Raw genomic sequence first — 72,089 nt, 5'->3', positions numbered from 1 at the left:
AAATGAGATTGAAATTAGGTATTTAAAGAGGGGAAAAATGGTAGTCGTTGGATGAGGTCCTTCTGAGCAATGATGATCAAGTCAGTGAGCGCTCTAATGACTACCGCTGGCGCTAGAATGACCAGAGAGCAATATTATGACCATCTAACGATCTAAATTCCATCGCTCGTTGGAAACTCCATCGTGTATGCATATATGTTATTTATGGCATATAGGCATATAGGTTTGGCAGTTTGGCATACCCATAGTGGGTGCATATATGCCAAATATCAGATTTTGGCATGTGCATAGGAATAGGCCTTACAAGTCTGAATTGGTTAAGATTTGTCACCTTGAAGTTAAGAGGATGTGCAATCCTCTATGTTATCTTTAAACTCTGAGATTTGAGAATAGGCTTTCATATGGTCACATGATAAGTGCATATTTCACATATATTTGGTGTCAATTCCATGCTAGTATTTGTTGATATTCTTGCAAATTATTGTATATTCATAGATGAATCATCCAAAAGAAGTGAAAAAATACTTAATTGTGCAGTAAAAGAAGTTAGCTACAAGTGGATAAGGGCCAAAGACCAACCGGAACTCGTTCAAATTGAGGATTTCTAGTCATCATTTTATAGAGGACGAGAAGACGAATCCAATGGCAAAAGAACGGAGTCATTATGAGTTCATATGAAGAATTTATGAGCAAAACAAGAACTCGGAAGACTAAAAGGGAAAAATGGTCATTTTAAAGGACAGTGATATTGTAACCCGTTGTATGTTAAGGGGAAGTCATTCTGCTAAGGGGAAGTCAAGTTTACAGGAACTGCTAAAGACATCCAGGTCTTTTACTGGGGGAAGCTTATATTCACAAACTATTAAGGGCATCCGGATTAATTACTCAGGGATGTTGTTAGAGCATTGCTCGGTCGAACTCGCATGCGTTTCTATCTCAAGCATGTTTGTTAATGTTAGTGATCAAAACTATAAGTCTTGATTTCTAGTCTACTATAGCTAAAGTCTCGGACAAGGATAGACAGTGTAATTGAGTTCAAGAACTCCATGGAAATCATCATACAAGACGAAGGACTACTCAAGGAACCGGTGGATCTTCATCGACTAAAAGGTATGTAGAGACTTGAACTTATCTATCACTCAAAAGTCTATTTATCTCCTATCTTGAGACAAAAGTCGTTTTGCTATATAGACTTAGATTATACATATTTGCTATTTCGAGCCGAGTTTATCTCGCCTATCTATTTCTCGAAATATGTGTTGGTAAGCTTTCGCTTTAGCCAAGTTCATCTTTACCTAGTGACGAAAGTCATGATAAGTTTCAATCACTTTGAAAATTGCTTACTTTGACGAAAAATAGTTTGTGAATAACAACTATAGAATATCAACGTCCTCTAAGAATGTTTCAATGATTGAAATGAGAGTTTAGATTATATAACCATTGAAGGATATAAGCATTGTTGTGGAAACATATATATGTATAAGTCCTTATTCCTTGAACCGAAGTTTGCGAACTTTGTTGATCAAGAGAACCGGAATAGAGGCGTAAGCCAAGTCCGCGAACTCAGTCCACGAACTGGCGGAAGTTCTCATCCCGAGAAATTATGCTGGAGTTTGTAAAATCCGTCCGGGAAATTAAGTCCGCAAACCCAGTCCGCGAACTTGGGTAGGTTATATCTAAAAACGATGTTTGTGAACTTATTCTTATATAAACTAAGGAATGCAAATTGCAAAACGTGGCTATGTAGTTCATGAACCAATTCGAGTGAATCAAATCGTTTTTGCTTCGATTGTGTCATATGTAGTTACATAAGATTTCCTTGCAATTGAACAACTCTCTAACTAGTTTATTTGAGTCACTTGAACTAGTTATGGTGAAGAAGAATATGGTTGATATGAAAGTGATCATATGGCTAACCATTTGGTTGACTATTGTTGAACAACAAATGTACAAGTTTGTGTACGGTTACACAAGCCTAGAAACGTGCATTTCATTTGAGTGTAACAAGATAGTTTTCGATCTTACGGTTGAAAGATATTATCTTGAATCTAATCAGGTTTTCATCTAACGGTGAATATTGAATGCTTTATTACCAAGCTAACTTTGATTGCAAACCCTAATCTGAAAGACTATATAAGGGAGAACTCTAGCAACTGGGAAACCTAATCCCCACACCTTCTGTGTGATACTAGTTGTGCTAAGATAGAGTCGATTCTCCTTTAACCTTTGGTTTCTTCTTCTAAACAAGGTTAACGACTTAAAGACTTCATTGGGATCGTGAAGCCAGACCGATACTACTTTCTTGTAGTTGTGTGATCTGATCTTGTTGTTTCTATCGTACGAGTACAATTGTAATAATTAGATTGAGATTGATATCTCCAATAGGCAAGATATAAAAGAAATCACAAACACTTCGTCTCATCGTTTGTGATTCCGCAATATCTTTTTTCGCTGCGTCGATTAAGATTATTGTGAGGTGATTGATAATACTAGGTTGTTCTTCGGGAATATAAGTCTGGTTTATCAATTGGTTCCTGTTCACCTTGATTTATCAAAAGACGGAACAAAACTCGTAGGTATATTCGTGGGATACGTATTTATCGATTACCGTAGACTTTTCTTTGTGATACAGATTTGTATATTAAAGTCTTCGACTTTGGGTCGTAGCGACTCTTAGTTGTGGGTGAGATCAGCTAAGGGAATCAAGTACGTAGCATCCTGCTGGGGTCAGAGACGTAGGAGCATAACTGTACCTTGGATCAGTGTGAGATTGATTGGGGTTCAAGTACAGTCCATACCGAAGTTAATTTGGAGTAGGCTAGTGTCTGTAGCGGCTTAATACAGTGTGTGTTCAAACTGGACTATGTCCCGAGGTTTTTCTGCATTTGCGGTTCCCTCGTTAAAAAAATTCGGGTGTCTGTGTTATTTCTTTTCCGCATTATATTTTGTTATATAATTGAAATATCACAGGTTGTGCGTTGTTCAATCAATTAGAATATCCGACCTTTTGGTTGTTGATTTGAATTGATTGGCACTTGGATATTGGTCTTTGGTACCATCCAAGTTATCTCTCTAGTATTTGATAAAGACTCGCAGATTTCTATTTGCTTGAGTATATATCAAATCGGGAGATTGAGATATAAACTCTTTGATATACTTTTTGTCTAGATTGAGTCTAACTGTCTAGTTGATTCTCTAGAAAGTATATTGGAGTTTGTCCATACAGACTGCTAAGCGAAATATTTGGTGTGGTTGTTGTAACCCCAGTTTTTCAATTGGTATCAAAGCAGGCAAACACGTTTAAGACCTTAAAAGTTTGTGTTTGTAGCGATCTGTCTCTATGGACAGAGGTGCTATCCCAATTAACGTACCACCAGTCTTCGATGGATGTAATTACTTATGGTGGAAAATTTCTATGCGAGCTTTTCTTCAAGCACGTGATTTTCAATCATGGGTATATGTTGTTAATGGCTATAATGCTCCCGTCGTGGCAGTTGGAGATGTAAACGTTGCCAAAGATATTGGTGAATACACCCCTGCCGTGATAAATGCTGCAAAGCAAAATTCCGACGGTTTGAATGCCATCATACATGCCATTACCCCAAATCTTCAGCACCATGTGTCAAACTTCACGAGGTCTAAAGATGCGTGGGATATCTTAGAAACCGTATTCGAAGGTAACTCCAGTGAAAAGGAAGTTAGGCTTCAAAACCTTAATTCCGATTGGGAAAACCTTCGTATGGCAGATGAAGATATATTTGATAAGTTTGATCACAGAGTATCTGAAATTGTTAATGCATCTTTTGCATTGGGTAAGACTATTCCTGAAAAGGACATTGTGATGAAAATTCTCGGATCGCTGCCATCTAGATACGATTCTAAGAAGCATGCCATCGTTTAGGGAAATGACCTTGATAATCTCTCCAGAAATACGCTGGTTGGGAAGCTTAAGATCTTTGATCACGAACATTCATCCAAAACTAAGAATGTTGCGTTCAAAGCACAAAAGGACACTAAATTACTTTATAAGAGTAAAAAAGTGTATATCTCAGGAGATGATCACTCTGAGACAGATTCATCAGATGAAGATCTTGACAAGTCGGTCTCGATGATCACAAGGCAGTTTAGGGATCTTATGTTGAAGAGAAGTAAACGGTTCTTCAGAGATAAGCCTAAAGCATCAGTTAAACCTCATAATCGTATTCCTCCTAAAAACAAGGAAACAGATGAAACTGATGATAAGGATATGCCTCAGTGTTTTAAGTGTAAGGGATTTGGTAATTTTGCAAACGAGTGCCCAAATCGTAGAAAATACACCGGGAACAAAGGTTTTGCTGCAACTCTTGATGAAATGTCTGACAACTATGATTCTAATGAAGACGAGAAATCAAGTGTTGCACTTCTTGGTGAAAATATTGATTTTGATAATTGTAGCAATACATACATTAATCTCGATATTCTTTCAGAAGAAAACCCAACTAATCTGGAAGAAAAAATTGACCCATTTCTTGGAAACTCTGTTTGTAACGTTTCAGGTTCCACCATGTGTCTAGCTGCGTGCAAATCTCAGAAGCCTGACTTTTATCCTAGTTTGACGTGCTCGTATTGTTCTCTAAAGGGTCATAAACTTTCAAAGTGTTACAAGTACAAACACCAATTGAAGCACGTCAACAAACTTCAACGAAGAGCAAATCAATTAGAAAATAAGCTTAAACTTGCTCAGAAGACCGCTGAGGTATGTAGGATTTTATCTTCGTCTAAGAAGATAGTTTCCAAGAATAAACCAAGACCATTAGAGAAAAAAGGATGGTCGAGTCGTTTTGATAGACAGAGGTATGTGGATTCCTCTCAAGAGGAAAATGGTGGACAAATTGTTGTTCACCGCAACGCAACTTGATTGTGTTGTTTTGGAAATCTTGTCTCATGTGCCTGATCAAAAGAGACAATGATTTTGTACCTTTCAGGCTTTAGGAAAAGTTTTTTTTCTTCTTTTCTTAGTTTTTTTTCTTCGCTGTCTATCATCAAAAGAGGGTTATTATCGACAATTCTACTCTTTATAGGGTTGTGAGTTGGACGTGTACGAACCTGTTTAAAGGTTTCGAAACCTTGCATTCCTTTTTCCTTCCTCAAAACCTCTTTTTATCTCAAGACTGCTTGTTGAGTTCAATTTGTGATTTCCTCTCACAAACCCATACGTTATGGATACTCCAAGAATAATGTCTTATGATGGAAAAGATGTTAATATGATTGTTAAGCCATCAATCATGAAGGAAAAAGAGAAATCTCCGTTATCTAATACCTTGAAAAGAAAGAGAAGGAATGTGAGGAAGCCAAGAGAGTTCCTTCAAACTCTCAGAAGTTTTCTGATGTTCTTGAAGAGTTGAAGGAGATGCGAAAGGAAATTCAAAAAATAAAGGCTTTTGTGTGTAAGACTCATGAGATTCAGAAGTCCCTGGTTCGACATCATCATCCAAGAACGTTTATTGATATAAATTCCTACCTTAATGAACCTTATGTCCCAATGGTTGTTGACGACAAGGAGTTCGGGGACGATAAAGAATTCTTCAAAGGTCTTATTGCATAGTAAATCTTCTATTTTTCTTGTTATATTTAGAAGAATAACTAGAGTTTGGAATAACCATTATTGTGATTACACATAGCTATGTCCAACGTTTTCATCTTCATGTTTTAGATTTATTGGTTTAAATTCTAAATTTGTTTGGAAGATGATTTTTGCAGTATTAATCTTTATGGTTTTATATATTGCAATATTGTTATGGGGTATGTGTGTTTGCGTCCGTGAACTATGATTGTCCCATACCTTGTCAAAAGTAAAGTCTTTCGTATGTCGATATGCATGTATTGATAAAAGAATGAATAGACTTTTGACAAATACAAAAGTTAAGCCTATTATGTCATTTTTTGATGGAAGATAGGTTAAAATCTTTTATTTGCAAGGATTATGTCTATTGAATGTCGTTATGCGAATAGTGATAGAAGATAGAATGAATCCTTGTGTATTCCGCAGTATTGATCTTCCCTGATCCATATTTTATGTATTACTGTGAGGCTCCAAAAAGTGTCTTATTTTGAGCATTGATTATTTTTATGATTAGCTTAGTTGTTGTTCCGCGAGATACTTTATGTCGAGCATATTCAACTAAATTAATCATCTTGTTTGGATATTTAGTTGTTGCTCCGTAAGTTTTCTTATGATGAGCATGACCAATTAAATTGATTACTTTTGTGATTAGTTTGGTTGTGTATTTCAATTAGATTAATTATGGGTTCTCTTGTGATTAATCTAATTGTATATTTTTGAGTCTCCATAAGTTCACTTATGTTGAGCATTTTCGATTGAATTAATCATGGGTTCTCTTGTGGTTAATTTAATTGAGTATTTTGGATTCAAATTCATACTTGTACGCAATTTGTTATGTCCAAAGAAATCCTTCTTTTCTTTCGAAATTAAGGTCGATCTTGTTGTTCTTTCGGGAATGACATTTCATAGGGGAGAGTTCTTAATTGAACTTGTGCTTAATTGCCAAATCTTTGTGGGGAGTGCGGCTGTGGAATATTATAGGGGTTATCTTGTATCTTTATAAACTCCTTGATGAATGCATTTAGCTTCGGTTTTCTTTTGGTCATGAAATGTCTCTTTCGGAAATTTCATTAGGATCCCGTTCTTGTACCTTTGCCAATTTTATTGACAAAAAGGGGGAGAATTAATATGTAGTTCACACTACAAATACATATGGTTTTCGAATCATTATGTAAGGGGGAGTGGTTTCCATGTGAGATGGAGTATTGACTAAGGGGGAGGGATACATATCACCATAATATTGTTGTTGAAGTTGTGATACAATTGAACTTTGACGATGTGTAATGATACTATGACATTGTATAACAATGATTGAGAACTCTTGTTTTCTCGTTGTTATAGCTACGGATTTTCAACAACGATGATGCTGAACTTACAACCTTTGGGATCATTGGAGTACTTGGAAGTGACGAAGATTTCAAGTAATGTTGAAGATTAGACATGTGGAATAGGAGCTACAAAAGTTTATTTATTTATTTTTTTGTATTCCATATTTATTGATAGTTTGGTCACTAAAATTGACAAAGAGGGAGATTGTTAGAGCATTGCTCGGTCGAACTCGCATGCGTTGCTATCTCAATCATGTTTGTCAATGTTAGTGATCAAAACTATACGTCTTGATTTCTAGTCTACTATAGCTAAGGTCTCGGACTAGGATAGAAAGTGTAGTTGAGCTCAAGAACTCCATGGCAATCATCATACAAGATGAAGGACTACTCAAGGAACCGGTGGATCTTCATCGACTAAAAGGTATGTGGAGACTAGAACTTATCTATCACTCAAAATTCTAATTTTCTCCTATCTTGAGACAAAAGTCGTTTTGCTATATAGACTTAGATTATACACATTTGCTATTTCGAGCCGAGTTTATCTCGCATATCTATTTCTCGAAATATGTGTTGGTAAGCTTTCGCTTTAGCCAAGTTCATCTTTACCTAGTGACGAAAGTCATGACAAGTTTCAATCACTTTGAAAATTGCTTACTTTGACGAAAAATAGTTTGTGAATAACAATTATAGAATATCAACGTCCTCTAAGAATGTTTCAATGATTGAAATGAGAGTTTAGGTTATATAACCATTGGATGATATAAGCATTGTTGTGGAAACATATATATGTATAAGTCCTTATTCCTTGAACCGAAGTTTGCGAACTTTGTTGATCAAGAGAACCGGAATAAAGGCGTAAGCCAAGTCCGCGAACTCAGTCCACGAACTGGCGGAAGTTCGTAACCCGAGAAATTATGCTGGAGTTTGTGAACTCCGTCCGGGAAATTAAGTCCGCAAACCCAGTCCGCGAACTTGGGTAGGTTATACCTAAAAACGATGTTTGTGAACTTATTCTTATATAAACTAAGGATTGCAAATTGCAAACCGTGGCTATATAGTTCATGAACCGATTCGAGTGAATCAAATCTTTTTTGCTTCGATTGTGTCATATGTAGTTACATAAGATTTCCTTGCAATTGAACAACTCTCTAACTAGTTTATTTGAGTCACTTGAACTAGTTATGGTGAAGAAGAATATGGTTGATATGAAAGTGATCATATAGCTAACCATTTGGTTGACTATTGTTGAACAACAAATGTACAAGTTTGGGTACAGTTACACAGCCTAGAAACGTGCATTTCATTTGAGTGTAACAAGATAGTTTTCGATCTTACGGTTGAAAGATATTAGCTTGAATCTAATCAGGTTTTCATCTAACAGTGAATATTGAATGCTTTGTTACCAAGCTAACATTGATTGCAAACCCTGATCTGAAAGACTATATAAGGGAGAACTCTAGCAACTGGGAAACCTAATCCCCACACCTTCTGTGTGATACTAGTTGTGCTAAGATAGAGTCGATTCTCCTTTAACCTTTGGTTTCTTCTTCTAAACCAGGTTAACGACTTAAAGACTTCATTGGGATCGTGAAGCCAGACCGATACTACTTTCTTGTAGTTGTGTGATCTGATCTTGTTGTTTCTATCGTACGAGTACAATTTTAATAATTGGCTTGAGATTGATATCTCCGATAGGAAAGATATAAAAGAAATCACAAACACTTTGTCTCATCGTTTGTGATTCCGCAATATCTTTTTTCGCTGCGTCGCTTAAGATTATTGTGAGGTGATTGATAATACTAGGCTGTTCTTCAGGAATATAAGTCTGTTTTATCAATTGGTGCCTGTTCACCTTGATTTATCAAAAGACGGAACAAAACTCGTAGGTATATTCATGGGAGACGGATTTATCTATTACCGTAGAATTTTCTTTGTGATACATATTTGTATATTAAAGTCTTCGACTTTGGGTCGTAGCGACTCTTAGTTGTGGGTGAGATCAGCTAAAGGAATCAAGTACGTAGTATCCTGCTGGGGTCAGGGACGTAGGAGCATAACTGTACCTTGGATCAGTGTGAGATTGATTGGGGTTCAAGTACAGTCCATACTGAAGTTAATTTGGAGTAAGCTAGTGTCTGTAGCGGCTTAATACAGTGTGTGTTCAAACTGGACTATGTCCCGAGGTTTTTCTGCATTTGCGGTTCCCTCGTTAACAAAATTCCGGTGTCTGTGTTATTTCTTTCCGCATTATATTTTGTTATATAATTGAAATATCACAGGTTGTGTGTTGTTCAATCAATTAGAATATCCGACCTTTTGGTTGTTGATTTAAATTGATTGGCACTTGGATATTGGTCTTTGGTACCATCCAAGTTATCTCTCTAGTATTTGATAAAGACTCGCAGATTTCTATTTGCTTGAGTATATATCAAATCGGGAGATTGAGATATAAACTCTTTGATATACTTTTTGTCTTGACTGAGTCTAACTGTCTAGTTGATTCTCTAGAAAGTATATTGGAGTTTGTCCATACAGATTGCTAAGCGAAATATTTGGTGTGGTTGTTGTAACCCCACTTTTTCAATTGGTATCAAAGCAGGCAAACACATTTAATACCTTACAAGTTTGTGTTTGTAGCGATCTGACTCTATGCACAGAGGTGCTATCTCAATTAACGTACCACCAGTCTTCGATGGATGTAATTACTTATGGTGGAAAATTTTTATGCGAGCTTTTCTTCAAGCACGTGATTTTCAATCATGGGTATATGTTGTTAATGGCTATAATGCTCCCGTCGTGGCAGTTGGAGATGTAAACGTTGCCAAAGATATTGGTGAATACACCCCTGCCGAGATAAATGCTGCAAAGCAAAATTCCGATGGTTTGAATGCCATCATACATGCCATTACCCCAAATCTTCAGCACCATGTGTCAAACTTCACGAGGTCTAAAGATGCGTGGGATATCTTAGAAACCGTATTCGAAGGTAACTCCAGTGAAAAGGAAGCTAGGATTCAAAACCTTAATTCCGATTGGGAAAACCTTCGTATGGCAGATGAAGATATATTTGATGAGTTTGATCACAGAGTATCTGAGATTGTTAATGCATCTTTTGAATTGGGTAAGACTATTCCTGAAAAGGACATTGTGATGAAAATTCTCGTATCGCTGCCATCTAGATACGATTCTAAGAAGCATGCCATCGTTTAGGGAAATGACCTTGATAATCTCTCCAGAAATACGCTGGTTGGGAAGCTTAAGATCTTTGATCACGAACATTCATCCAAAACTAAGAATGTTGTGTTCAAAGCACAAAAGGACACTAAATTACTTTATAAGAGTAAAAAAGTGTATATCTCAGGAGATGATCACTCTGAGACAGATTCATCAGATGAAGATCTTGACAAGTCGGTCTCGATGATCACAAGACAGTTTAGGGATCTTCTATTGAAGAGAAGTAAACGGTTCTCCAGAGATAAGCCTAAAGCATCAGTTAAACCTCATAATCGTATTCCTCCTAAAAACAAGGAAACATATGATAAGGATATGCCTCAGTGTTTTAAGTGTAAGGGATTTGGTCATTTTGCAAACGAGTGCCCAAATCGTAGAAAATACACCGGGAACAAAGGTCTTGCTGCAACTCTTGATGAAATGTCTGACAACTATGATTCTAATGAAGACGAGAAATCAAGTGTTGCACTTCTTGGTGAAAATATTGATTTTGATAATTGTAGCAATACATACATTAATCTCGATATTCTTTCAGAAGAAAACCCAACTAATCTGGAAGAAAAAATTGACCCATTTCTTGGAAACTCTGTTTGTAACGTTTCAGGTTCCACCATGTGTCTAGCTGCGTGCAAATGTCAGAAGCCTGACTTTTATCCTATTTTGACGTGCTCGTATTGTTCTCTAAAGGGTCATGAACTTTCAAAGTGTTACAAGTACAAACACCAATTGAAGCACGTCAACAAGCTTCAACGAAGAGCAAATCAATTAGAAAATAAGCTTAAACTTGCTCAGAAGACCGCTGAGGTATGTAGGACTTTATCTTTGGTTTCTTCTTCTAAACCAGGTTAACGACTTAAAGACTTCATGGGGATTGTGAAGCCAGACCGATACTACTTTCTTGTAGTTGTGTGATCTGATCTTGTTATTTCTATCGTACGAGTACAATTGGAATAATTGGCTTGAGATTGATATCTCCGATAGGCAAGATATAAAAGAAATCACAAACACTTCGTCTCATCGTTTGTGATTCCGCAATATCTTTTTTCGCTGCGTCGATTAAGATTATTGTGAGGTGACTGATAATACTAGGTTGTTCTTCGGGAATATAAGTCCAGTTTATCAATTGGTTCATGTTCACCTTGATTTATCAAAAGACGGAACAAAACTCGTAGGTATATTCGTGGGAGACTGATTTATCTATTACCGTAGACTTTTCTGTGTGATACAGATTTGTTTATTAAAGTCCCCGACTTTGGGTCGTAGCAACTCTTAGTTGTGGGTGAGATCAGCTAAGGGAATCAAGTACGTAGCATCCTGCCGGAATCAGAGACGTATGAGCATAACTGTATCTTGGATCAGTGTGAGATTGATTGGGGTTCAACTACAGTCCAGATCGAAGCTAATTTGAAGTAGGCTAGTGTCTGTAGCGGCTTAATACAATGTGTGTTCAAACTGGACTAGGTCCCGGGGTTTTATGCATTTGCAGTTTCCTCGTTAACAAAATTCTGGTGTCTGTGTTATTTCTTTTCTGCATTATATTTTGTTATATAATTGAAATATCACAGGTTGTGTGTTGTTCAATCAATTAGAATATCCGACCTTTTGGTTGTTGATTTAAATTGATTGATACTTGGATATTGGTCTTTGGTACCATCCAAGTTATCTCTCTAGTATTTGATAAAGACTCACAGATTTCTATTTGCTTGAGTACATATCAAATCGAGAGATTGAGATATGAACTCTTTGATATACTTTTTGTCTAGATTGAGTCTGACTTTCTAGTTGATTCTCTAGAAAGTATATTGGAGTTTGTCCATACAGATTGCTAAGTGAAATATTGGGTGTGGTTGTTGTACCCCCACTTTTTCAGATGACATCTTCTTCTTCACCTCTGTCCCGCGTCCGAACAAGGGAATTATCTTCGCTGCTGAACACCAGATCATGGTATGTTTTGAGACACCATGAAGTTTGATATTGATGGAGTTATTTCCATTGGAAATGAAAAGAAGGCTGGTTCATGAAGCCGAGAAGAGTTCGAGTATGAACATAGAATGGTGTTGATTATGTCATCAGAGATGATGTGATGCTGTTGTGACCTATGTTGTATTAGGCGCCCTTAGGCGACCAATGTTGCCATTTGTGATGTTTTTCCATTATATTCAGTACTTCAGTAATTAACCAAGAACTTCCTGCTGATGAATATCAATAGGTCAGTGATTATATTAACCAGAACTCGTGGTTTTGTGTTTTCTCCTTCTGATCAATTGTTGTTCTCTAATCTCTATGTACTTGATGCCGAAGATAGGAAATCCAGACCTTTGAAGCCATGCCTTTTATACCCGATGTCAATGTTTATGAATTTCACCCAGAAAAGATTCTAGGTAAACACATCCTATACTGTGTTTGTTTATTCTTTTTCAGTTAATCTTCATTAATCGGGGTATTTCTTTACTGAAAGAACAGACATGAGAACGAAAAAAGACCCACTGATTCGAATTAAAAATGGAGGAAGAGATGATGAAGAAGAATAGATACAGAGATGACTATGATCTCTATATATAGTTACATTTTACATTAAGATATATCTATTTTGCTTTCCATATTTTCGTCATTCATGCCCTTGATTGATCCTTATACAGTCAAAGTTGCTTAAGGAAATAAAAATCAATCACGACAATCACGTCATTCATTATATTTCTTACCATCTCTTGAGCAGTGATTGGTATTATAATAAAGGAAACAGAGTAATGTATTTGAGTGTTAATAAAGAAAGAAGGAAGTGGTGTATTTCAGAGAATCACGCAATGAAAGATATGCGCAATCAAAGGTAGCTTGATATTAGGAAGAGAATGTAATTTAGTTTCCTTTTCTGTTTGTAAATTTATTTTCTCTTTTATTCTGTATTGACTATCGTCTGTAATCATGCATGTAATGTGTACAAAATCACATATAAATATCATTGAGAAACCCAAATTTTTTTGTTCTCACTGCTTATTTTTGGGTCTTTAGCAAAAAAAATTAGAACGAGATTTACGTCTCTGGTGGGTAAAATTTTTGGCACAAAGATAACTCTTATCTCCATATATTGGCTAACATTAAGATATATCTAAATTAATTTTACATCATCAATCATGTTATTTTCCCGATTTTTATTTCCATAGTTCGCGTCATGGAGTATATGTTGATTAATCTTTTTATGGTATAATTCTTCCAAAATTATATCAACTAATGAAACAAATTACTATAATTGTATTAGGTAATAAGAATTAATCACATCAATCACGTTGGCAGATTGATAGTATAACACTGAAAAAGGAAACATATAATATTTGCATTTATGAATTAAATTTCATTATACTTCAAAAAAATTGCACAAGCCATTATCAACTGCTGCACCATGATGGCGCGTCACTGTATCTGCGTCTCCTCATTCTGCCAGTTCACTTCACAACAAGCCTAAACCACCTGCAACAACAAGATCCTTTGCAGCACCAGCAGTTTCTTCAAAACCCATTCAGTCATCAACCAAATATCACAGATCATAGTTCTACCTGTTCCAGTTCAGCTGTAGTGACCACCAGAGTCTCTTTGTAACCACAACAACAGACCAACATCTCCACTCATCTTCTCTGCATCACCAGTTCCCATTTCAGCTTCAACTTCAGTACTACCAGACCCTCAAACTCCTATGTACAGCTCCACCAGATCATAGATGCAACATCTGTTGCAACACCAACACTCTTTACTCTATTCTTTCCTTATTTACAAGTTTTTCCTTACTGCTAGTTCTTCCCAAACTTAGGTGTTTTCTTTATTTAGTTTTCTGCAGTGTGTTTTCTTAAATTAGTTGTGATTGCGTTATTTAGATGTTGCTTGAATTAGGATTTGCTAGCCTATATATCTCTCTTTGTTGTAGAACATAATTCACAATCAATACAATTCAAATTATTAAGCTTGTCTTAATCAGTGGTTAATCCCCAATCAAAGGATTTTTATCTTTTTTGTTTTCATAGTTTTGGTATAATATCCTAACATATGGTATCTTGATCCAAAGATCTGAGCCACACTTCCATCATTTTTTTTCTTCTTTCTGTTACTACCCAACTCTTGAAGATGACAGTAAAATCTTTAGAAACCCAAGTTGGTGAGCTTATTACAACTGTTCAGGCATTGATTAAACAGATGGAAGATGATCGCAAGGTTACTGATGAGAAATTAAAAACCATAACAACTCGGCTTACACCGGAAACTACTGCAAAAAAGGGGAACGACGTTGATTTGTAGGACGACTCTGATTCTGAATCCGAAACTGACAGTGAAAAAACTGGTCGTATTGTAAAAAGGAGTACAATCAATCAGAAGTTTCCTAGATTTGATGGTACTGATCCAGAAGGTTTTATTTTTAAAGCAGAACAGTATTTCTCATTATATGAGATAAAGAATTCCAAGAAGGTACCAACAACTGCAATAAATCTTGAGGGTGATGAAATCTCATGGTATCGCTGGATCACTACTTCACTAGGAGAATTAACTTGGAAGCAGTTCTCTCGCACTATAAGGGGTCCTTTTACTTCAAGGAAGTATGTTGACCCATGCAGTTCATTAGCAAAGCTAGCACAAAAAGGTACAGTTCGCGGTTTTATTAATGAATTTGAAAAGTTGTTAAATTTTATGACTGAGATGACTGAAAGTTATCAAATAAGTATATTCTTGTCTGGTCTTCGTGCTGATATTCGTGCTGCGGTTCGATCGCATAAACCTAATTCTTTAACGGACGCATTTGAACAAGCTATATGTCAAGAAGAGGCAATATTGGAAACCAAGTTATTTTATCGTATCTCTGAACAAAAAAGTTTGTCAGCTATCGCTGCAACACCAGATCCAAAGCCTGGTTTACCTCCTAGTGTTACAAGATTATCATGGGCTGAGCAAAGGCAACGTCGCGAGAAAGGTTTATGTTTCAACTGTGACGAAACTTACAAACCTGGGTATGTTTGTATCAAGCCTAGATTGATGGTTTTGGAAGGCGCTTCCGATATCACTATTACGGAAGTTGACATGGATTCTAATTGTGCAGATGATATGACTGACTCAACTATTGAGACAACTGTCCATGAACCTGAAATCTCGTTACATTCACTTATGGGATTTGTACAACCGAGAACTATGCGTATTACAGGTTACCTCAAGGGACGTCGTATTACTGTTCTTATATATTCAGGCTCGACCCATAATTTTATACATCCTTCTGTTGCTAAGCAGTGTGGTTAAACCATTAATTCAGCTGACGCGCCTTTACGTGTTATGATTGGTGATGGTGGATTTTTAGAAACTCATGGATCTTGTTTGAATGTCTCCATTGATTTGCAAGGTTATCAATTCTCAACTGTTTTTTACCTATTAAGCATTAGTGGTTGTGATGCGGTGTTAGGTGTACAATGGTTGCATTATTTGGGTGGGATTTCTTGAGATTTCGCCAACTTAACTATGAAGTTCAAGACATGAGAACACTCTTTCTCATTAGTTGGAGATAACTCACCAACCGTAATGATTATGGACAACATACCTATGCAATGATTGGTATGTCGCGAACAACTTGGAGTTCTTTTACAGTTATCTTCATCTACAACGTCGACATCTACAAGTGTTACAGCTGTACCACCAGCAATTGGTGACCTTGTTTTGAGTTTCTCTGATATTTTTAGACCACCTACGACACTTCCTCCTCGACGCTCGCACGATCACCATATTCCTTTAGCTCCAGATTCTTCTCCAGTGAATGTACGACCATACTGTTATCCACATTTTCAAAAGGATGAAATTGAGAAGATAATATCTGAGTTGCAAGAAGCAGGATTAATTTGTCCAAGTTTCGGTCCATACTCATCTCCGATCCTTATGGTTCGTAAGAAATATGGGTCTTGGCGCATGTGTGTGGATTATCGTGCTCTTAACAAGCTAACTATCAAGGTCCGTTATCCTATTCTAATGGTATACGAGTTACTCAATGAATTACACGGTAAGCGTATTTTTTCTAAACTAGATTTACGTGCCGGATATTACCAAATTAGACTTTACGAGCCAGGTATTTCAAAGACGACATTCCAGACACATGATGGTCATTACGAGTTTTTGGTCATGCCATTTGGTCTTTCTAATGCACTGGCTACTTTTCAGAGTTTGACGAATGACATTTTTCGACATATCTCCGACGGTTCGTACTCGTTTTTTTCGATGACAATTTGATATACATTGATTCTATTGATAAGTATCTTCAACATTTATCCTTGGTTTTCAGTATCTTGCGTGCTAATAATCTGTTTGTGAAGGAGTCTAAGTGTACTTCCGCTCAATTATCTATCGGTTATCTTGGACATAATATTTCATCTCAAGGAGTCTCCGTCAAGAACGATAAAATTAGTAGTATAGTACAATGGCCTATTCCTACTTCGATTAAGGGTCTTCGTGGGTTTTTGGGATTAGCTGGCTTTTAGCGCAAATTTGTAAAGGACTTTGGAAAGATCTGCGCTCCTTTAGTTCAATTATTAAAAAAGGATGCATTTCAGTGGACGGATGATGTAACTACTGCTTTTCAGCAACTTAAGCATGCTTTAACGACGACCCCCGTCTTAGGACTTCCTGATTTTACTAAGGAATTCGTGTTGGAGTGTGATGCTTCCGGTAACGGTTTTGGGGTTGTTTTGATGCAATCAGGGAAACCAATTGCTTATTTTAGTAAACCCCTTGCAGGTAAGAATTTAAATTTATCTATTTATGATAAGGAAATGCTTGCTATTATGTCTGCGGTTCAAAAATGGCGACCTTATTTGCTCGGTCGACATTTTAAAATATATACGGACCGTCGTAGTCTTAAATACTTTTTGGATTAGAAGTTATCTTCTATGAAACAACAAAAATGGTTGTCTAAATTGTTAGGCTACGACTACGAGATTGTTTTTTGTCATGGTAAGGAAAACGTAGCTGCAGATCCATATCTCGTGTTGTTGAATCTACTTTTAGTGCCTTTAGTGCTCCAATTTTTTCAGTTCTTGCTGAAATTATTCAAGAATGTCATTCTAATGATGAGATGAGAAAGCTTATTGATGGACTTATTCGTAACCCGGACTTTAGAAAGCATTACTCGTATATTGTGGTGTTCCTCGTTATAAAGGTCGTGTGGTTGTAGTTCCCTCTTCGCAGTGGTGTACCAAGCTCTTGTATGAATTTCATAGTAACCCTAGTGCTGGCCACCCTGGTTTTCTCCGCACATACAAGCGTCTTCAGCAGAATTTCTATTGGTAGGGAATGGAAGGCGCAATTAAAACTTACATTGCTCATTGCGACGTATGTCAGCGTAATAAATCAGAATCAATCTCACCTCCGGGTCTTCTCCAACCCTTGCCTATTCCTGATAACGTTTGGCTTGATGTTTCTATGGATTTTATTGATGGGATACCTCCTTCGCAGCGACGAAATTCAATAATGGTAGTAGTTGACCGCCTATCTAAGTATGCACATTTCACTGCACTTTTTCATCCATACAATGCCTCTGCGATTTCTGATGTATTTGTGCGCGATATTGTTCGTCTTCATGGAATACCTCGTACCATTGTAAGTGATTGCGACCCTATCTTTTTAAGTAATTTTTGGGAAGCTTTCTTTTCTTCTCATGGTACCCAACTTTCCCGGAGCTCGGCATATCACCCTCAAATAGATGGACAAACCGAAGTTACGAACCGTATATTAGAGTGTTATCTTCGTTGTTTTACGAGTCAGAAACCTCATGATTGGTGTAGATGGTTACCGTGGGCTGAATGGTGGTATACTACTTTCTACTCTGCCATTCAAATGACTCCATTTGAAGCATTATACAGTAGGCCACCGCCAACCATTTCTTCTTACTTGCCTGGTTCAACTGATGTTAATGCCGTGGATTTGTCTCTAAGAGCTTGAGATCGAACTTTGCATCTTCTCAAAAACCATATACATGCTGCTCAAGACCGTATGAAGTTCTACACCAATGCACATTGCACCGAGAGGAGTTTTACTGTAGGAGATTTGGTTTATCTACGTTTACAATCTTACTGTCAAACCACAACTGCTAATCAATCTTAATCCAAGCTATCTCCGCGATTTTATGGTCTTTTCCGTGTGTTAAAGAAGATTGGGAACGTTGCTTATAAACTGGACTTGCCTTCTCATTGCCGCATTCATCCAGTTTTCCATGTTTCTCTCTTGAAACTCAAACTGGGAGCTAATATCACTGTTGATGCTTCTCTGCCTACCACTATTGACCATTTTGAATGGGAACTTGAATCCATTCTAGAAAGAGGAATGTTCAAGCATAACAACCGTGTTGTCACTCGTTGGCTGATTAAGTGGCAGGCTCACCCCATTGATGAAGCTACATGGGAGGATTCTACTGAATTCCTCATTCGGTTTCCAGATTTTGAGGCTTGAGGACAAGCCATGTTTGCAGGGGGTTGGGATGTTGCGACATCAACACCCTTTACTCTATTCTTTCCTTATTTACTAGTTTTTCCTTACTGCTAGTTCTTCCCAAACTTAGGTGTTTTCTTTATTTAGTTTTCTGCAGTGTGTTTTATAAAATTAGTTGTGATTGCTTTATTTAGATGTTTCTTGGATTAGGATTTGCTAGACTATATATATCTCTTTGCTGTAGAACAGAATTCACATTCAATACAATTCAAATTATTAAGCTTGTCTTAATCGGTGGTTAATCCCCAATCAAAGGATTTCTAACTTTTCTGTTTTCATAGTTTTGGTAGAAATCCATTAGTTTTGGTATAGGATCCTAATAACATCATTAGCTCCATCAACCTTTGATGAATAAACACATACCCATGGCACCTTTGGAGCTTAGTCTAGCGCCTAATATTTCCGCAAGGCGCCTAAAGCGTTATACTTGCTCGCCTAAGGCGCTAGTGTAGCAAGTGGTATAAAATATGATTCCTCGGGCGCTGGACCTGCGCCTAGGGGGACTTTGGCGATCGCCTTTTACGACATAGGCTGTGACAATGAACACTCGATTTGGTTTGGAACTTGACTGAGCTTGAAGACGTTAGAAGCTAAAGAAGATGGTGTTGCTGCTCGGGTTGTGGACAAGACTCGATATCAGTGATGGGTTGTTCGAGATGAAGGTTGTTGTGAAGGAGTTTAGTTGGAGTTAGTCTGCTGTCGAGAGAGACTGGCAGTTGAGCTCGTGAACGATGGTGGTTGTTGATTGGATCGGAGTTGGCTGATCATCATAGTTCTATGGCAGTTGATGGTGAGATGAGACGAACTCGATGGTGGTGATCAATAGAGCTGTTGGTTAATGCCATTGTCGAAGCTCGTGTTTGAATAATGGTGATGGAGAAGTAGAACGAGAAAGCAGGGAAGAAAGGTGGGGTGATCTGACCATATTTTCTTAACCCTGGTTTGATGCTGGCTAGCCATGAGTCAGGTGGATATGCAGCTCGAGTCAAAGAGAAAGAAAATAACACGGGATATTGGTAGGAGTTGTACGCGGTTTAGGTTTCTATTGTGTGAACGTTAACACTATGTTTGTTTACTCCTGACTCATCTGAGTCGTCTGGATCTGAGTCATCTGGATCTGAGTGAAATCACCTGACTCATCTGGATCTGACTCAATATGTTTGTTTTGAGTCAGATCTGACTCATCTGACTCAAAAAACGTGAGTCAGTGGTTTGATCCCGTGAGTCAGGGGTATTTTGTTACCTGACTCAAATGGGTCCGAGTCAGGGGTTATGTCTGAGTCATAGGTCGAGTCAGATCTGACTCAAAATGCAAAACAAACGGTTTGACTTCTGACTCGGCCCGAGTCAGAGGTTGACTCAGATCCAGACGCCGAGTCAGCTGCAAACAAACAAGATGTAAGTCTGGCAGGATTTATCTGATGGAGGTTTATTCTCTCGCATAGAATTTTAAAGCGAGAATTTAGTACATCATCCTATGTCGAGTTGTATGTCCCGTTAGTTGATATGAAAACACGTCGGCGTCTAAAGTCCTCACAGAAGTTGAAACCAGTCACAGCCCGTGCTGATCGTATTACGATGGTCCTTGTTGCAGCTAATTAGCATCAAATGTATTTCACCGTACCTAAAATTCTATTCACCAACTATGCATCGATTTTTGTTAAAGGGAGAGAAAAAATGGATCTGAGGAAATCATAAATCATATTCGCCTCACAAATTCTGACCTGCCGGGATTTTTTTAATACTCTGACCAAATTACCCAAACTAAATACACCTAAAACCACACAAAGTTAAAACCCTCCGTAGAAAACTATACCGCTATCATCACCTCCACCTCCGAGCCATGACAACAGGAACATCGTATGCTTTTTTCTAATGTTTAATAACTTAGTTCATTCAAGAACACAAGTTACGAATCTAACAGTACTCTTGTTTTCTTCAAGGTCTAAACTACTTTCATTATGATCTAATTACCAATGAGTACGTAAATCACAAAGTATATTATTTTGTTGTCATCTAATTAAAAGTCTAAACTACTTTCATTGTGATACAAACAATGAGGATCAGTAAATCACTAAGTATACTGTTTCGTTGTGATCTAATCAAAACCAAATAATTTAGGTCTTTGTAATTCAACCTTCAAGAACACATACTTTTTTAATGTTTATTTCTTTCCCTGATTGATTTAGCCTTTTAGGATTGATCGTTATTTTGCTAGTTATAATTTCTGTTAAAGAAATGGGTTGTTAACAGTTCTTCTTTGTCTTCAGACGAGATCCAAAAAATCACACGAGGGGTTATAAAGATGGTTATCAAAAGTTGTATTATAATTCCCCCGGTGGTAGAATCGTTAGGTTTCTTAAGGACGGTAAGCACGCTGAACGTGTTGGTGGTGGTGCTCTTGTGCTTGATATTTTTTGATTCTTGATCTAATTTTATTTGTTTTATGTTTTTGAGTTGCGCTTGTGTCTGAGTCATTTGACAAAATGCCCAGGTGGAGTTGACGACGGCCTGCTGGTGGTGGACTTTGAGGAATGAGTGTAAATTTTCTGTGACCATTGGGTGTATTAAGTTGGGTAGTTTGGTCCGAGTCAGGGAAATATGCTAAATCGGTGCCGATTTGTGAGTCAACTACAATTTGCGCTCTCCTCGGATCCATTTTTTCTCTCCCTCTAACAAAAATCCTATACATCATTCTCAACCAAGGAATCGTCGCAAGCGGAGGGCATATTTTGAAACCTATATAAGGAGGAGAAGTAGCCGAGTTCAAAACACAACTTTTGACAGAGAAAACAAATAAAAAGAGAGTGAAAGGTTTTTGTTCCATATTTTAAGGTTTACCCCTTTAGGGGGAAACCAAGTTTCCTTATTCTAATTCTTCTTCCATATATTTTTCATGGGTTTTAGTAAATCTATGTGTAGCTAAATTTTTATTGATTAGGGAAGACTTCACAGTCTTGAATAATGAAACTTTAATTATTTTCATAAATTTATTTTAAATTGATTTCTCTTATCGATTGTTTCTATTATTTTTAGTGTCTAAGATTATTATTGGGTTGTTCAATTGGCCATTTGATAAGTGTAATAGTCACTCAATTCCATACACAAGTAATACATCGCAAAAGTTGACAGAGTGATTCTGTTAAGCAATTGTGTATAGAGATGACACTATTAAGCAGACCGAGCTTATGCGTTTGATGCTAGGATCAACCTAATTCACAAAACGTAATGCATTCGAATGGGTTATACCTTGAGAGATTATTCATGGTGGCTCATATGGGATGAAATCTGGTAGTCGGGCGCTTCTATATCCAGTGACAACAGGAATTCTGGGGATACCAGAGCTTATTGCTATTTTACGGTTGGTGATAATAGAAATTTTACAAGAAATAAAAAAGTAATTTTATCAAGTTTCTATTCAGTAGCGGCGAATGATTCCCAAATCATCTTTGCTTTCTTATTATCTTTTTATTTTACTTTCATCAAACAATCCCCTTTTGTGTTTTCCTTTTATTACAATTTTGCTGATCAAATAACATATCAATTACACAGCTCTCTGTGGGAACGATCCTTACTACCGCTATATTACTAGTTAATTAGTGGGAAATATATCGAGTAATTTGTTCCACTTACGACACGCATCATTACATTCAATTTACACCTTCGGTAGGTGAATCTGACGAGACCGATGGACCGTAGAGGAACGTGCTTGATGTTGAATTTGGTTTTTAGTTGTTTCTACTATTGGAAAGCTCCTTGCATGTCTCAAAATTCCTAGACTTTCTAGTCTAACCTAAACGAAGTTGACTATAGTATTTAATCAAACGACTCTATGTGATTTTTGATACTAAAGTATGACAACCAAACTTGACATACCAACGCTTGGTGGGTTCAACCGAGCTATGCTCTAACACTTGTCAAGAGACTGAAAGCTATATTCCTTATGATCCTTTTCACGGAACCGATTTGAAGTTTCCTTTGAACTATATTTCGTTTGATCATTATGAGTTGTAGAAGGAGGTTTTTCATTCTCTTCTGACTTAATGTAGTTAGGAAGACTACCTTCATCGTCATGATCTATTTCGAATGTGATCGAACAGGTCTTGTTATCACGATCTGTAAAAGTCGAACAAGGACTTTTGGTTTCTTCATCCGAAGAAATCATAACAGAATCATTAGTCAAAGTCTTAGATTGAACCCCTTGTTCTTGAGTAAGTATTTTATCAACAACTTCTTCTTTGACAGAGAGATTCATATTCTTTTTGTCTAGAATATTTAGTTTAATGTCTTTTTCTCTGATCTCTTGTCTAAGAAGATTAGATTATGCCATTAATATCAATACTTTATAAGACATACATCTAATAGGCTTTATGAGTTTTCATCAACTCTTTTTCAGCATCTTCTTTGACATCAGAGTCGGACATGGATGCACTATTAATCGCCTTAACTCTTGGATCATGAGTTAAAGATGTAGTGACATTCCTAACTTTTGAGTATTCGCTATCTTGCAATACCTTAACTGAATCACTCATAAATTCAAATCTTATGGGTTGGATCGCACCAAACACATATTGTTAGATCTTTTCGTGTTTGCCCGCTCTGATACCAATTGAAAAGACGAGGGTGCCCAAATATACCACAATCTTGTAGATATCAACCTATAAGTCTGATACAAGTGTGATTGTCTATGGAAAAATTCGAGACAATACGATAACTATGATATACACTTTGTGTGATCGTCTATGGATATGAAATCGAGACAAAAACGACAAAGTGTTCACTTGGTAATAGGTACAGTGTTAAACCGAAACACTATATGATCAATATCACGTGATTATGAATTAACGCACAAGTGTATTTACTTTAAATTATACTAATAAAATTATAATTACGGAATAATAAAGTAAATAACACAACAAGATTTTGTTAACGAGGAAACCGCAAATGCAGAGAAACCCTGGGACCTAGTCCAGTTTTGGATTTTCTCAGAATTAAGCCGATATACAAAATCTGATGCCAACTTCGTATAGTTGAGACCAAGTAGACTACCCCCGTCTACTTAGTTTCCTCAGTATCCCTGCATGTTCGACTTCTAGAGTCACGCACGTGAATCTCAAGACAAATCACTATCTCAAGTTGCTTTACCCAGTAAAGTCTTTATGTACTCAACTCCTTTAGAGCGTATTCCAAACAGTAAAGGAACAAATCTGTTTGGTAACCACTTCGATTATCTTTATTATAAAAGATATGTTGAGCAGTCGACAAAGGCTCTTGTGTTTAGTCTAATAAACTCCTTTGTCAGGTAAGATCAATCTGAATCAGTAACTTAGATTCAGATTCACAACTATCAGATTCGGATATTGAAAAACACCAGAAAATCATAGTTGCCGATCAATACGACTTTCTGATTAGATAAATCGAAAACTTCTTATGATTGTCGGATATGACATTTTTTTTTTGGAATTCTGGGTTACAACAACGACATTAATATCTTGCACAAATCATCGTTGTTCGAAGAATTGAAGTATGGAAAGGCTCCAGCTGGAAATTTCACCATCAATGGCAATCACTATAACATGGGGTATTTTCTGGCGGTCGGAATTTATCCGGCGTGGTCAACTTTGGTTCAAGCTTACAATAAGATACCTACAAATGGAGAATATGTCCGTGCTAAACGGTTTTTTAACAAAATACAAATGGCATGTAGGAAGGATGTGGAACGAGCATTTGGAATTTTGAAGAGAAGGTTCCGTATAATTTGTGGACCATATCGTTCGTATAAACTAATAGAAATAAACATGATTATGCTTACCTGCATCATTTTGCACAATATGGTAATCGAGGAAATTTGGTGGGATAAAACATGAGTTCATTATCCATATAAAGATTTGAGAAAAGATATTCAACCCGCATGGGGTGTCCCTGCAAGAGATTACAGAATGGTGGAAGAGATAATTCAAAACAGAGGTTTACATTTAAGACTAGTGGAGGATCTCACTACTCACTTGTGGGATAATTTTGGAAGAAGAAACCTTCATAGGATTTAGTTTTTTTTTTTACTATTTTTTTGTATAATTTGATTTGTGTATTTTGATTTCGGTAGTTTGATTTGTGTACTCTGATAATTTAAGTTGCAAATAAGGATCAAATTGAAACTAAAACTAAAAAGATTACACAGAACAAGTTAAACTAACAACTAAAGTCATGAATTTAAAAAAACTAAACCAATGTTATGGCATTATCGATATAGTCCTCATGGTTGTCTTCTTCCACAGAAGAAGGCCCGTCAATTGCTTGTGGCCGTTGGTTGCCCTTCTGTGCTTGTAGTGCATCAAATTCATCTTTCCATGGACGAAGTTGTGTCCGATTCATCTTGGAAATGTGCATTCTCACAATTCCTTGCATGTGTGCATTAATTTTTTTTTTCAACTGCCTTTACAACCTTTCTTTATTTATGAAGCCCTTTTATTAAGTATGAAGTTTATCAATATCATTCTTTTCTTGTTTTGAAAAATAACCTTGAAGGTTGAACTCTGATAAACCTGAAGTTGATGATTATGCAACATCTTGAGCTTTATTTCTGAGCTTTTTGGATTTTCTCACACCGATTCCCTCCCATACATTAGTCGTTCCTTTAACATTTAAATTAGAATTTCCATGTACTGATGCACCGGTGTTGAGGTGAGGGTGTAAGTTTTTTTTCTGGTGAAGAATAAAGAGAACCTGAAGAACCATGTTGGGATTGACTACCATGTTAGGATCCATCGGTCTCGTAAGGGGATTCCTTTGGTACATCATATCCATCAAACAAATCAGGGTTGTATCGGTTGAGCTTTTTGAGGATGTGGAAGCATGCTTCATGCTTGAAACTAGAAGTTCTGATTTTTTTCCCATTCCTCTCTTGTTTTTCGTTGCCGTAGTTTCAACAATATATAAATTAGCATTTTGCAACAAATTGATAAAAGATTTAAAAATAAATTAAACAGTATGTTAGTGCAACTTACCAGATCGATATCAACATCACCACTTCCCTTTTTTCGTTTCATCTGCATCATCAAAGCAACCCAACTGTTCATATCATTACTGAATGCACCAAAACGATGTGACAACCCAGTAGCATCACAGTTTTTTGGATTCCCGGTTTCCTGACAGAATTGTGTAAAAAAATTTCACCAAAGCGTTGCATGTAGCTGAGAACCCCATTGATTGGATCAAGCATGTTTGGTACATAACCTATGCAGATAGCTTTATCTTCATCCAAACTGAACTTCGGACCGCGAACCCTTTGTGATGCAGTATTTTATATATCTGTTGGACTTGCCATTTTCTTCAAAAATTTGTTGTACAGATAATATAGTGAAATTAAAAGGTGGCTGTAGAAGTTGTGACTGAAGTGAAACTATAAATTTTTGTGGGTGTTGAATGAGAGATTAAAGATGAATTATAAGAATTTTCTATGTGTATAAGATGGAGAAGGTATGAGTTTGAAGTTGAAATCAACTGAATATATAAGGGGGATTCATAGCCGTTAGATGTAACTAGCCGTTGTTGGGGCACTAAAAACGGACCGGCTCAGTATGGAACGACACTGGGTTCCATCAGAGCCGAGATTCGGCTCAGGCTGCACCGACCGTCTCAGTAAAATCCGATCGGATCAGATAGAAGCGATCGACTCAATCTGAGATCCGATGAACAAGCACTTTTATTTGAGGGTTTGTTCATCCTTTAATGGTTTGCGAGCCCCACTATAGGTGTATAATTATGAAACCAAGCTTTTTGAGGTGCCCGTTGGAATTGCTCTAACCCCCTTTGGTGAATGCCGCATGTGTGTTAATAGGTTTACTATTTTATCCTTTATTGCAACGTAGCAGATCAAAGGATACCCTATAACTCTATAAGCTATTAAGCAGCAACCACTTCCCCTCGCTTGCTTTCCTCCCTCTTCTCTAAAACCCTAAATTGGGTGATCGACTTAACAAATTAGGAGCTCATAATCTGTTCTTCCTCTGCTTCGATATCTTTCGTGGAAAGATGGGGTTGACTGGATTGAGGTAACATGAATCTTTTATTCCGCTCACTTTTGAGAATCTCGCACCGTTTATAGGGTTTTAAAGAAATGTTCAATCCCTTAAACATCAATCTTATTAATTTTTTAATTTTTGAACTGAAACAGACCAAGTAAGTCTAAAGATAAAAAAGATAAAGTTGCAAAAAAGGAACAAAAATTTGAGAAGAAAGTTGATTTTTATTCAAGTAAGTGTATGTTCTGCTGGTTTCTATCTGTTATTGATATTCATGAAAAAAAATCAATTTTAATTTACTTTTCTTTTGTTGGATTGTAGAGGTTAAAGATAAGGTTGCCTCTTTAAGTGCAAATAAGACCATTGCCAAGGTGAGAAATTTTTTAAAGTAGATGAATTGAATAGTTGGTTCACTTAATGTATTTTTGGATGTCCGTTAACATTCCACTTTGAGGATCTAGTGGTTGCGAGATGTCCCATTACACAATTTCATATAGTTTCTCTATGGGCATTGGCTAAACACTTTGGGTACAGAATATTAGGAGATGTTTTGGAGAATTAGGTTGTTTTGATGTTGCATTTTGGTTCTTAACTTGAGGGTGCTTTTTGGCGAAGTTACTTTCTTATCAGCTCACAGTTAGAGATTGGATTCAATTTTATTTTTCTGGTGAAAAGACTTTATTGGTGTTTGTTAGTTTAGTTTACATTACTAAATTTTTGGATATCTGATCTTGTCAAGTAACTAAATATTTAAAGGTTTACTAAATATTTTGAAGGCTTGTAAATTTTTGGTTTCATTGTCTTTTTAAAGGTTTACTAAATATTTTCAGTTTATTTAGGAATGTTAGCTTCCCGCTTCTTGAATCGCTTTAAATTTTAATGGATACATCATATAGGTTTAGTGGTATCGATGTTTCAGTTCGCAAACGACACATATTTCATTTTTATCGGTCTTCTTCCTTTCTTTAACTAGAAATCTGAGTCACTATTTTGTGATATGCTAAGCATATGCATAAAATAACTCATTGATAAAATGATTCTGTTATTTCAGAAGAAAAAACTACGGCCCCGACAAAAGAAATTGAAAGCATATGATCTCACCTTGCTCACCGAATTCCTACCCGAGGTGAAGAATCCCAATCAACAAGCTGCCTCGACCAGCTTGAAGCTTGATTGCAAATCGAGGCAGAAACTTGTGTAAGTAGATGGGACAGTTTTGAGTTTGCCATCTTTTTTTTCTTTGTGGTATTCATTCGGTTGCTAGATTTCATTTGGATCAGGGAGAAGGAGACTAAGCAGTTCAAGACAGTCCTGAACAATGCTGTATTCCAAATGGATCCATTGGCTGCCATTCAAAAGCACCTGGAGAACACTCAGCCTCTCCCAGTGGAGAAGCCTAAACAGAAGTTGAAGAAAAATGGATCGAAGAAGAGAAAGTCAAAGACTTCATCTACGGCCCAGTCTATGGATATCTGATGATCACTATACATACATATCCTGGTATGCACTTTGAGACTAGTGTTTTCCTTAAAAGCTTCATGATTCCTTACCTATGGAGAGGTTACTAGTTTAAGCAAGAAATAGGGCTAAGGCATTATATTATCTTGGTATTTTGGAGACTGGGTCTGATTTTTAGCAGTTTTCTGTACTCTGTACATTTTTGTATCCTTCATAAGATACTATACAACAGCTTTGTCTTAGTTTCTAGCCCTTGATATGCGTAAGTCTAATGCTCAGTTAATCTGAATCCGTAAGGATGAAAATATGCTTTTAGCCATAAATTGAATCAGTTTATGAACACAGACATTTTTCATAATTTTTCTTTGTCCACCCTAATCTGTAATTGGGATGCAGTGATTCACTGATCCTCTTTAGCTTTTTGTCCCTGTTTTAGTGACTTGAGCTCTTTTTAATCAAATTTGCCCTTTTCAGTCAAAAAAAATAATAATTTGAATCAGTTAATATAACACGGCTCACCATAGTATCAACAGTACTTCATGAGTCTGTAATGTTGCGTAGTGATTATATTTTGAACTGAATCACCAAATTAGAATATCTTCATTACAATAGCCTTAATAAGTCCGGCAATATTCATTTCATAATTATAATGTATCATGTAACATATCTTGGTCCTAACATGATATGAGGGAAACCGAACTAGTAATGTCGGTTATTCTTGGATGCAATCTTGTAGGAGCTGTACTGAGAAGTCCAAAGTCTTTGCTGCCATCAAGATTTATGTCTGCTGGGAATAAATGAACAGTGGAAGGGTTTAGTATATCTAAATGATTCAACAATCAAGAAAGCATCAGAACATAAACATGGAACTTTCTTTAGTTTTTGCTTGCCTTGGTAGAAATATTGTTGGATAACCAATCAAGACCTTCGTAGAGTCCTTCGCCAGATGTAGCACAAGCACTTTGGATGTACCTGTTCAGCAATGTTCATCATCAAATTGTTGGTGTCTAAGCAGCATTACCAATACCTAAATCGTGTGGGTACATATTGGGTTCAAATTAGATGAGCTATTCTGGTGAACATATTGGATTCAAATTAGAAATTTTGCTGTGCACTTCAAGTTTCTTGTCTAGTCAGTTGTTTTTCTCGTTCACTGCATTTGTAGTTTTGTTTGGACTTACCAACGGCGTAGACGAAGTGAGTGCAGGCCAAGTTTATCTGTGATCTCTGCAACACTCATTGCATTGGGAAGGTCTTGTTTATTGGCGAAAACCAGCAGTGTGGCATCACGTAGTTCTTCCTGAAACAAGGAATGCAACCACAGCTATAATCCATTTTTTGCGAATATGTGTACCTTGGCAGGAGCTTACAAGAAAACAAAGCTAACCTCACTCAACATTCGATGGATCTCGTCTCTGGCTTCTACTATTCGTTCTCTGTCATTGCTGTCGATCACAAATATGAGCCCTTGAGTGTTCTGAAAGTAGTGTCTCCATAAAGGTCGAATCTGTTCAGCAGAGATTGGAAAGAACATATTAGTTTTCATATTTATCAACAAATGTTTGGCTAATTTATGATCAGAGCAAAGTTAAAGAACATGCACATCCGGAGGTATGTGGTTCACAGACAAGGCCGTGAGTTCCATGGAAAAAGAAAACTAATACCTTGTCTTGGCCTCCCACATCCCATACAGTGAAGCTAACATTTTTGTATTCCACTGTTTCTACATTAAAACCTGATCCATTCCAAAGCAGAATAGTTATCAGTTTGATTTCATTTTTCAATTCCTCGAACCAAGCTTTAGAAAAATAGAGGTACTAACTACTGAGGGTACTGCAAGCAGATAAAACGTCGCGCTTTAATACTTTTTTGATGACAATGTATAAAATGAATACCTATGGTTGTCTTTCCAGCAGATAAAACGTCGCGCTTTAGTAACGATCTCTCCAAGCTTCAGTTTGTAGAGGATGGTTGTCTTTCCAGCAGCATCAAGACCAACCATTAAAATTCTCATGTCACGCTTTGCAAACAACATCCTTACTAGTCTTGAGATGGCCATACCCATTTTTGCAGAGTATCTGACTAAACTCAGAAAAAGAAACCGAAAATCTTTATTAAAAGGAGAATGAATTTGACCAACTCACTGAAGAAATTACGAAGAATGGTTCACCCTACATAAGCTGTGCAGAATTATCAGCAGCGCAATTGTGAGAAACTGATGACTACAGATATTAAGAAGAGAGCGCTGAATATAAGACAAGATTCTGAAGGATAAAGCAGAGAATTAGAGATAGAAGAATCCGATTCTGATAAGAAGAGGTATGACTAAAGAGAATAAACTTTTTTCTTTCTACTACTAGGCTCGTTTCTTTTTCTTTCGGCAGCAGTGATGTGCTCGTTAACCATTTGCCTAGTAGTTGGATGCTTTTTGAATGGATTGCCTAAGCATGTATCCGTGGAACTACAGGACTGACAAGTGGTAGGGAAGAAAAGTACTTCACTTCCCTTTTAAAAGAGTGATATTTTCATAAATTTGGATCACAGTTGCATGTTGGGATCACAAAATTCAAAAAAAAGTCGGTGACTATGGAAAATTTGGATCACATGGTAGATTTTGAAGCCTTATTATAGGATTCCAAACATTGGGTTTTGACCGAGGGCTCGCAAGAAGACAAAATCGGGTTATAAAATAGTAATCAACAAAATCTCTTATCCAACTACTTTTTGTAATGGTTAAAATGCTCTTCATAAATTATTTAAACTAAATAGTGTTAGTAATTGATTAGACTAATTATTTGATTTATAGTTGGTGTTTGAAAACAAAAAATCAATATTGTTTTTAAAGAGTGAAGGAAAAAGAAGAAGTTTGAGAAAAACCTAGAAAAATTTAGGTTTTCTCAATCCAAATGAGTGATTCTAACAAGATTAATGAGGTAGGTGAATTCTCGTCTCCAAAATGAGACAACAATCCTCCAACTCCTATAGATAATCAATAACCCAACCTTTTGATGAGTGAAAAAGATTTGCTGATTTTTGAGGAAAAGTGGAGAGTTGTGCGTATTGGAGGATCCTCGATTAAGCAAATTTCCTAAACCTTTAATAAATGCACTGCGCGGGAGTGCTTTGAGTTCGAGAGATCAATATGTATGACTCCGGCCTAAACCAAAACAATGGCCGGTCCAGAGTCAATTCGATCAGTCACAAAGAGAGATGAGGGTCGAGCTGTAGGAAGGAAGCTGAGAATTCTATGAGATCAATCATGGTTGAAGGATTGTGGATGTGTTGGGGACTTCTGCATGTTTGATGAACCGTCAGTGAATTCTGATTAGATTGATTGAGTTCTGTTCAATAGTTTCGATTGAGATCCGTTGAATTGAGTTAAGTTGTTCCTTAAATCATATGTTGATGAACCTATTTATATTGCAGAAGTAGTTAACACAACAATCTCCAGTAAGTGTGACAGTTATAGAGGAGTGGAAGAATGTGGAAGTGGGAAATCGTGGTTGAACCAGTTCCATAATGCGCGAGAGACTTGGTTGATTTTTCATCCACTACTTTGCTTATTCCTTCAACTGCTTGCACGAATTACTCACATTTATCATCGTGGATGTACTGTTATATCGCACGTGATGTAGGCCGCCAGACCAAAATCCTAGTGAATATCCCCCTATGCGACATGGTTGATGTCTCATGTATGTGGAGTCTGCAAGAAGACGTGTATTTAGTTGGTCAATTCTTGACTTGTCCAGACCATGAGTCTTAGCCTTGACGAATTGAGCATAATTAACAAATGTGGTATGCTCTGTGAATCATGGATTGAACATAAGGTGTCTGCTGGGGCAACAATAATGCATAGACGTCGAGTCTGATGAATTGTAACATATCATTGTGTCGACTGAGACATCAATGAAACTCGAATGTTTTATATTGATGAACGTCGGTTTCATGAGATTGCTGGATCATAACCTACTCTGATATGTTAAGTATTTGATAGAAAATCAGATATTGTTGATCATGAGTTGTCGAATGACGTAGGAATTAGAGTTTTGGAAGAATGGGCGTCCAATGAAATATTGAATGATCGACCAAGTTGATGGCCGTCCGATGTGATGTTGCTTGGACAGTCGAGCAACAAAAAATATTGGTTGTAGGACCGAACATTAAATATCAATATGAAGATTATTGACATTCATCAAAATTATCATAAGTCTGAAACCGTAATTTTGGGAAACTCTGGATCCAGGAGATGGAGGATTGCTCAATCTGGGTAGAGAGACCGACCAACAATTGGGTATGAGGGCCGACCATTCGTGGTGGAGAGACCGGATGAGCGGTGTATGAATGATTGTTCAACTGGTGAAAGAGGATTCACCTAAATATGTATAGTTATCCAAGTGGAGGATTATTCGAAATAGATCAAGGAATGTGAGACCAGTCGGACATGGTGGCCAAGTGAATGTCCAAGTCCGGTCATGGTGGTGCATGGGTACCCATGCCGACGACCACCGATTCCTCAGAATTTTGGTATTTTTGTTGGACGTTTGTGCAATATTTTGTATTTTCAAAAGAGATTGATCTTGACTGAAACTCTCCATTTTTGCATGAATGAGCAAGTAGGGTTTTGCACACACGTTCAATATTTAAATAATAATATTTTAATATATATTGATAAAAAAAGGCCCGACGGTCGTGGGACCATTTGATTTGTGGGCTTTTTTTTGAAGAATTGAGCAATATTTGGCAAAAATATGAAAAACCAAAAGTTTGCACGTACGTGGGAGTCGAGAGTTATGGAATAATAATAAAATAAGAAAAAGTGAGGAGGCGTGGGACTGGCCACTGCCGCCGCATGGTCGGTCGGTCGGTGGGCCCGATCCCGTACGCCTTTTTTCCCCCTTTCATGTTTTGCATAGATCTCCATTCATCCTCATTTGTCCATATTTTGGGTGCTCGTTTGTGAACTATTACTAAGTATGCTCGCACCATTTTCTCAAGGCTTACTCGGTGGTGGCCCATATGCCAGAAAAGTGAATAATTGTAAATAATCCATGGAATTCAGCTGAGAAAAGCCGTGAATTGAAGTAAAATGTTGCGATGAAAATAAAATATTTTCTAGAAATTCAATTGATGAATACTGCACTAGAATTAATTAATTGACGGCTCTATACTAGCAGGCAATCTGTCTAGGAGCATTATATTTATTCGAGAATCGATATATGAGATACTGAAAGCATCATGCTCGTTCTGAACGTTTATTCTGCATATTCATGGAACGTTTGCGACATCTTGAGGATGTTATTGCAATCTTTCTCGATTCTATATCTAGGAGCCGTCCAATCTTTCTCGATTCTACACAGAAGTGTGTACTAGAATTGCTCAATATTAATGATGAAATATGTAAAATATTGAAAGATCGACCGAGAGGATTTAATAATTGCATATTCATACACGATCTGAAAAGTCTACACATTCAGTCAAAGATCATCGTGATATGAGCTTTCATGTCTAAATTACGGTTGGCTATATAAGAACTCCTGGTCGTAAAACCTGATCACGGCTTCGCTAGAATGAACTCCTGGCCCAACCATCATCCAGAGTTACATGTGTCTCTTTCACGGCTGTTAACCTAGTCGTTTATGAGGTTATGACTCTCAACCGATTCATTTATTGTGTTTTTTTTTACTTGGACCAATTAGGTTGAGTTTCTAACGGCTAGTTTTTCAAAAAAAAAAAAAAAGTTGTTAGGTCATTAAAATCTATAAAAGGAGACCCTTTTATCATCTCTTCCTCACCCAAATTCTATTTTTAATCTTTCAAATTCATTCTCATTTATTTCTCATCCAAAAAAAGAAGAAAAAACACCATGGTGTTTTCCTACCCTTATTTTGAAGATTCTGCTATTGTCAGACATGGGGTCACGGTTAGACAACGTCATGAAGATCTATACATCGATGTAGATCAAACTACCATATCTTTTTGGAACAGTATATTCATAGTTTTCTTTTTTGCAATAAACGGAAATCGTAACAGAAGAACTTTGGCAATTGTTAAGGAAAGATTTGAGAAACTCTTCGAAGAATGCAAAGCTTTCAAAAAGGAAATGAAAGTCGTAAAGAATCCAATTCCACTATGTTGGGTGCTATATAAGAGTAAGTTTTTAATAAGTTGCTTCATTAAAAATGGTTTTGAATCACACTATCTAACATAACTGATTTGTTTTTCACAGGTCGAGGGGTCGAGCTAGTGGAAAAGCGGGGGTCTAACAACTACACCCAATATTTCGCTTAGCAATATGTATGGACAAACTCCAATATAATTCCAAGAGAATCAACTAGACAGTCAGACTCGATCAATGGAAATATATCCAAGAGTTGTATCTTTGTTTCACAATGTAATAAGCAAATCAAACAGATAGAAATCCGTGAGCCTGATTATTATGTGAAACAACTTGGATGGTACCAAAGACCAATATCCAAGCATCAATCAATTAATCAACAACCAAAGGTTGGATTCACAATTGATTGAACTTACGCACAACCTGTGATATTTCAATTATATAAACAAATATAATGCGGAAAAGAAATAACACAGACACCAAAAAAATTGTTAACGAGGAAATCGCAAAAGCAGAAAAACCCCGGGACCTAGTCCAGATTTGAACACCACACTGTATTAAGCCGCTACAGACACTAGCTTACTCCAATTTAACTTCGGGATGGAATGTAGTTGAGCCCTAATCAATCTCACACTGATCAAGGTACAATTGCGTTCCTTACGTCTCTGAATCTCAGCAGGACTCTACGCACTTGATTCCCTTAGCTGATCTCACCCATAACTAAGAGTTGCTACGACCCAAAGTTGAAGACTTGATAAACCAATTTGTCTCACACAGAAAAGTCTATTGAATAAATAAATCTATCTCCCACAGGTAAACCTATGAGTTTCGTTCCGTCTTTTGATAAATCAAGGTGAACAGGAACCAATTGATATACCGAACATATATTACCGAAGAACAACCTAGAAATATTAATCACCTCACAATAATCTTAATCGTATGGTAGCGAAACAAGATGTTGTGGAATCACAAACGATGAGACGAAGATGTTTGTGACTACTTTTTATCTTGCTGTTGATGGTGGTTTTTAGTTCAGGTTAAAATTATAAAGCCCTCGCATTTGATATGTCGTCACTCTGCAAATAAGCGGAGCCATGTAAAAGTTATGAATGTTCAACCTCTCCACTGGCGCATTTATTGAGCAACTCAATATTTTTTCATGAAATTTATCCATAATGGTGCATGTAGCAACAATCCCATATATTCTGTAAATTTCGGCACCCTGCCTATATTGTTCAATTAATATAAGTTTCTTTGAATGCTTTCTGTGCTATGTTCCCCGGATGAACCCTTAATATTGATATGGCATGACAATTTGTGTTCACTCGCAGCAGAATAACACGAATTTCCAAGTATCAATTTTAAGGTCCTTGCATAAAAGTACTCAATCGGAAAACATACTTCTCTCTGACAATAAACTTAAAAGAACTCTGTTTCAACACATAGAATTCAATAAATTTTGTGACAATTCACAAGATTCAGATATTACCCTGAATAATTTGCAAAAATTAGGGTTTTGAGCCCTGCGCAATATATTAGACCCCACTGATCGAAATTAAGCTTAGGCGAACTAGGCAATTAATCTGCCATGGATTAGTAGGTGCAAAATCCTACCCAAAATCAGAAAAAAAGGAATAAAAGGAGTCGCGGGATAGGAGCAACAACAAAGGGAGGTGTGGCCATGCCATAGGCCAGCCAACGCCACTTGCAAGTGGCCACACCCCATGTTTCCTGACCGGCCCCCATTTCCCATCGACCAATCAGGTCGCTTTAAATCCGCTACACGCACTTGGAATGAGGCCGCACCCATAATACTTATCGGCCCTCTTTCCATCGACCAATCAGGTCGCTCTAAATGTGCCACACGCATTTGGAATGAAGTCGCGCCCATAGTGCTTGTCGGCCCTCTTTCCATCGACCAATCAGGTCGCTCTAAATGCGCCACACGCATTTGGAATGAGGTCTCGCCCATAGTTATTGTCGGCCTTCTTTCCATCAACCAATCAGGTCGCTCTAAATGCGCCACATACATTTGAAATGAGGCCGCATCCATAGTGCTTGTCGGCCCTCTTTCTATTGACCAATCAGGTCGCTCTAAACCTGCCACAACAACATGCCATGGCCACCCATGGATATCCTTGCGCCTGTGGTCGTTCCCACATTATGGCCCTACTATAATTCCTTTGACGCGGCCATGGGACCATCTACACAAAAAACGTCACCGTGCCGCGGCCACATGCCACACGCGCTAATTAGGGTTGCGGTATGCCAAACCCTAATTTAGGCAGGGCCGCTACGACACACGCCACAAACACTAATTAGGATTGCGGCATGCCAAACCCTAATTTAGGCAGGCGCCACTGCACCACTATACCACTACTGGCGCCAACAAAGTGTGGCCATAATCAATGGCCACCCTTTCTCATGGGTTACTGTAGATGGTGGATTTTTGACAAGGGCTAAAATCGTAAACTCATAATTACACGAAGCTCTGATCTAGCAATCAGACGTGAGTATCGAGACACGGGTCTCTCATCGAATTCTCAACTGAGAGTACTTTCTCTCAGAGTACATGTAGATATGAAGTCTCACGACTGGACAACGACATATCTCATGAATATTGAATACTTTCAGTGATTATTTCTATATAGTATCACGAGATGGACGGCTCCTAGACAGCTTGCTCTGCTAGTATAGAGCGATAACGTCTTCAGGAACAAACAACGAGTTTACCCTGACTATATAAAGGATATGACATACCGACAAGCTCATATCGGGATAATTAATGCTCCTAGATAGCTTGCTCTGCTAGTATAGAGCCACAAAGTTAATTATTCCTAATTACAATTTCTCCTTTTCCATGGTCGAATCCACGACTGGTCCCACAGAATGGCAATAACAATTGATCTTATTCCATGGTCGAATCCACGACTGGTCCCATGGAATGGCAATAACAATTGCTCCTATTCCATGGTCGAATCTGCGACTGGTCCCACGTGTAGATGGTGGATTTTCGACAAAGGCTAAATTCGTAAACTCATAATTATACGAAACTCCGATTCAGCAATCGGACGTGAGTATCGAGACACGAGTCTCTCATCGAATTCTCAACGGAGAGTACTTTCTCTCAGAGTACATGTAGATATGTAGTCTCACGACTGGACAACGGCATATCTCATGAATACTGAATACTTTCAGTGATTATTTCTATATAGCATCACGAGATGGACAGCTCCTAGACAGCTTGCTCTGCTAGTATAGAGCGATAACATCTTCAGGAACAAACAACGAGTTTACCCTGACTATATAAAGGATATGACTTACCGACAAGCTCATATTGGGATAATTAATGCTCCTAGACAGCTTGCTCTGCTAGTATAGAGCCACAAAGTTAATTATTCCTAATTAAGATTGATTCTGCCATGACATTCACTACTGAATTCCCGGAATAATCTATTATTGCTCATATTCCATGGTCGAATCCACAACTGGTCCCATGGAATGGCAATAACAATTTCTCCTATTCCATGGTCGAATCTGGTCCCCCGGAATGACAATAACAATTGTTCTGATTTTATGATCGAATCCATAGCTTGGTCTCATAGAATAACAATAACTATATTATCTCATTACTCCGATTTCATGATCGAATCCACAACTGGTCTCATAAATGGTAATAGATAAACCTTAATTACTCTGATTCTATGGTCGAATCTACGATCCCATGGAATGGTAATGCTTACTTTATTATTCTGAATTCGTAGTCGAATCCTCAACTGATCCTATGAATTAATAATAAACATCTTATTACTCAGTTTTGTGAATTATTCTCCACTGAATTCCACAATTAGTAATAAATAATCAACAACCGGGCGTCTGAGCTACCTCTAAGTAAGCCCCGATTCAAATGGTGAAGGTGTATTCAACGATGATACACTAACAGTCACCGCACGAACGAGTATTTCAAAAATACAACAAAACGATGAACCTATGCAAAATAGAGAAGAAAATAATAAATAACTTAAAATATTGACCAGGGTGCTGGGAGCACGGACACACGACCGACCGACCGTGTCATGGTCAATCCCACACCAGTTTTATATTTTTAATGCGTTTTTATTATTTTCCATGATTTGATGAAAATTCTCTCATTTTATCAAATCTCCTTCGTCTCGAGGAAACTCCTCGGTTTCATGGTACTACCATAAATCCATAAAAAATAATATAAAATTAAAGAAAGGAGTGTGGGCGTGACCATTGGCCAACCGGCCCCACACCCCACGGTTCCTTATTATTTTATTATTATTATTATTTCTCTAATTTCATGAAAAAACTCCTTGATTTCATGGTATTTTTGCACAAATCATCAAATAATAATAAAATAATATAAATTATGAAAACTTGTGGGACCGGGCCTTGGCCGGCCGGCCATACCCTAGCCGGTCCCACACGCCCTTTGTTTTATTATTTTATTATAAGTTTTTCCTTGATTTCATGGTATTTCTCTCAAATTAGGAAAAATTCCCTCAAATCATCAAAAATACCTAAAAAATATTAAAAAATTATAAAAACTCGTGGGACCGGGCCCAAGCCGGCCGGCCATGCCTCTACGGTCCCACACGCCCTTGTTTTTATTATTTTAATATTTTTTGCTTCCCTGAACTCATGAAAACTCCTTCAGTTCATGGAAACTCCCTAAATTCATCAAATTTCTCAAAATTCATGAACTTTTTCATAAAATCATTATAAAATTAGGAAAACTTGTGGGATCAGGCCCTGGCCGGCCAGTCATGCCTTCCACGGTCCCACACGCCCTTGTTTTATTATTTTAATATCTTTTGCTTCCTTGAACTCATGAAAACTCCTTCAATTCATGGAAACACCCAAAATTCATGAATTTTTCATAAAACTCTCCCAAACAGTTTTGACCTAATTTGCGCAATTGCTCGTATTAGGTCCAAAACTCTCCCAAACACTTTGGATTTTCATGAAGTGATCGTCAGGCGGTCACGGGATAACCCAGGGCCGGTTTCATGACTCCATGGTCGGTCCCTCGCCTCGTCATAATTAATTAGGTTTTCTCACCTAAGGCTCAGACGAGCATTTTTTGAATAAATGATTAAACCAGCATTTAATCGTTCTTCCACCAACAAATCGTCAACTCTTCAGGAGTTCTTTGTATTTGCTCACGTGAGCATATGGACACTACATGGTTGATCCACGGTCCCATGTTGTCGCTCCCTCCTTCGTCCCATGGTTGAAATTCTGACAACTATGAATTCATCATCAATTGATCAAATTAGGGTTTCTGAATCCAAGGATCATTATTCCAGATTCCAACCTTAATAATTTTACGACGGCCTCATGGTCATTAATTTCCTTAATTATGCTCGGTTCAACGACCAATATTCTAATTAATATTTCTGGTAGGCTGCCAACAATCCATCAGATGAGCAACACATGCTCAGACGATCAAATATTCAACAATTCATCACATGAGCAGCACTTGCTCAGATGAGGAATATTTGCTCAATATTGGTTCAACAATCAATATTCAACGATCCATCGAATGAGAAATACTTGCTCACTTCATCGTAAGAACTATACCTCTGTCTCATGACATGTTCAATTCATGAGTTTCAGAACATCATGTTCAACTCAACGACTACATGGACTCATCGTCCCATCAAACCACGAAGTCATCAATTGACTAACAAACCACGAGACGTCAATCGTGTCACTTGGGGGGATATCACTTAGGGTTTCTGGTCTGGCGGTCTACGGCACGTGTGTTCAAACACACGATGGAATGTGAGCAAGTCGTGCAATCAGTTGAAGGAATTCACGAGGTAGTGGGTGGAAAATCGACCAAGTCTCCACATGTTGAGCTACTGGTTTCAAACACGATCTCCACTTTCCCATTCCTTGATTCCATCAACTGTCACACTTCATGGGATCATGGTGTCTAAAATTCCAGCAATATAAATAAGTCTCTGAATCATGATTGAATCATCAGCATCAACAGTATCATCAATCTCACGTCTCATCGACAACACGAGATCATCAACTCATCAATTGAGCAACTACTCTCAATTGAGCAATTTCAATCACTCAGAGCTTATCGTATTCGGAATTCACAACCCAAAATCTTTGATTACCATCGATTCCACACATTTCTCAGCTTCCCTCATACATATCAACCCATCCTCTCTTGTGACCGAATTTACTCTGGAACAGTCATTGTCTTGATTTAGGCCGGAGTAATATAGATTGATCTCTCGAATCTAAAGCACCCCCTTTGCAGCGGTGCATCTGTGTGACGTTTAACATTTCGCTCGGTTCGAGGAGTATCCTCGGTATAGTCGTCTCCTCAATTCCTTGAAAACCAGCAAATCGTTTTTCCCCATCTACAGATTGGCGACCACAGTGGGAGATCATTCTCTCGGTTGCAATCTCAATTCTCACAAGGATGGACGGTCTTAGGTCTACCAATCAGCCTACCATTGTTGATCTCATGAAGGTTCAGATTGACATGGCTGCAGCACAGAAAGAGTTGTGTGCTTATCCCAAAACTCTCACAGAAAAGCTTGCGTCTGAACGAACTTGGCCTCAGCGCGAGAAAGGAAAAGTTAAAGAGACATCTTCAACTGCTGATCCTGAAATCTCTCCAATCCATGTTTTACATGATGAAGAATCCCGCAAAGCTGCAAATGATTCTCCAGCAATGAAACCTGCAAGTTTCATCAATCACTCGTGAAGACCTGGAGCACTCTTTTGAAGATCGAGGAAAAGACAAGACATCATCTGTCCATCTTCGTCAACCTTCATATCCCGCTACCATACGGAGGATTCCTCTCCCAAAAGGTTATACCGCTCCAACATTCATTCTTTATGATGGAACGTGCAATACTCAAAAACACATTTCTCAGTTTCGGGCGAACACGAGCACAACCATGTCGTCTGTCTGAAGGAATTTTCGAAGTCTCTGAGGCAGAGCATACACCTAGTACAACGCACCGGGAAGTATCACCGATTGGGGAGAGATGATTAATGCTTCTCTCTGATCTAGGAAGGATGCTTTAAAGGAGTGATGAACATCCCAATGATTATGTGAAAATATTCAGAGCCCAGGCCCTGGACTGTCATGATCCAAGCGTCACAGAGAAACAACTGGTAGACTTCTATATCAACAACATGATCCCGGTTTACAGAGCTTTGTTGGAAAATCTACATTTCCATACCTTCTCAGAGCTTCATGAAGCGGCGAAGAGATCAGCGACTATTGCACCCGCTTTGCTGGAAAGAACACAAGCTACAAAGGCTGAAGAACCACGCTCGAGGTAGCATACGTCTGATCAACAAGCAGTACAACCTCCAGCCTTCCACAAACGTTGTTGCAGAAGGGAGCAAATGAAAAGTCGAACCGCCGTGCAAGCATACCTCAGCTCCTTCAAAAGCACAAAGGAAGGATAACCAAGATGCACAAACCTCGACCTAGCATCAACAAACGGGAAATGATTGGACAGACCCAAACCTCCCTGAAGTGATCGAGTTACCGAAAGTCTGGGTGCAAGATGATACAATCAACTTGATGTTCATCAAACAGAGCCAACTGAAGCAAGATGGAGAACCCCAGGTACCGTCATCTTCATGGATTCATCAATCATCCAACAAGTAACTGCAATATTTTGAAGCACATCTTCAAAGAGAAGGCTGATCTACACAAGATTCAACTGGGGACTGAAGGAGTACACAGATCCTCTCCCAATCAATACCTCAACTCTCTGAACAACCTGTCAAAAAGGCAGTTCAATCCTTGGTCGAATGTGGATTTCTCTATCCGTCGAAGGCACAAAGGAGAGACATGTTCACAACACTAAACCACATCGTATCAAGAAGTTCATTCCGGAAATACTTCTTGAGCCTCCAGCCACAGATCAAGAGATGTTCGACTGGGGACTGCTTACCATACTCAATCTCAGAAGAAACGAATTCGGGAGAACGTTGGTCCATGCTGGCACCGCTATCAACACCATTCCATTGAAAACCCTCGGAGCCGCAGGCAGCACTCGAAAACAAGCTAGTCGTGATCCCATCTCAATCAGAGACCTTGAAGGATCGCTTAGAAATATTTATGGCTACATCACTCTCAAGGTGGAAATAAGCTTAACCTGGACAGAAACCAAGTTTCACATAATCAGGATGATCCAGAATATGACATGTTCTTCAAACGAGTGTGGATCCATGTTGACAAAGCGTCTTTGGTTGCACATCACGGACATCCCATCATCAGAGCACTTGGAGGAATTTCGAACTTTGACGAGATTGAAGCAAGAACCTGCAAAAGATGCATAGACATTCATCAAGAGGTTCCACACTCAGGAAAGTCTCATTACTCCCGTGTCTACGTCATTTATTTCCTCACATGCTATCCTAGTATGGGGACTTAATTCTGCTAGCAACTCTGTAAGACGTTATGAATGGTAACTTCACCGCATTAGCATTTTACCAACTGGTTGAATCTAACATTTCTCTGAATCGAGCACTGAGACGTTCATTGCTGAGATAATGTCAAAACATGGCAAAGAACACTTTGGGAGTTTCTACATAGCCTTACAGGATTGTCCATGTGTGCCACAAAATTAGAAAGCTCTGATTTCTGCACAAGTGTTGAATCCCACTGCTGTAACGAAAGGAATGCTGAATCAACAGAAGATAGTCGGGGCCCAGAAGATCAAACCTAAGACATGCTCAAGGGGTATGACGCTTCAACACTCAAGAAGCCTTCAAATTGTACTCCCAATCAAAGAGTACACCTTCGATAATGGCACCTCTGGCTTCGACACAAATATCTCGACAGATTCAACACCAGCACGATCGACACTACATTCGATAAGTCTTCATTATCTCATTATAAGACTTCTGAAGCAGATGCAACATCATTCATACATGAATGTCACCAACTCCTTCAACATACACTGGGAAACCTGAGAACGAAGATTTCTGCTGATATCTTCCACAACAACGTGGATTCACTTACAAAGCCGCTTCACGATACAGTCATGCTTTCAAGAGCACTCAGGTTGAACTCCAAATATACTGGATTCTCAACTCAGTTCGTCAATATAAATGCTCACTGAATGGAGGAGCAACGAATAATCATGGTTCCAGCCTTTTCGATCTCTGGAGCAGCTCTGGCCATAACATCGACATCAACAAGGATATATGGTGGAAATCCTTCCATGATCTCAGCATCAATAAGAATGTATGGAGAAAACTAAATCGTGATCTTAGCATCAACAACGGGAGAAACATCCTCATGACATGGCTTCATCAACTTATCATTCTCTGAAGTGTTACACATGAAGCGGGCTTCTCCAATCACTAATGATTCATATCAATATATCTAGACTTGAAAACACGATAGCATGAGCATCTTCCGGAAGCTTGCATGGTGGACGGTCACAAGCCAAAGTCTTCTACAAGATGTTCTACAGATAAAGTACAACTTACTTCAGCCCATGGGTTTACAAAAACGTACCAATGAGTGAGGAATAAGACAATACTTCCTCAAAAAAGATGTTCGTCTATGTCTCTTATACAACATACTAAAAGGGCGAATCAATCGGACATACGAGCTAAAAGATATGGCCTTTACTGTCAGGTCTACGAGATCTGAAAAATCTGTACGAGATTACAAATTACAAATTTTCACGCCTCTTTGGCTGATTTCTACAACTCCAAATTAAGTGATTCTTTTCCCATGTGATAAATCAATCTCTTAGCTTCAAAAGTTGGGGTCAAGCATCGAATTTCAACGTCGTATGAGGTTTCTACATCTTCCAGAGCATACAACGCGCAATTAGAGATTCGTGGACGGGATTCATAACTTCCACAGTCGATCGGTGTCCACTAGGTCTTTTCGCTAAGTCCTTCATCAAGGTACCTCCAATTTCGACCACCTAGGTCTTTACATCGATTTTTCTACCCGGGTCCTCTATCTAGGTCTTGACAGAAGAAGGGAAAACGAAAGAGGGAGATTCAACAATATACTGGGGACTGTCGGTCCACCGATCATGACGATCAATTTCACATCCCAACACTCGTGGTGCCGGGCTCTCCAGTGCTAATCATTCATCATAAAAGGAATGCTACCATCGGGACATGAAACCATGGTCATTACATCATCCCATCTTGAGAGCAACCTCAGTTATGGTCCCATGACCAGGGTTTCAGAAGTAATGTTTCTATGACTGACAGAAACAAGGTGGTAATCAAGCACCATGCTCATGTGCCAATCAAGGAGTCCCGATCTCAATTGAATCAATGACATCAATACTTCACCAACCGTTCAAGACACAAGTGAATGGTTTAAAGACGCAACATGATGTTTTACAACAAGCCCGTCTGAAATAATTTTATGCTGTCCTGTACAAACCAACGAGCTGGGAGAAATTGGTGAAGAATCTAGGTATGGGTCATATACCCTTCTCTTCGTATGGATGTCCTATACAACATATACAAAATAATCAACAATTGGAGAAACAAGCGAAGAGTTGTGGCCAAAACATTGGATCCCATGCCAGCTGTAAATTTTCTGAAGGTTTCCTGGAAGTTTACTGTTTCGTCGATTTCGGATCCTAAACAAGCTCTAAACTCAAAAAGATTCGTTCCTAAAGCTTGGAAATTTCCTGGGATTGGGGATACATATGCAGATGTCGAAAATACGAACCCAAACGAAGATTCTACAACGTTTTTACTAAAGGCTGAAGTCTGAAATTTCCTGGTGACGTATTTCGGCAAAATTACTCGTGTATTCACATGGGTTTTCATTCATTCACTCACAAATCAGGAATTTCACACTTCTATGAAGAGGTCGCAGGAGATATACTTACTAGGGGAGTCTCTAAACCATTTGAGGGTTCGACAATGTTGGAATCTCCGTTGGCGACTCCATTATCTTCATTCGGTTCGGGATTTTGGGAACTCTCCATATTCTCATATCCCAAAGAAGAGCACGCTTCATAAACATAATGCTTATATGCCATGACTTCTTCCTAGGTTTGTCAACAACAATTATTATTATGTCATTCAAGGAGATGCCACAATCACGTGCACGAAAAAGGGTACTGACATCGACTTCTTCATCAGTGATGGATTCATGAATTGTTTACCCGGGAACAAGTTGAAGACCGTCAATCGATGGAGCAAAAGTCTGAAAAGAAGTAACAAACCTTGATCTCATGATCCTAATTACACGGGTAAAGTCATGACACAAGGAGCGGCTGGGGACTGCACGTCATTTGCTAACACCCTATAGTCCTTACTTCTGGGTTCTCCGCTCCCGTAGATTTTCCTCCATTTCCATGGAGTCTACATTTATCCGGGATCTCACTACACGATCATCATATGGTAAAGCTAACGGAATAACCAGGAATACAACTCAGTATGAAGGATCTCTCACCACTCAGAGCACATCGTTCATACAAAGCGCATGATTCGACAGAACAATGAATCATGGATTAAAGGTGCTCATAACAGCATCTACAAAAATGGTAATCCTCCACTCTTACCTATTTACGTCTCACGAACTTGGTGATAATAACGTAAAACCCTCGAAAAACTTGCTCGCCTCTTCAAACTTGCCAAAATGAGCAAAATTCATTATTTAAAACCAGCACCTGACTTTTCATGAAACTATGAATAATTCACATAACCTTTCATATGAACATTCGCTGGTTTTCTACATGTGTGCATACACTATAATATCGCCAAACTCATACAGACATTATTTCACCATGTATAATTGTCTACTTTCAACGGTTGTTCAAAATCAAAACATGATTTTACAAAATATGTAAATATTTAACGTGAAACCCATGTAAATTTGAAAAATATATCTACATACTTTTTCACCTTCGCGCGAGCAACTGTCTTTGAAGCAAGAGTATATTTTCAAAAATTTGTGAACACTCACATATCGAAAATAAAAATTTTCATGAAAGCTCATAGACAAAATTTTTATTAGCAGACGCACGTCTTTTCAAAAATAAAAAAAAAACTTTTCTCTCGTGCGAGCAATCACCTTTGGAACGAGAGTTTATTCCATTTTGTGAAATCTCAGAAAGATAAAATTTTGGTTTTCGTGAAAGCTCATAAACAAAACTTTATATCATTAGACTCTGTAGATGGTGGATTTTCGACAAAGGCTAAATTCGTAAACTCATAATTATACGAAACTCTGATTCAGCAATCGGACGTGAGTATCGAACCAGAGTCTCTCATCGAATTCTCAACGGAGAGTACTTTCTCTCAGAGTACATGTAGATATGTAGTCTCACGACTGGACAACGACATATCTCATGAATACTGAATACTTTCAGTGATTATTTCTATATAGCATCAAGAGATGGACAGCTCCTAGACAGCTTGCTGTGCTAGTATAGAGCGATAACATCTTCAGGAACAAACAACGAGTTTACCCTGACTATATAAAGGATATGACTTACCGACAAGCTCATATCGGGATAATTAATGCTCCTAGACAGCTTGCTCTGCTAGTATAGAGCTACAAAGTTAATTATTCCTAATTAAGATTGATTCTGCCGTGACATTCACTACTGAATTCCTGGAATAATCTATTATTGCTCCTATTCCATGGTCGAATCCACAACTGGTCCCATGTAATGGCAACAACAATTGCTCCTATTCCATGGTCGAATCTGGTCCCCTGGAATGACAATTACAATTGTTCTGATTCTATGATCGAATCCACAGCTAGATCTCATAGAATAGCAATAACTATATTATCTCATTACTCCGATTTCATGATCGAATCCACAACTGGTCTCATAAATGGTAATAGATAAACCTTAATTACTCTGATTTTATGGTCGAATCTACGATCCCATGGAATGGTAATGCTCACTTTATTATTCTGAATTCGTAGTCGAATCCTCAACTGATCCTATGAATTAATAATAAACATCTTATTACTCAGTTTTGTGAATTATTCTCCACTGAATTCCACAATTAGTAATAAATAATTAACAACCGGACGTCTGAGCTACCTCTAAGTAAGCCCCGATTCAAATGGTGAAGGTGTATTCAACGACGATACACTAACAGTCACCGCACAAACGAGTATTTCAAAAATACAACGAAACGATGAACCTATGCAAAATAGAGAAGAAAATAATAAATAATTAAAAATATTGACCAGGGTGTTGGGAGAACGGACACACGACCGACCGACCGTGTCATGGTCAATCCCACGCCAGTTTTATATTTTTAATGCATTTTTATTATTTTCCATGATTTGATGAAAATTCTCTCATTTTATCAAATCTCCTTCGTCTCGAGGAAACTCCTCGGTTTCATGGTACTTTCATAAATCCATAAAAAATAATATAAAATTAAGGAAAGGAGTGTGGGGCGTGACCATTGGCCAACCTGCCATGTCTTGGTCCCAACCGGCCCCACACCCCACGGTTCCTTATTATTTTATTATTATTATTATTTCTCTAATTTCATGAAAAAAATCCTTGATTTCATGGTATTTTTGCACAAATCATCAAATAATAATAAAATAATATAAATTATGAAAACTTGTGGGACCGGGCCTTGGCCGGCCGGCCATGCCCTAGGCGGTCCCACACGCCCCTTTGTTTTATTATTTTATTATTAGTTTTCCTTGAATTCATCAAATTCCTTGATTTCATGGTATTTCTCTCAAATTAGGAAAAATTCCCTCAAATCATCAAAAATACCTAAAAAATATTAAAAAATTATGGAAACTCGTGGGACCAGGCCCAAGCCGGTCGGCCATGCCTCCACGGTCCCACGTGCCCTTGCTTTTATTATTTTAATATTTTTTGCTTTTCTGAACTCATGAAAACTCCTTCAGTTCATGGAAACTCCCTAAATTCATCAAATTTCTCAAAATTCATGAATTTTTCATAAAATCATTACAAAATTAGGGAAACTCGTGGGACCGGGCCTTAGCCGGCCGGCCATGTCTTCCACGGTCCCGCACGCCCTTGTTTTATTATTTTAATTTTTTTTGCTTCCTTGAACTCATGAAAACTCCTTCAATTCATGGAAACTCCCAAAATTCATCAAATTCCTCAAAATTCATGAATTTTTCATAAAATCATCAAAATATTATAAAATTAAGGAAAAGGCACCAGGGGACCGTGGTCACGACCGGACGACCATGCCTTGACCACGGAGGTCCCACGCCTCCTCATTCCTTATTTTATAATTATTTTTCATCATCTCATGGTGTTTTCCTCAGTTTCGTCGAAACCCTAATTTTGGCATATTTTCTCGAATGGATGCTCAATTACACGCCAGAAAATATCAAAATTCTCAGGACCGAGACACGGACGCCTTGGGGACACGAGCAAACTATCTTGACCGACCAAGATTGACTCTTTGGCTCACGGAAGCCAGTCCCATCAATTTTCATAGTTTTGACCTAATTTGCACAATTGTTCGTATTAGGTCCAAAACTCTCCCAAACACTTTGGATTTTCATGAAGTGATCGTCAGGCGGTCACGGGACAACCCAGGGCCGGTTTCATGACTCCATGGTCGGTCCCTCGCCTCGTCATAATTAATTAGGTTTTCTCACCTAAGGCTCAGACGAGTATTTTGGAATAAATGATTAAGCCAGCATTTAATCATTCTTTCACCAACAAATCGTCAACTCTTCAGGAGTTCTTCGTATTTGCTCACGTGAGCATATGGACACTACATGGTTGATCCACGGTCCCATGTAGTCGCTCCCTCCTTCGTCCCATGGTTTAAATTCTGACGAACCATGAATTGGTCAAATTAGGGTTTCTGAATCCAAGGATCATCATTCCAGATTTTAACCTTAATAATTTTATGACGACCTCATGGTCATTAATTTTATTAATTATGCTCGGTTCAACGACCAGTATTCTAATTAATATTTTTGGTACGCTGCCAATAATCCATCAGACGAGCAACACATGCTCAGACGATCAAATATTCAACAATTCATCACATGAGCAACACTTGCTCAGATGATAAATATTTGTTCAAACCAAGGAATATTGGTTCAACAATCAATATTCAACGATCCACCGAATGAGCAATACTTGCTCAAGTCATCGTAAGAACTATACCTCTGTCTCATGACATGTTCAATTCACGAGTTTCAGAACATCATGTTCAACTCAGCAACTACATGGACTCATCGTCCCATCAAACCACGAAGTCATCAATTGACTAACAAACCACGAGACGTCAATCGTGTCACTTGGGGGGATATCACTTAGAGTTTTGGTCTGGCGGTGTACGGCACGTGTGTTCAAACACACGATGAAATGTGAGCAAGTCGTGCAATCAGTTGAAGGAATTCACGAGGTAGTGGGTGGAAAATCGACCAAGTATCCACATGTTGAGCAACTGGTTTCAAACATGATCTCCACTTTACCACTCCTTGATTCCATCAACTGTCACACTTCATGGGATCATGGTGTCTAAATTTCCAGCAATATAAATAAGTCTCTGAATCATGATTGAATCATCAACATCAACAATATCATCAATCTCACGTCTCATCGACAACACGAGATCATCAACTCATCAATTGAGCAACTACTCTCAATTGAGAAATTTCAATTACTCAGAGCTTATCGAATTTGGAATTCACACACCCACAATCTTTGATTACCATCGATTCCACACATTTCTCAGCTTCCCTCCTACAGATCAACCCATCCTCTCTTGTGACCGAAGTTACTCTGGAACGGTCATTGTCTTGATTTAGGCCGGAGTACTACAGATTTATCTCTCGAATCTAAAGCACCCCCTTTGCAGCAGTGCATTTGTGTGAGGTTTAACATTTCGCTCGGTTTGAGGAGTCTCCTCCGTACGGTCGTCTCCTCAATTCCTTAAAAACCAGCAAATCATTTTCCCCATCTACAGATTGGCGACCACAGTGGGAGGTCATTCTCTCGGTTGCAATCTCACAATTTCACAAGATGGTTGATCTTAGGTCAGGTTCAGTTACAAATCCTAACACAAACCGTGATAGCACTAACAACAACAACAATCAGAATATCCTGGAGACAATTCCGACTTCCAATACTGATGGTGGTGACACTACTCCTCCTCACGCCGAAGGTCATCCACTGTCCGGATGACACCCTGAAGAAGTCAGAGGATATCCACCGCCTACCATTGATGATCTCATCAAAGCGCAGGAGACTCTTGCAAAGAACCAGACTGACATGGCTGCTACACAGAAGGAGATGTGTAATTATCTCAAAACTCTTACTGACAAGATGTCAGAGAAGACTCAAGAGAAGGGAAAGGATAAGGAGAAATCCTCGGACGACGGTTCTGAAGTAATTCCAATCCATACAGTAGAAGACGACGAAGTCCACAAAACTGCTGCTGACAACTCATCAGCGAAGGGATCACCGAATTTCATCACTCGCGAGGATATGGAGCACCTCTTTGAGAACCATGGAAAAGGCAAGACATCGCATGACCATCATCATCAACCTCCTTACCCTGCCGCTACGCAGAGGATTCCACTCCCCAAAGGTTACGTTTCTCCAACTTTCACCTTGTATGATGGAACTGGCAATGCTCGGGAACATGTCTCTTATTTTCTCGAAGCCTTGGAAGAACATGAACATAATCATGTCGTCCGTCTCAAGGAATTCTCAAAATCTCTGAAAGGCAGGGCATACACCTGGTATAACAGCATCACACCAGGGACCATCAACAATTGGGGAGAAATGGTTAACGCATTTTACAGGAAATACTTCTTCGTGTCAGAACAAGTCACCCTCTCCGACCTTGGAAGAATGTTTCAGAGGGTCAGTGAAAATCCCAATGATTATGTGAAAAGGTTCAGAGTCCAAGCCCTGGATTGTCATGACCCAAACGTCACGGAGCAACAACTGGTGGACTTGTGCATCAATGGCATGCTCCCGGTCTACAGGGCCTTGCTAGAAAACCTTCGATTCCAGACTTTCTCAGAGCTTCACGAAGCTGCGAAGAGGTCGGCAACCACTGCACCCGCTCTTTTGGAAAGAGCAAAGTCTACAAAGACTGAAGATTCAAAACACTCGAGGAAGCAGGCGTCTGATCAACAAGCAGTATAACCTGCAACCTTCAACAAATTGTCGCGGAAGGGAGTAAGCGAAAAGCAGAACCACAACACAAGCAGACTTCCTCCACCCCTTCAAAGACACACAAGAAGGAGAATTCGAAAATCCCTCCTCAGCATACGGAAGATCCAGAAGCACCTGATTTTCCCTGTTCAATGGAAGAAGTTAATGAACTACTCGATGTGGATTCAAGACGGCGCAATCAAATTGCCTTATGTCAAGAAGGAACCAACTGAAGAGGCCATGGAAAATCCTCGGTATTGTCGCTTCCATAGATACGTCAGCCATCCCACGAGTGATTGCAAAATTTTGAAGCGCATATTCAAAGAAAAGGTCGAATCAGGAGAGCTCAACCTGGGGACTGAGGGGTGCACAAAAACCCCCTCCCAGTCAGAACTTTTACCATCTCCGAACCTCCTGTCAAGGAAACGGTCCAATCTCTGATCGAACATGTCTGCGAGCTGTTGTATCTTTCGAAAGCTCAAAGGAAAGACATGTTTGCTGCACTGAACCACATCGTGTCCGGAAGACGTCCGCTGATCCAAGAGATACCACCACCGGACCTTCAGCCACCGACACAGAAATATGACTGGGGACTGCTCACCACAGTGCACATTAAAGGAAATGAGTTCAAGAGGGTTCATCGATGTTGGTACCCCGTCAACATCATCCCTTTGAAAACTCTCAGAGCTGCTGGTATTACTCGACGGGAAGCCACCCACGCTCCCATAGCAATCAGGGACCACGAAGGAATCTCCAGAAACGCATACGGCTTCATCACTCTCAAAGTTACGGAAAGATCGATCTGCACTGAGGCCAAGTTTTTCATAATCCGGGAAGACCCTGGATACGACATGGTCCTTGGGAGAACTTGGATTCATGCTGAAAGGACAACGATGCCTTCAACACATCCTGTCATCGACAAGGATTCCGAGTCGGAAGACGAAGCAGAGGACGCACCACCGTTTGAGCATCTGGAAGAAGTAAAAACTCTGATGGGACTTACGCAGGAACTTGGAGATAATCCGCACACCTTTGTCAGAAGGTTTCGAGCTCAGGCAAGTCTTATTCCTCCTCTTGCTCCAATATTACCAATGTTCAAATACGCTACTATGGTCCAGGGACTTCTCCCCATGAATAATTTAGCAGTCATCAAAAGCTACGAGTGGGTAACTTCACCTCAGCAATATTACACTCAATGGTTGGGTTCAGAACTTCTTCAAATCGGTCACTCCATCGAGAGGTTATTGCTGAAGACTTGGCTAAGCATGATCAACACTGCTGGATACTCTCTTCCGCGAGTGTCCATACGGGCCACAATCGAGGAATTCCATCAAACAGGGAATTCCGAATCAGCGGAAGATATTCAAGGCACGATCGACCAAGCCTAACAAGTTTCATGAAGGGGACCTGGTTCTCAAAGCAGTTCAGCGCGGTCTTCATTCTACAAGGAACTCCAATTGGGAAGGACCATTCATGGTCGCTGAATCCGTGGCCGGAGGATACTACAAATTGACCAACACAGATGGCAGAACCCTACCAGTAATTCACGAAAATTGGCTCAAGGCGTTTATCTGAAATTATTGGACATTTAAGGTATTGGGCGTTTGAAGCACTCATGGTGTTGGGATTTAACATTTAGGATTTTCTTTCATTTGTATTTCAATTCCTCCAAAACATTTGCAATACTTGCAATCAGTATTTGAATTCAGCAATTTATCAAAATTCAGTTCATATTTCGTAAAAGAAAATCTCTATCAAATCTACAAGAAAATCCTCAACCATCAGTCAATCCAAAACCATCTAAATATCAAAAACCCAAGTATAAACCTCACATCTCTCAGAAGTTCAGAAGTTCAAGAGATCAGCAAGAAAAGGCTTTCGCTCATCAGCATCCTTCAATTTCAAGATTGCAAAGCCGCCCTCTCCTTGTTCAACTCCTCGGTCAGCTTGGAAATGGAATCTTGTCCTCCTTCTCCTTCACACATCGTTTGGAAAGGGTATGTTCTTCTCACATGAATCCTTGATAACGTTTATTTGCTTACGAAGCCATTTCACGTTGAGGCCAAGTCTTTCTGAATTCTCCAAGTTAAACTCCCAATCAAAGAGTATATCTGGAGTCACGGTATTCCTGGGTCTCGTATGCATATCACTCACGACACGCAAGATAACGCCTACTTGCATGATTAAAGCATAAGCACGCCCAGGGTTCCTGTCAACGATCATATGGCCGAACTTCTTCCATATCGTCTCATACAAGCGTGCATATCCAATGGGAACGCTGAATCCACCGACCAGTTCATGATACGGGAGTGAAGTGTTAAAGGGAGGATCGAAAGCGACCCCTGCAGTTGGATATTCATACACTATTATACGGTTCTCGGTCACTGGAGTGGCTCCACGACAAAGCAACAGTTCCTTCGGTATTCTCCGCTGCTGTCTCGGTTTCTTCTATCACTGAGGCAACAACCATCTGGTTTCCATAACAGCAGTAGCGACCTTCTCATGGCCTTGAATGCAGGGATGGTTGTCTCTTCATCAATAACTCCGGAATGGTTAGAGTTATCATCGTTGGCTCCAGTATCCTCAACTTCGGTATTTAGCACCTAATACGAAGATTACATGAGGTTAGAGTCACGAATCCAAAGGAGATTATGAAACACAGTATACCAGCAAGGCAACATCATCAAGGTTCATCATACTACATTCAAGGCACGAGCAAATAACATGAAAGTCATGAAAACACATTTTACGATGAGTCCGTCTGAAGAAACTGAACTCTGCCCTGTACTAGGAGACGAACTGGGAGCAATCTACAAGGAATCGAGGATGGGTCATATTCCATTCTCTTCGTATGGATGTCCTCTATGACATGTCAAAATTTCATGACAATCCGATGAACGAGCAGTAGATGTGGCCAAAATATCAAGTGATGCGCAATCTGAAAAAGTTCTGGAAGTCTCCTGGAAGTTTACTATTTCGCCTTTTTCAGGCTCTGAACGTGCTCAAAACTTAAAAATCTTCTTTGTAAAGCTTGGAAATTTTCCGGGCTTGAATTTGCACATGCAGATCATCAAAATCCGACTCCGGACGAAGATTCTACAGCGTTTCTACTAAAAGCTGGGTTCTGAATTTTCTGACGACGAAATTCGACTAAGTTTTCATATATTCACATGGGTTCTCATTCATTCATTCACAAGTCAGCACTTTTATACTTCTATGAAGAATATACAGGATATATACTTACTTGAGGAGTCTCCAAAGTGTCCAAGGGGTTGGAATTGTCCACATCAACGACAAGAGGAACATCACTTCCATCCGGCTCCGAATCTTGGGAATTACCTCCATTTTCCCAGAGGATGATTGAGTTCCAGAATTCTCCATCTCCATGACGACATCCTCCTGTACACGTCCTTTACAATCAATATTTTCATCATGAAGCAACATTTGAACATGTGAAGAAATACTTACAGTTTCTTCGTCACTCAAATCAGCGATTGCTTGTTCAGTAGCAGAAAATTGAAGACCTTCAAGACTTGATGGAGTAAAATTCTGCAACAAAATTAACAACATTGGCTTCATGATTCTAATTAATAGCAATGAAAGTCACGGTGAGAAATATTGGGAACTCACCAAAGCACCAACTGGGGACTTTACGGTATTAGGTAACACTTATAACCTTTATGCCTGCCTTCTCCGCCATGAATAACCGCCTCAGTCTCTGAGAAATCTACACCGATTCGAGGTCGTATATTACGACCGTCCTGTGGTGAAATCCAGTAATATAATCAGAATACAGTTCTTATAATTTCGTGAAGATTATATGAAGAAACATACCTGAGAGCATCCTGGAGACGACTTTCGTTTATCACCAGAAAGATACTTCAATCTTGGTCGACTGGAAATCATCTCAGCCGAAGGAAGATCCTTGAATGGAGGTCTGGGAAATCTTACAAAGCCACGCAAACGCCCAAGTTGGTCCCAGAATTCTACATAACCTGGGGTTACATAGGCGAATCTATCAGAACCAGGAAACCAGTAGCTACTCCCTCCACGTGAGTATGATCCAAATGAGTCCTGAGTTGCTCAACTGATGGTCCTTCTCCGTATGGTTGGAACACACTGATCCATACCCATTTGTCGAGCTGCTCTATCAATATTATACTCCTCCACTGAAAGCTCTCCAAACGTGACTGATAGCAAATGACCAGGAGTGCAACTCAACATGAAAGATCTTTCGCCATCACTCAGATGCGCACCAGACGTCAAACTCGTGCCTTCTCCAGTATTGAAAGTCATCGGCTGAGAAACATAATCAGGGACTGACACCCACGGGCGAAAATTGAACTCAGATTCTTCATCTAACACATCAATAAAACGTATTTTAGAACGAGGCTGCTTGGTGGACCAACGCATGATCCTAGCATTATCTTTCTCAGGGAAAGTATGGCGCGCATCAGTATTCGGTCCTTGCAACATTACGTGGAGTAGGTGCATAATTCTTAAAATGCTCCCACATCAAAGCTTGAAGAAACATCGTGTTGGCATAACACTCAATCTTCATAGAGCCGTTCGACACACTGGAGTCTATAATCAAGGAGTCCAGGTTGTAATACAAGGAGCCTAAGAATAAACTACCTATCGGAAGTTGCTCACCTTGAGCCATCTTAATAGCAAAGGGAATCACAAAAGGCTTCAACAAGTTTCCACTGTCTTCAAAAACGTCTCTGGACAACCATAAACATAAGAAAGCAGCAATGGGTAACATACCGTCGATGGGTTTATCAGAAACCTCGTCTTTGGGCCACCAGTGTGTCAACCAGGAAGCATAGCATCCTTTACTACCAGCCTTATTCGCTTTCTCCATTGCAGCTGTCAAGACATGAGAAACGGCGGTCTCCTCATCTGAAAGATCCCCAGGAAGATTGCCCGTGATCGGGAGATGCATCAGAGCCGCCACGTCTTCCAAGGTAATGGTAAACTCTCCCCATCTACATATGAAAGTGTGAGTGGGAATGCACCAGCGAGCAAACAGAGCCACAATACCACTTGCGTCATGATAAATGAACAACTCTCCAGAAGCTTGAATAGCTCTCGTCACCTGCGCCTGGTCGAGCATAGTCCTCACATGAGGAAAACCCAACATATGCCTCGCCCAGCCGGCAAATTTCTCCAAAGGTCGTCGAGAAAGCTTAAACTCTATGATTGATGAGGCGAAGACCCCTCGTTCAAGACAAAATCGAATCACTGTCTTAGGAGTCACCAATTTCTTCTGAGTAACAGTTCTGGGATTTATCAAAAGACGATACACTGGGGATTTCAAATGTTGCTCAGCTCCTGGAATATCTTTTTCAAAGAATGCATCATCTATGTTCGGGACATTCTTAATCCCAGGGATTTCGTCTTCGTCTCCCCCAACGGAAGTTTCATCCATGCATGTCTCATCTCTGGAGATACCATCATCAACGCACATCTCTTCCCTCGAGGCGTCGTCAGCTTGGGAATTGGACATCTTTGCTAAGTAGCTGAAAAGGTTCACACTACATTCTACTTCAGTATGCCGTCCAGATATAAATCAAGGAAATACGAGCAAAAATGGTAACTCTTAACTCTTACCTTTTATACTTCCACTAACAATAGTGATAGTAATGCTAGAGTTAACACCCCAAAATCGTTCGTCTCTTCGAAAACTGCAAAAACGAACGAAACTTTATTTAATTTCCGAAACTGATTTTTCATGAAATCACGGACACAATTTCCATAATGTGAACATTCACACAACTGACCTATGAAGTTTACAATAATAAAATATTTCATCATAAATATATTGTCTATCTTCGAAGGTTCCTCAAAACCCACGTTTCTGATTTTTCGGAAAAAAAAAACAGCAATTAATGCAACTTGCATATATAAATTCTCAAAGAATTTTATCTAATGAAAATAAATTCATGCAAATAAAATATACCATCATATTTTACACAATATATGTCACGGCTACATATATATATATATATATATAAATTTCCTTCGTATCGTCGTTATTTGTCTTTAAAACGAAGGTTTATTTCAAAAAATATTGTGAAAGCTCACATCTCATACCAATGATAAAGTTTTGTATTTACATGAAAGCTCATAAGCAAAATTTTATCACTGGACACAAGTTCATCATACATATTTTCCTTCGTGTCTTTAAAACGAAGGATTATTCCGATTTCATGAAAATTCACTTCTTTTATGATGAAACCTTGGTATACATGAAATCTCATACACTAAGTTTTATCACTGGACCTAGGTTCATATTAAAAAAAAATCTCTCCTAAATCAGGGATTATAGTTAGTTTTCAAAACTAACGATCGAACGAACATACGTTTTCAAAAAACGAGGTTTTTTTCATAAAACTCACACTAATATACAAACATGTATATAACTTCATCATGATAAAAGCATGAAAAACTCATGAGGATCATAAACATCAGAAAACAAAAAAAAAACGTACCTGGGAGCGTCGGCCGGAAATTGGCCGACGACGACAACGACGGCGACCGGCGGCGGCGGGAAAACTCTCCTTACCTGGCGTGAAGGTGATGAAAGTGCTGGTCATGTGTGAGGAAGAAAAAAAGAGGATTAATCCCTTTTATATCAATTTTATTTCCAAAACCTAATTTTCTAAGGATTTCCTTATTGGGCCCGACCCGCGAATCCTAACCGACCACTGACTCATCATCCAAACCAGCGGTTCAACACCAATTTATGCTCATCAAACGATGATCCAATCATGACATTAAATCCTTCATCAAGTCGTGGTTTGCTCATGCTCTCTAAATCCGGTAACGTATCAACTTACGACTAAGTTCAATTACTGGTATTATTATTTATGGCCGGGAAATCACCATTTAATGCTGACTAAGGAACACAGCTTTCCTCAGTAAGCAGGGGACTTAATATAGATGGTGGATTTTCGACAAAGGTTAAATTCGTAAACTCATAATTATACGAAACTCCGATTCAACAATCAGACGTGAGTATCGAGACATGAGTCTCTCACCGAATTCTCAACGGAGAGTACTTTCTCTCAGAGTACATGTAGATATGTAGTCTCACGACTGGACAACGACATATCTCATGAATACTGAATACTTTCAGTAATTATTTTTATATAGCATCACGAGATGGACAGCTCCTAGACAGCTTGCTCTGCTAGTATAGAGAGATAACATCTTCAGGAATAAACAACGAGTTTACCCTGACTATATAAAGGATATGACTTACCGAAAATCTCATATCGGGATAATTCATGCTCCTAGACAGCTTGATCTGCTAGTATAGAGCCACAAAGTTAATTATTCCTAATTAAGATTGATTCTGCCGTGACATTCACTACTGAATTCCCGGAATAATCTATTGTTGCTCCTATTCCATGGTCGAATGCACAACTGGTCCCATGGAATGGCAACAACAATTGCTCATATTCCATGGTCGAATCTGGTCCCCTGGAATGACAATAACAATTGTTCTGATTCTATGATCGAATCCACAGCTTGATCTCATAGAATAGCAATAACTATATTATCTCATTACTCCGATTTCATGATCGAATCCACAACTGGTCTCATAAATGGTAATATATAAACCTTAATTACTCCGATTCTATGGTCGAATCTACGATCCCATGGAATGGTAATGCTCACTTTATTATTCTGAATTCGTAGTCGAATCCTCAGCTGATCCTATGAATTAATAATAAACATCTTATTACTCAGTTTTGTGAATTATTCTCCACTGAATTCCACAATTAGTAATAAATAATCAACAACCGGGCGTCTGAGCTACCTCTAAGTAAGCCCCGATTCAAATGGTGAAGGTGTATTCAACGACGATACACTAACAGTCACCGCAGGAATGAGTATTTCAAAATACAACGAAACGATGAACCTATGCAAAATAGAAAAGAAAATAATAAATAATTAAAAATATTGACCAGGGTGCTGAGAGCACGAACACACGACTGACCGACCGTGTCATCGTCAATCCCACGCCAGTTTTATATTTTTAATGCATTTTTATTATTTTCCATGATTTGATGAAAATTCTCTCATTTTATCAAATCTCCTTCGTCTCGAGGAAACTCCTCGGTTTCATGGTACTTCCATAAATCCATAAAAAATAATATAAAATTAAGGAAAGGAGTGTGGGCGTGACCATTGGCCAACCGACAATGCCTTGGTCCCAACCGGCCCCACACCCCACGGTTCCTTATTATTTTATTATTATTATTTCTCTAATTTCATGAAAAAACTCCTTGATTTTATGGTATTTTTGCACAAATCATCAAATAATAATAAAATAATATAAATTATGAAAACTTGTGGACCGGACCTTGGCCGGACGGCCATGCCCTAGACGTTCCCACACGCCCCTTTGTTTTATTATTTTATTATTAGTTTTCCTTGAATTCATCAAATTCCTTGATTTCATGGTATTTCTCTCAAATTAGGAAAAATTCTCTCAAATCATCAAAAATACCTAAAAAATATTAAAAAATTATGAAAACTCGTGGGACCGGGCCCAAGCCGGCCGACCATGCCTCCACGATCCCACACTCCCTTGTTTTTATTGTTTTAATATTTTTTGCTTCCCTGAACTCATGAAAACTCCTTCAGTTCATGGAAACTCCCTAAATTCATCAAATTTCTCAAAATTCATGAATTTTTCATAAAATCATTATAAAATTAGGAAAACTCGTGGGACCCGGCCCTAGCCGGCCGTCCATGCCTTCCACGGTCCCACACGCCCTTGTTTTATTATTTTAATTTTTTTGCTTCCTTGAACTCATGAAAACTCCTTCAATTCATGAAAACTCCCAAAATTCATGAATTTTTCATAAAATCATCAAAATATTATAAAATTAAGTAAAATGCACCACGGGACCGTGGTCACGACCGTCCGACCATGCCTTGACCACGGCGGTCCCACGCCTCCTCATTCCTTATTTTATAATTATTTTTCATCATCTCATGGTGTTTTCCTTAGTTTCGTCGAAACCCTAATTTTTCGCATATTTTCTCGAATGGATGCTCAATTGCACGCCAGAAAATATCAAAATTCTCAGGATCGAGACACGGACGCCTTGGGGACACGAGCACACTATATTGACCGACCAAGATTGACTCTTTGGCTCAGGGAAGCCAGTCCCATCAATTTTCACAGTTTTGACCTAATTTGTACAATTGCTCGTATTAGGTCCAAAACTCTCCCAAACACTTTGGATTTTCATGAAGTGATCGTCAGGCGGTCACGGGACAACCCAGGGCCGGTTTCATGACTCCATGGCCGGTCCCTCGCCTCGTAATAATTAATTAGGTTTTCTCACCTAATGCTCAGACGAGTATTTTCGGATAAATGATTAAGCCAACATTTAATCATTCTTTCACCAACAAATCGTAAACTCTTCAGGATTTCTTCGTATTTGCTCACGTGAGTATATGGACACTACATGGTTGATCCACGGTCCCATGTAGTCGCTCCCTCCTTCGTCCCATGGTTTAAATTCTGATGAACCATGAATTGATCATCAATTGATCAAATTAGGTTTTCTGAATCCAAGGATCATCATTCCAGATTTTAACCTTAATAATTTTATGACGACCTCATGGTCATTAATTTCATTAATTATGCTCGGTTCAACGACCAGTATTCTAATTAATATTTTTGGTACGCTGCCAATAATCCATCAGACGAGCAACACATGCTCAGACGATCAAATATTCAACAATTCATCACATGAGCAACACTTGCTCAGATGATAAATATTTGTTCAAACCAAGGAATATTGGTTCAACAATCAATATTCAACGATCCACCGAATGAGAAATACTTGCTCACGTCATCGTAAGAACTATACCTCTGTCTCATGACATGTTCAATTCATGAGTTTCAGAACATCACGTTCAACTCAGCAACTACATGGACTCATCGTCCCATCAAACCACGAAGTCATCAATTGACTAACAAACCACGAGACGTCAATCATGTCACTTGGGGGGATATCACTTAGGGTTTTGGTCTGGCGGTCTACGGCACGTGTGTTCAAACACACGATGGAATGTGAGCAAGTCGTGCAATCAGTTGAAGGAATTCACGAGGTAGTGGGTGGAAAATTGACCAAGTCTCCACATGTTGAGCAACTGGTTTCAAACACGATCTCCACTTTCCCACTCCTTGATTCCATCAACTGTCACACTTCATGGGATCATGGTGTCTAAAATTCCATCAATATAAATAAGTCTCTGAATCATCAGCATCAACAGTATCATCAATCTCACGTCTCATCGACAACACGAGATCATCAACTCATCAATTGAGCAACTACTCTCAATTGAGCAATTTCAATCACTCAGAGCTTATCGTATTCGAAATTCACACACCCACAATCTTTGATTACCATCGATTCCACACATTTCTTAGCTTCCCTCTTACAGATCAATCCATCCTCTCTTGTGACCGAATTTACTCTGGAACGGTCATTGTCTTGATTTAGGCCGGAGTACTACAGATTGATCTCTCGAATCTAAAGCACCCCCTTTGCAGCGGTGCATCTGTGTGAGGTTTAACATTTCGCTCGGTTTGAGGAGTCTACTCCGTACGGTTGTCTTCTCAATTCCTTGAAAACCAGCAAATCGTTTTCCCCCATCTACAGACTCAAATCTATTTTGTTTGTTCTTTAAACTAATGAACAAACGAGCGTTTATTCCTAAAATAAGGATTTCCTTATTGGGCTCGGCCCGTGAATCCTAATCGACCATGGACTTGTCATCCAAAACAGTGGATCAACACCAATTTATGCTCATCAAACGATGCTCCAATCATGACATTGAAGACTTCATCAAGTCGTGGTTTGCTCATGCTCTTTAAATCCGGTAACGTCTCAACTTACGACTAAGTTCAATTACTGGTATTATTATTTATGGCCGGAAAATCACCATTTAATGCTGACTGAGGAACACAGCTTTCCTCAGTAATGATGCAGGGCATACTACAATTACAGAAGATTCCGCTTAGAGGTTTGGCTTCCATGGTTTCCTAGTTTCAGTCTTTCTTATTTTTAGGATTCTTTTAGATTTCCTTTTAGTTTTCTGTTTCCTAGTTTAGTTATTCTTCAAGCCTATATAAAGTCTAGATTAAGCCTTGTAAGAGCTATCTATTACTCAATCAAATTATTAAACACAAAACTTATTTTTCTCTTCTTGCTTGAATTCTCTTCTCTTCTTGCTTATAGCAATCTAGTATTGCTTTCTTTTACCTTGTTCCACATTAGTTGGTATCAACCGCTTAGTTTTAGGTTTTCATCCTATAACTTGATCCTTTACATCGCTTCCGCAACACCTTTCAGTCCTTTTTTTAGTTCCTTTTCGTATACAAAAAAAAAATGACTGCTCAACCAGTTACTCTAGCAGCAATCGAAGCTCTCATCAAATCTCATACCGAGATTTTGGCAAAAAACATTACTGAAGCTCTTGAGAAGTCCATGGAGGACAAATTAGGGTTAAGAGATACCAAGCTTGAAACCATGCAGAATCAACTTTTGAAGGTTGCAAAACATATAAATCTAGATTTGGATATGCCTGAGCTTGTAGACTTAGAAGGAAAAACTAAAGAAGATATACTTCAGTTTTTACAGAATGATGAAGTACCTGAAGATGTATTGCGTACTTTAAACATTAAGAAACCGTATGAAGGTTTCATAGGTCATTCAAAGAAGAAGATAGTTTCTCCTGCACTTGACAGTGATGATGAAGATGAACGTGAGAACGATTTAGAGAAGAATTGGATTGAAGAACGACGTTTAAAAACTGGTCACAACCCTTACAGTTCTTTACCAGAATATAAACTAAAAGCTGATATTCCCAACTTCTCTGGAAATTTTCGTATTGAAGAACTAACTGATTGGTTCTTTGAGGTAGAAGATTTTTTCAAATTCATGGAGGTCCCTGAAGATTCTAAGGTTAAACTTGTGACATACAAACTCAAAGGATGAGCTGCAGCTTGGTGGGATAAGATCTGTGATGATCGTAGAAACGCTAACAAACCGAAAATACGTACTTGGAAACGTATGAAAACTTTGATCATGGATAAGTTCTTACCTAGAGACTTTATGCAGCAACTTTTCATCAAATTACAAAACATTCAGCAGGGGGCACGAACTTTTGAAGAATATGTGTCAGATTTTTATAATTTGGTCGCACGAAATCAACTCAAAGAATCTGAGGAACAGTTAGTTGTAAGATTCATTGAGGGACTGAATAGATTAATACAAAATGGTATGACTCATTTAGTTTTTACTATGGTCGAAGCTGTGCAGCAAGCTATTAAGATAGAAAATCGTCTTATTCGTTCTTCTAGGATTTATCCATCCAGACAAGGGCGTTATCAAAATACTTACAGGGGTACCAATTCATCTCAAAACTTTTCTCCAGATATTGTTTTGAATATTCCCAGGCCTCCTTATGATGATGTTAGCCATTCACATCGACAACCTAGCCATATTGTGCCTTATACTCCACCTCTGGCTACACCTATCTTAGCCAATCCAGTTGATCTTCAGCCGGGTCAGCAGTCTCACTCTCTGCAACCAACTCCTCTACGACAGGGAATCGGTTTCATAACAGGCAACAACAATTTCCACCGCAACAGCGAGCTAATAATGCTTATACAAAATTTCGTGGAGATAAGTGCAATAAATGTCAGCAATCGGGGTACACTTCTAGTGATTGTCGGAAATCAATGCTTGATTGGTGAACCTCAGTCATTAATGAATTCACTGGTGCGCTTAATGAGTTCGAGATGAAGACTCACCTGGTGATGACGACGAGTTTGTTGTGATGATTCGTCCATTATTTCTTACTCAACAATGCAAGTCTCAGGACACAGTTTTTTAAATCAAGATGTTATATGGGGGTAAAATCTGCAAGATGATAATTGATAGTGGCAGTGTGGATAATTATATTGCTGATCACGTAGTTAAGAAGCTTGAACTACCAGTAACTTCTCATCCAGAACCTTACACTGTAGGATGGGTTAATGCCTCTAGCACAGAAGATTACTCTTCAGTGTTAGTGTCATTCTCTTTTGAGGGTTATGAAGACACAGTTCTATGTGATGTCATTAATTGACAGCAACCCATCTTCTTCTGGCAGACCTTGTCAATACGATCTTCACGCGGTTCACAATGGATTCGAGAATACTTACACTTTTGTTCATAATGGGAAAACCAAGGTTCTTCGTCCATCCAATTCCACTTCAAACTCTTGTGCGCAGACTGATGCTGTCGTAGCCACTGTATTTAGTTCTTTGCACCCATAACATTCTTTACATTCCAATGAAGATTCTAAGCCTATGATTGAGTTGCCTGCAAAGGTGAAGCCTTATTATTTCAATATAATGTTTTATTCCAGATGAACTACCAACTGCATTACTCCTTTACGGATATTCAACACTGCATCGATTTTATTCCTGGAGCCTCTTTACCAAACCAAGCACACTATCGCTTGAGTCTGCTGAGCATGAGATATTACAGGGAAGGTAAATGATTTGCTTACAAAGGGTTTGATAAGACCTAGCAACATTCTTGTGCCAGTCCTGCCTTCTTGGTTAGTAAAAAAGACAATGGATGGAGGATGTGTATCGATTGCAGAGCATTAAATCGCATCACCATTCCTTATCGATTTCCGATCCCGCGTATTGATGATATGATTGATTACTTCGTGCTCTATTATTTTTACTAAGTGGATTTACGCAGTGGTTACCACCAAATACGCATTTCGATGTGGAGATGAGTGGAAAACAACATTCAAGACACGTGAAGGTTTATATGAATGGCTGGTCATGCCATTTGGGTTATCTAATGCACCTAGTACTTTTATGCGACTTATGAATCAGGTTTCCAACCCTTTCTCAGTAAATTTGTTATTGTCTATTTTGATGACATACTAATTTTTAGTCGCAGTGAGCCAGAACACCTCCAACATCTTTCACAAGTGTTTCAAGTTCTTGCTGACAACTCTTTATATGTTAATTTGAAGAAGTGTACCTTCATGGCTTCTTCAGTAACATTTTTGGGATATGTGATTTCTACTGATGGTATTCATGTCGATCCTTCTAAAGTTCAAGCAATTGAAGATTGGCCAGTTCCTACTTCTATTCGTGATGTTCGTAGTTTTCATGGTTTGGCTTCTTTCTATCGAAGATTTGTGAAGAACTTTAGCTCTATTTCTGCACCTTTGACTGACTGTCTCAAGAAGGAGAAGTTTGAGTGGACGGAAGCAATGGATAAAAGCTTTATTCTTCTTAAAGAAAAGCTTTGTACGGCACCAATTCTTGCACTTCCGAATTTCAACAAGCCTTTTGAAATAGATTGTGATGCATCTGTTGTTGGTATTGGTGCAGTATTATCACAGGAGGGTCATCCAATTGCATATTACAGTGAGAAGAATTCAGATGCACAAAAGAAATGGTCTACATATGAATTAGAGTTATTGGCTCTTGTTCAATCTCTTAAGCAGTGGCATACTTATCTTATACATAGGGAATTTGTTGTCAACACTGACAACCATGCTTTGAAGTTTTTGAATACTTCTGCTAAAGTTAACAGAATGCATGATCGATGGCTTTCCACACTCAACAAATACACTTTCTCCGTGAGACATAAAAGTGGCAAATTGAATCAAGTTGCTGATGCCTTAAGTAGAAGAAGTCATCTATTAACTACAATTCGTAATGAGAGTTATGCATTTGACTATATCAAAGACATTTATCCAGAAGATGAAGATTTTGGCAAACTATGGGATCAATGCAGTTCTCAAACTCATGGGGTTGATGATTTTCTTATACAAGAAGGTTTTCTTTTTAAAGGGAATCGATTATGTATTCCTCAAGGGTCTTTACGTTTACATCTTATGCGAGAACATGGCAGTGGTCTTGGTGGTCATTTTGGGAGAGATAAAACCATTGCCCTGATTGAAGAAAGATATTTCTGGCCATCTTTGAAACGTGATGTACAAAAGTTCGTACAAAAATGCATGGTCTGTCAGAGAGCAAAGGGTACAATTCAAAATACCGGGTTGTATACTCCTTTACCAGTTCCTGATGCACCTTGGGTTGATATAAGTATGGATTTTATACTTGGTTTACCTCGTACTGCTAGAGGTAATGATTCTGTTATGGTCGTAGTTGATCGTTACTCTAAAATGGCTCACTTCGTGGCTTGTAAGAAATCAACTGACGCTTCTAATGTTGCTTCTTTGTTCTTTAAAGAAGTAGTAAGATTGCATGGGGTTCCAAAGTCTATCACTTCTGACAGAGATACCAAATTTTTGAGTTATTTCTGGAAAAGTTTATGGATGCGCTTAGGCACAGTTCTACAATTCAGCACAACTTCACATCCGCAAACTGATGGACAGACTGAGGTTGTTAATAGATCACTTGGGAATTTGATTAGAGCTAAGTGCCTGGATAATAGTAAGCAGTGGGATGTGTTATTGCCACATATGGAATTCGCTTTCAACACTTATGTGAATCGTTCTACTGGGAAAACTCCATTTGAGATTGTGTACTCTAAAGTACCTAATCATACTCTTGATTTGGTAGCCTTACCCACCACACAGAGTACAAACACTGCAACCGACTCTTTTGTAGTCAAAGCAACTGAATTATATAATGAAGTAAAATCTAAACTGGAGAAGTCCAATTCTAAATATAAAGAGGATGCTGATAAACACAAGAGGTTTAAAACCTTCAAGGAAGGGGAGCTCGTGATGATACATCTAAGAAAAGAGAGATTTCCAGTGGGTACTTATAACAAAACCAAGATGAAGAAATATGGTCCTTTCAAGGTTTTAAAGAAGATCAATGATAATGCTTATGTTATTGATCTACCAAATGATTGGAATATCTCCAACACATTTAATGTTCAAGAGATTTTTACGTTTCATGGTGACAATGAACTTCTGGTTTGTTTGGACAACTCGAGGACGAGCTTTACTCTAGAAGGGGGGGACTGATGCAGGGCATACTACAATTCCAGAAGATTCCGCTTAGAGGTTTGGCTTCCATGGTTTCCTAGTTTTAGTCTTTCTTATTTTTAGGATTCTTTTAGATTTCCTTTTAGTTTTCTGTTTCCTAGTTTAGTTATTCTTCAAGCCTATATAAAGGCTATATTGATTCATGTAAGATCTATCTATTACTCAATCAAATTATTAAACACAAAACTTATTTTTCTCTTCTTGCTTGAATTCTCTTCTCTTCTTGTTGATAGCAATCTAGTATTGCTTTCTTTTACCTTGTTCCACATTAAGTAAGCAGGGGACTTAATGTAGATGGTGGATTTTCGACAAGGGCTAAAATCGTAAACTCATAATTACACGAAGCTCTGATCCAGCAATCATACGTGAGTATCGAGACACGGGTCTCTCATCGAATTATCAACGGAGAGTACTTTCTCTCAGAGTACATGTAGATATGAAGTCTCACGACTGGACAACGGAATATCTCATGAATACTGAATACTTTCAGTGATTATTTCTATATAGTATCACGAGATGGACGGCTCCTAGACAGCTTGCTCTTCTAATATAGAGCGATAACGTCTTCAGGAACAAACAACGAGTTTACCCTGACTATATAAAGGATATGACTTACCGACAAGCTCATATCGGGATAATTAATGCTCCTAGACAGCTTGCTCTGCCAGTATAGAGCCACAAAGTTAATTATTCCTAATTACAATTGCTCCTATTCCATGGTTGAATCCACGACTGGTCCCATGGAATGGCAATAACAATTGATCCTATTCCATGGTCGAATCCACGACTGGTCCCATGGAATGGCAATAACAATTGATCTTATTCCATGGTCGAATCTGCGACTGGTCCCACGTGTAGATGGTGGATTTTCGACAAAGGCTAAATTCGTAAACTCATAATTATACGAAACTCTGATTCAGCAATCGGACGTGAGTATCGAGATATGAGTCTCTCATCGAATTCTCAACGGAGAGTACTTTCTCTCAGAGTACATGTAGATATGTAGTCTCACGACTGGACAACGGCATATCTCATGAATACTGATTACTTTCAGTGATTATTTCTATATAGCATCACGAGATGGACAGCTCCTAGACAGCTTGCTCTGCTAGTATAGAGCGATAACATCTTCAGGAACAAACAACGAGTTTACCCTGATTATATAAAGGATATGACTTACCGACAAGCTCATATCGGGATAATTAATGCTCCTAGACAGCTTGCTCTGCCAGTATAGAGCCACAAAGTTAATTATTCCTAATTAAGATTGATTCTGCCGTGACATTCACTATTGAATTCCCAGAATAATCTATTATTGCTCCTATTCCATGGTCGAATCCACAACTGGTCCCATGGAATGGCAATAACAATTACTCCTATTCCATGGTCGAATCTGGTCCCTTGGAATGACAATAACAATTGTTCTGATTCTATGATCGAATCCACCGCTTGATCTCATAGAATAACAATAACTATATTATCTCATTACTCCAATTTCATGATCGAATCCACAACTGGTCTCATAAATGGTAATAGATAAACCTTAATTACTCCGATTATATGGTCGAATCTACGATCCCATGGAATGGTAATGCTCAATTTATTATTCTGAATTCGTAGTCGAATCCTCAGCTGATCCTATGAATTAATAATAAACATCTTATTACTCAGTTTTGTGAATTATTCTCCACTGAATTCCACAATTAGTAACAAATAATCAACAACCGGGAGTCTGAGCTACCTCTAAGTAAGCCCCGATTCAAATGGTGAAGGTGTATTCAACGACGATACACTAACAGTCACTGCACGAACGAGTATTTCAAAAATACAACGAAACGATGAACCTATGCAAAATAGAGAAGAAAATAATAAATAATTACAAATATTGACCGGGGTGCTAGGAGCACGGACACACAACCGACCGACCGTGTCATGGTCAATCCCACGCCAGTTTTATATTTTTAACGCATTTTTATTATTTTCCATGATTTGATGAAGATTCTCTCATTTTATCAAATCTCCTTCGTCTCGAGGAAACTCCTCGGTTTCATGGTACTTCCATAAATCCATAAAAAATAATATAAAATTAAGGAAAGGAGTGTGGGCGTGACCATTGGCCAACCGTCCATGCCTTGGTCCCAACCAGCCCCACACCCCACGGTTCCTTATTATTTTATTATTATTATTATTTCTCTAATTTCATGAAAAAACTCCTTGATTTCATGGTATTTTTGCACAAATCATCAAATAATACTAAAATAACATAAATTATGAAAACTTGTGGGACCGGGCCTTGGCCGGACGGCCATTCCCTAGCCGGTCCCACACGTCCCTTTGTTTTATTATTTTATTATTAGTTTTCTTTGAATTCATCAAATTCCTTGATTTCATGGTATTTCTCTCAAATTAGGAAAAATTCCCTCAAAACATCAAAAATACCTAAAAAATATTAAAAAATTATGAAAACTCGTGGGACCGGGCCCAAGCCGGCCGGCCATGCCTCCATGGTCCCACACTCCCTTGTTTTTATTATTTTAATATTTTTTGCTTCCCTGAACTCATGAAAACTCTTTTAGTTCATGGAAACTCCCTAAATTCATCAAATTTCTCAAAATTCATGAATTTTTCATAAAATCATTATAAAATTAGGAAAACTTGTGGGACCGGGACCTGGACGGACAATCATGCCTTCCACGGTCCCACACGCCCTTTTTTTTTTATTATTTTAATATCTTTTGCTTCCTTGAACTCATGAAAACTCCCAAAATTCATCAAATTTCTCAAAATTCATGAATTTTTTTATAAATCATCAAAATATTATAAAATTAAGGAAAAGGCACCACGGGACCGTGGTCACGACCGACCGACCATGCCTTGACCACGGCGGTCCCACGCCTCCTCATTTCTTATTTTATAATTACTTTTTCATCATCCCATGGTGTTTTTCCCCAGTTTCGTCGAAACTCTAATTTTGGCATATTTTCTCGAATGGATGCTCAATTGCACGCCAGAAAATATCAAAATTGGCTCACGGACGCCTTGGGGACATGAGCACGCTATCTTGATCGACCAAGATTGGCTCTTTGGCTCACGGAAGCCGGTCCCATCAATTTTCACAGTTTTGACCTAATTTGCACAATTGCTCGTATTAGGTCCAAAACTCTCCCAAACACTTTAGATTTTCATGAAGTGATCGTCAGGCGGTCACGGGATAACCCAGGTACGGTTTCATGACTCCATGGTCGGTCCCTCGCCTCGTCATAATTAATTAGGTTTTCTCACCTAAGGCTCAGACGAGCATTTTTTGAATAAATGATTAAACCTGCATTTAATCATTCTTCCACCAACAAATCGTCAACTCTTCAGGAGTTCTTTGTATTTGCCCTCGTGAGCATATAGACACTACATGGTTGATCCACGGTCCCATGTATTCGCTCCCTCCTTCGTCCCATGGTTGAAATTCTGACAACCATGAATTGATCATCAATTGATCAAATTAGGGTTTCTGAATCCAAGGATCATCATTCCAGATTCCAACCTTAATAATATTACGACGACCTCATGATCATTAATTTCATTAATTATGCTCGGTTCAACGACCAGTATTCTAATTAATATTTTTGGTATGCTTCCAACAATCCATCAGATGAGCAATACATGCTCATACGATCAAATATTCAACAATTCATCACATGAGCAGCACTTGCTCGGATGAGGAATATTTGCTCAATATTGGTTCAACGATCCATCGAATGAGCAATACTTGATCACTTCATCGTAAGAACTATACCTTTGTCTCATGACATGTTCAATTCATGAGTTTCAGAACATCATGTTCAACTCAACGACTACATGGGCTCATCGTCCCATCAAACCACAAAGTCATCAATTGACTAACAAACCACGAGACGTCAATCGTGTCACTTGGGGGGATATCACTTAGGGTTTTTGGTCTGGCGGTCTACGGCACGTGTGTTCAAACACACGATGGAATGTGAGCAAGTCGTGCAATCAGTTGAAGGAATTCACGAGGTAGTGGGTGGAAAATCGACCAAGTCTCCACACGTTGAGCAACTGGTTTCAAACACGATATCCACTTCCCCACTCCTTGATTCCATCAACTGTCACACTTCATGAAATCATGGTGTCTAAAATTCCAGCAATATAAATAAGTCTCTGAATCATGATTGAATCAGCATCAACAGTATCATCAATCTCACGTCAAACTGACAACACGAGATCATCAACTCATCAATTGAGCGACTACTCTCAATTGAGCAATTTCAATCACTCAGAGCTTATCATATTCAGAATTCACACACCCACAATTTTTGATTACCATTGATTCCACAAATTTCTTAGCTTCCCTCCTACAGATCAACCCATCCTCTCTTTGACCGAATTTACTCTGGAACGGTCATTGTCTTGATTTAGGCCGGAGTACTACAGATTGATCTCTCGAATCTAAAGCACCCCCTTTGCAGCGGTGCATCTGTGTGAGGTTTAACATTTCGCTCGGTTCGAGGTGTCTCCTCCGTACGGTCGTCTCCTCAATTCCTTAAAAACCAGCAAATCGTTTTTCCCCATCTACGGTTACAATCT

At 38.7% G+C, this 72,089-nt stretch overlaps 2 protein-coding genes across 3 annotated transcripts; one reads left to right on the top strand and one right to left on the bottom strand.

Annotated features, from left to right (window-relative positions):
* Positions 1 to 26,550: 26,550 nt before the first annotated feature.
* On the top strand, positions 26,551 to 29,719 carry LOC113356882. 2 transcript variants are annotated; one of them, XM_026600116.1, is made up of 6 exons: positions 26,551 to 26,711; positions 26,834 to 26,913; positions 27,003 to 27,052; positions 27,733 to 27,878; positions 27,962 to 28,181; positions 28,876 to 29,719. In XM_026600116.1, the coding sequence occupies exons 1-5, from the start codon at positions 26,692 to 26,694 to the stop codon at positions 28,155 to 28,157; spliced, it is 492 nt and encodes a 163-aa protein (XP_026455901.1). In that variant the 5' UTR covers positions 26,551 to 26,691; the 3' UTR covers positions 28,158 to 28,181; positions 28,876 to 29,719. The 2 variants fall into 2 exon arrangements, with proteins under 2 accessions (XP_026455901.1, XP_026455900.1); XM_026600115.1 differs by lacking the exon at positions 28,876 to 29,719 and having other exon boundaries at positions 27,962 to 28,623.
* LOC113356883 (ADP-ribosylation factor 1-like) lies at positions 29,015 to 30,351 on the bottom strand. Its single transcript, XM_026600117.1, has 5 exons — positions 30,059 to 30,351; positions 29,804 to 29,876; positions 29,527 to 29,646; positions 29,321 to 29,439; positions 29,015 to 29,111 (listed from the first exon to the last, which is right to left on the bottom strand). The coding sequence occupies exons 1-5, from the start codon at positions 30,202 to 30,204 to the stop codon at positions 29,015 to 29,017; spliced, it is 555 nt and encodes a 184-aa protein (XP_026455902.1). The 5' UTR covers positions 30,205 to 30,351.
* Between the last annotated feature and the right edge of the window lie 41,738 nt (positions 30,352 to 72,089).

Source organism: Papaver somniferum, chromosome 3 (assembly GCF_003573695.1).
Source record: "Papaver somniferum cultivar HN1 chromosome 3, ASM357369v1, whole genome shotgun sequence".
Taxonomy (NCBI): Eukaryota; Viridiplantae; Streptophyta; class Magnoliopsida; order Ranunculales; family Papaveraceae; genus Papaver; species Papaver somniferum.
Note: the sequence above shows the minus strand (reverse complement) of the source record. Positions and strands in the feature narration are given on the sequence as shown.

Coding starts and splice junctions, on each gene's coding strand:
- LOC113356882 (XM_026600116.1), top strand. CDS start 26,692: ATGGGGTTGACTGGATTGAG. Junction 26,712..26,833: donor ATGGGGTTGACTGGATTGAG/GTAACATGAATC, acceptor GAACTGAAACAG/ACCAAGTAAGTCTAAAGATA. Junction 26,914..27,002: donor GAAAGTTGATTTTTATTCAA/GTAAGTGTATGT, acceptor GTTGGATTGTAG/AGGTTAAAGATAAGGTTGCC.
- LOC113356883 (XM_026600117.1), bottom strand. CDS start 30,204: ATGGGTATGGCCATCTCAAGACTAGTAAGGATGTTGTTTGCAAAGCGT. Junction 29,647..29,803: donor ATGTGGGAGGCCAAGACAAG/GTATTAGTTTTC, acceptor TCTGCTGAACAG/ATTCGACCTTTATGGAGACA. Junction 29,440..29,526: donor TCCATCGAATGTTGAGTGAG/GTTAGCTTTGTT, acceptor TCCTTGTTTCAG/GAAGAACTACGTGATGCCAC.